Source organism: Balaenoptera physalus (assembly GCF_965194825.1).
Source record: "Balaenoptera physalus genome assembly, chromosome: Y".
Taxonomy (NCBI): Eukaryota; Metazoa; Chordata; class Mammalia; order Artiodactyla; family Balaenopteridae; genus Balaenoptera; species Balaenoptera physalus.
Window position 1 is genome coordinate 10985546 of NC_138904.1, and position 72089 is coordinate 11057634.

At 38.2% G+C, this 72089-nt stretch overlaps 1 protein-coding gene and 2 pseudogenes across 3 annotated transcripts; all 3 read left to right on the top strand.

Moving 5' to 3' along the window:
• Positions 1–11252: 11252 nt before the first annotated feature.
• LOC309653394 (toll-like receptor 8 pseudogene) lies at positions 11253–11919 on the top strand (annotated as a pseudogene). Its single transcript has one exon. The product of its transcript is annotated as a toll-like receptor 8 pseudogene (transcript).
• Positions 11920–21530: 9611 nt separating this feature from the next.
• LOC309653395 (toll-like receptor 8) lies at positions 21531–46574 on the top strand (annotated as a pseudogene). Its single transcript has 6 exons — positions 21531–21782; positions 22279–22671; positions 23044–23433; positions 26506–26558; positions 45874–46226; positions 46351–46574. The product of its transcript is annotated as a toll-like receptor 8 (transcript).
• Positions 45992–48159, top strand: LOC309653374 (thymosin beta-4). Its single transcript, XM_082447991.1, has 3 exons — positions 45992–46084; positions 47155–47268; positions 47713–48159. Exons 2-3 carry the CDS (start codon positions 47169–47171, stop codon positions 47745–47747), a joined length of 135 nt encoding a protein of 44 aa, XP_082304117.1. The 5' UTR covers positions 45992–46084; positions 47155–47168; the 3' UTR covers positions 47748–48159.
• Positions 48160–72089: the final 23930 nt, after the last annotated feature.

Consider the following 72089-nt stretch of genomic DNA (forward strand, 5'->3'; position numbering starts at 1 on the left):
GTGATTTGTCTACTCATATTTTCTATTTCTTCCTGGTTCAGTCTTGAAAGGTTACACCTTTTTAATAATTTGTCCATTTCTTCCAGGTTGTCCATTTTATTGGCATAGAATTGCTTGTAGTAGTCTCTTAGGATGTTTTGTATTTCTGCAGTGTCTGTTGTAACTTCTCCTTTTTCATTTCCAATTTTATTGATTTGAGTCCTCTCCCTCTTTTTCTTGATGAGTCTGGCTAACGACTTATCAATTTTGTTTATCTTTTCAAAGAACCAGGTTTTTGTTTTATTGATCTTTGCTATTTTTTTTCTTTGTTTCCATTTCATTTATTTCTGCTCTCATATTTATGGTTTCTTTCCTTCTATTAATTTTGGGTTTTGTTTGTTCTTCTTTCTCTAGTTCCTGTAAGTGTAAGGTTAAATTGTTTCTTTGAAATTTTTCTTGCTTCTTGAGGTAGGCTTGTATTGCTATAAACTTCCCTCTTAGAACTGTTTTTGTTTCATCCCATAGGTTTTGGTCATCGTGTTTTCATTGTAATTTGTCTCTAGGTATTTTTTGATTTCCTCTTTGATTTCTTCAGTGATCTCTTGGTTATTTAGTAATGTATTGTTTAGCTTCCATGTGATTGTATTTTTTACAGATATTTTTCCTGCAATTGATGTCTAGTCTCATAGCGTTGTGGTCAGAAAAGGTACTTGATACAATTTCAATTTTCTTAAAATTACCAAGGCTTGCTTTGTGACCCAAGATGTGATCTATCCTGGAGAATGTTCTGTGTGCACTCGAGAAGAAAGTGTAATCTGCTGTTTTTGGATGGGATGTCCTATAAATATAAATTAAATCTACCTGGTCTATTGTAACATTTAAAGCTTGTGTTTCCTTATTAATTTTCTGTTTGGGTGATCTGTCCATTGGTGTAAATGAGGTATTAAAATCCCCCACTATTATTGTGTTACTGTCGATTTCCTCTTTCATAGCTGTTAGCAGTTGCCTTATGTATTGAGGCGCTCCTATGTTGGGTGCATATATATTTATAATTGTTATATCTTCTTCTTGGATTGATTCCTTGATCATTACGTAGTTTCCTTCCTTGTCTCTTGTAACATTCTTTATTTTACAGTCTATTTTACCTGATATGAGTATTGCTACTTCAGCTTTCTTTCATTTGCATGGAATATCTTTTTCAATACCCGCACTTTCAGTCTGTATGTGTCCCTAGGTCTGAAGTTGGTCTCTTATAGACAGCATATATACAGGTCTTGTTTTTGTGTCCATTCAGCAAGCCTGTGTCTTTTGGTTGGAGCATTTAATCCATCACATGTAAGGTAATTATCGATATGTATGTTCCTATGACCATTTTCTTAATTGTTTTGGGTTTGTTTTTGTAGGTCCTTTTCTTCTCTTGTGTTTCCCACTTAGAGAAGTTCCTTTAGCGTTTGTTGTAGAGCTGGTTCGTTGGTGCTGAATTCTCTTAGCTTTTGCTTGTCTGTAAAGCTTTTGATTTCTCCATTGAATCCTAAAGAGATCTTTGCTGGGTAGAGTAATCTTGGTTGTAGGTTCTTCCCTTTCATCACTTTAAGTATATCATGCCACTCCCTTTTGGCTTATAGAGTTTCTGCTGAGAAATCACTTATTAACCTTATGGGAGTTGCCTTGTATGTTGTTTGTCAGTTTTCTCTTGTAGTTTTCAATAATTTTTCTTTGTCTTTAATTTTTGTCAATTTGATTACCATGTGTCTAGGTGTGTTTCTCCTTGGGTTTATCCTTCCTGGGACTCTCTGTACTTCCTGGACTTGGGTGGCTATTTCCTTTCCCATGTTAGGGAAATTTTCAACTATAATCTCTACAAATATTTCCTTGGGTCCATTCTCTCTCTCTTCTCCTTCTAGGACCCCTATAATGCGAATGTTACTACGTTTAATTTTGTCCCAGGGGTCTCTTAGGCTGGCTTCATTTCTTTTTGTTCTTTTTTCTTTATTCTGTTCTGTGGCAGTGAATTCCAGCATTCTGTCTTCCAGGTCTCTTATCCGTTCTTCTGCCTCAATTATTCTGCTGTTGATTCCTTCTAGTGTATTTTTCATTTCACCTATTGTATTGTCCATATCTTTTTGTTTGTTCTTTAATTCTTCTAGGTGTTTGTTCTTTAATTCTTCTAGGTGTTTGTTCTTTAATTCTTCTAGGTCTTTGTTAAACATTTCTTGCACCTTCTTGATCTTTGCCTCCATTCTTTTTCCGAGGTCCTGTATCATCTTCACCATCATTATTCTGAATTCTTTTTCTGGAAGGTTGCCTATCTCCACTTCACTTAGTTGTTTTTCTGGGATTTTATCTTGTCCCCTCACCTGGTACATAGCCCTCTGCCTTTTCATCTTGTCTATCTTTCTGTGAATGTGATTTTTGTTTCACAGCCTGCAGGATTGTAGTTCTTCTTGCTTCTGCTGTCTGCCCTCTGTTGGATGAGGGTATCTAAGAGGCTTGTGCACTTTTCCTGATGGGAGTTACTGGTGGTGGGTAGAGCTGGGTGTTGCTCTGGTGGGCAGAACTCAGTAAAACTTTAATCTGCTTGTCCACTGATGTGCGGGGTTGGGTTCCCTCCCCGTTGGTTGTTTGGCCTGAGGCGACCCAACACTGGAGCCTACCCAGCTCTTTTGTGGGGCTAATGGTGGACTCTGGGAGGGCTCATGCCAAGGAGTACTTCCCAGAACTTCTGCCACCAGTGTCCTTGTCCTTACGGTGAGCCATAGCCACCCCCGGCCTCTGCAGGAGACCCTCCAACACTAGCAGGTAGGTCTGGTTCAGTCTCTTATGGGGTTACTGCTCTTTCCCCTGGGTCCTGATGCACACACTACTTTGTGTGTGCTCTCCAAGAATGGAGTCTCTGTTTCCCCAAGTCCTGTTGAAGTCCTGCAATCAAATTCCACTAGCCTTCAAAGTCTGATTCTCTAGGAGTTCCTCCTCCTGTTGCTGGACCCCCAGGTTGGGAAGCCTGATGTGGGACTCAGAACCTTCACTCCACTGGATGGACTTCTGTAGTATAAGTGTTCTCCAGTTTATGAGTCACCCACCCAGCAGTTATGGGATTTGATTTTATTGTGATTGCGTCCCTCCTACCATCTCATTGTGGCTTCTCCTTTGTCTTTGGATGTGGGGTATCTTTTTTGGTGAGTTCCAGTGTCTTCCTGTGGATGATTGTTCAGCAGTTAGTTGTGATTCCAGTGCTCTTGCAAGAGGGAGTGAGCACATGTCATTCTACTCCACCATCTTGAGTTTGTTATTTCTATTGAGGTTTTCAAAGTGCATGCTCTATGTGTATTTATTAGTTTACTTATTTATTCCTAATTGCATATTAATATACTTATTTAGATTTATGAATTTTCCCTCTGAGCACCAAATACAGAAATATGTAAATATGTTTTATCATTATTGTTTGATAGGCTACATTTATGTTTCTATTTTCCCCTTATGTTTCTAAGTGATGCTTAGAAAACAATTTCCAAATTCTATATGGCAAGGTCTTTTGGTAATAAAATTTTTCTATAGTTTTTGAATTCTTATCAGAAAATATTTTCTTCCCTCTTTTTACTTTTTGGACTATGTTGATGTATCTTTCTGACATGTACTCAATGTAAATTTTTTATGGCACATAAAGAGAGGTATTGCTTTATAATACAGAGTTTGATATATACAAATTATGTTCACTGCTTATTTTTACCTTGAGGTATTTTATATTTTTTATTCTTATAAAGTTAACTCAGGCAGCATGCATTTGAATTGTTTGGGTTCACTTATCAAAGGTTTTTTCAATCAGTACTACACAATTCTCTGTTGGTTGAATCTGTGGATGCAGAACTGAGAGTACGGAGGACCACTGTAAAGTTATATATGGATTTTTTATTTTGTGGGTGTTGGTGGCCTTAATTCTTGTATCGTTCAAGGGAGAAGTGTACATAAAACTATCTGTTTTGAGCTACGGAATTAGAATCTCCTACTACTCATCTGTTTTGAGACAGTTTTAGATGTTTTTTGCTTTTGGCATACTCAATTACTTCATGCATATGTGTCCATAACTGCTAGATAACCATTATGTATTTTGCTTTTTATAAGTATAAAAAGGTCTTTATATAATTAATTATTTTTAAATTCTAAACATAATCTTTATGATACTTAGGTTTCAATATCTATTTTCTTTTTGTTTATATTTTTCTAGTCTTTCTATTTCTGTTCTTTTATTTATGGCATTACTAAGATATTCTGTCTTAGATGTATAGAGCATATATTTGAGTTTTGCTTCTGATATGAATTAGTTTCTTTTAATACATAAATTTAATAATTTATTTTTATGAATATTTCAGATATATTGTCTGATATCTCATCATATATTACATTATACTTTCTGTTTTTTATGCTTTAACAACTTCTCCTGACTTTCTCCAACCTCTCTGGCCAAGTCCCTGCCTCCATTTTCCTCTTATCATCCTAGCTATTACATTTGGATATTATCAATACTGGGTCATTGATATTTCAGCTTCACATCCATATATGCAAACACCTCTGGGAACTCTCTACTTGAATATCATAAACTCACCCCAAGTTCAGCATGTCAAATTTAACTCATAATATATACTACCTCCCTCCCACTAAACCAGAAATTAAAAACCAATAAACAAACTTCTTTTATAGTGTATGGCATTCTTGTCTATCCATGTACATCTTTGTTGCACAGCCTAGAAAATTTTAAGCTATCCCAAACACCTCCCCTTCCTCATGCCCTCAGGTCTCATTCACCATTCATAGCATGTGTCTCAATTTTACCTCCTATGTATCTCTTGAATCCATTTATCTCTATTTATATTGCCACAACCTAAGTCAAGTTACTATCACCTTGCACCTGAAATGCTGTGTTTTCTTGACATTGACATCACATTTTTTTTGTTTGTTTTTCTATTTCAGTAAAAAATTTCATTGGAATCTTGATAAGCACTGCACTGAATCTATAGATGTTTTGTGTAGTACAGACATTTAAGCAATATTAATTCTTTAAATCAATGAACTGGGATATCTTTCCATTTACTTGTGTCTTCTTCAATTTCTTTCATCAATATCTTCTAATTTTTTAGTGTAGAGATCTTTCATCTTGGTTAAATTTATCCTAAGCTATTTTACTGGTTTTGAAGTTAGTGTAATTGGTATTGTTTTCTTTGATTCTCTTTAAAATAACTTGTTGTTTGAATACAGAAACACTACTGATTTTTATAAGTTGTTTTGTACCCTGCAACTTTACTTAGTTTTTTAGATATAACAGGTTTTGGTGGAATCTTTAGAATTTTCTATAGATAAAATAATCTCATGTACAGAGATAATTGTTCTTCTTCCTTTCTAATTCTGGTGACTTTATCTCTTTTTCTTGTCTAATTGCTCTAGCTAGGAATTCTAGTTCTATGTTGAGAAGGGATGGTGAGAATGGGAATCTTTGCCTTGACATTAAAGAAAAAGGTTTCAAAGTTTCATCATTGACTATAATGTCAGTTGTGAGCTTGTCATATACTGCCTTTATTACATTGAGGCATATTCCTTCTATACCTAATTTTTCGGGAGTTTTTATCATGAATAAATGTTGAGTTTTGTCAAATGATTTTTCTGTGTCTATTGAGATGAGTTTATGACTTTTATCTTTCATTCCATTGATGTGGTGTATCACATTTATTGTTTTGCATGTGTTGAACCATCCTTTCATCAGAGGGATGAATCTCATTTTATCATGGTCAAAGAAACTTTTAATGTGCTGCTGAATACAATTTACGAGTATTTTATTAGAAATTTTATGCATCTATATTTATTAGGAGTATTGGCCTGTATTTTTTTTCTTGCAGTATTCTTTCTGGTTTTGGTGTCATGGTAATGCTGGCCTTGTAAACAAGTGTAAAATGTTCCCTCCTTTTTTATCTTTTGGAAGGGTTTGAGAAGGATTAGTATTCATTCTTTCTTAAATATTTGGTAGAATTTATTAGTGAAGCCATCCAAAGGCCCAGGACTTTTCTGTGTTGGGAGAGTTATGATCACTGATTCAATCAACTTATTTAACACTGATCTGTTCAGATTTTCTATTTCTTTCTAATTCAGTTTGGTAAGTTGTATATGTCTAGGAACATATCCATTTTTCTAGGTTGTCTAGTTTGTTGCTGTGTAGTTATTCATGATAGTTTCTTATGATCCTTTGTATTTCTGTGGTAATGTCTCTTCTTTCATTTCTGATTTTGAAAAAAGCTCTTTTTTCCTTAGCTAGTCCAGCTAAAGACTTGTTAATTTTGTTTGTCTTTTCAAAGAACTACCTCTTAGCTTTTTAAACCTTTTCTATTGTTTTCCTATTTTTATTTCATTTATTTCTGCTGTATTTTTTTTTCCTTCTGCTAACTTTGGACTTTGTTTTTTCTTCTTTTTCTACTTCCCCTGGTTGTATTGTTAGGATGTTCATTTGAAAGTTTTCTATTTTCTTGATGTATGCATATATAGCAAGAAGTTTTCCTCTTAGAATTTTTGCTGCATCTCATAGATTTTGTTATGTTCTGTTTCTATTTTTGTTTGTCTCAAGCTACTTTTAAATTTCCCTTTTAATTTCTTTTTTGATCCACTTATTGTTCAGAGGAGTGTTATTTAATTTCCATACTTTTGGTGAATTTTCCAGTTTTTTAAAATTTTTATTTATTTGGTTGTGATGGGTCTCAGCTGCAACAGGCGGGCTTCTTAGTTGCAGCTACAGGTCTCCTTAGTTGTGGCATGTGAACTCTTAGTTGTGGCATGCATGTGGGATCTAGTTCCTGACCAGGGATCAAACCTGGCCCCCCTTTGTAGGGAGAGTTGAGTCTTATCCACTGCACCACCAGGGAAGTCCCTCCAGTTTTTCTTTTGTTATTAATTTCTAGTTTCACACCTTTGTGATCAAGAAATATGCTTGGTGTGATTTCAGTCTACTTAAATGTGCTAAGAGTTGTTTTGTGGCCCAAGGTATGATCTATTCTAGAAAATGTTCCATTGTGCTTGAAAATTATGTGTATTCTACTGTTATGGAATGGAATGTTCTGTAAATGTCTGTTAGGTCCATTTAGTCCATAGTATTATTCAAATCTGCTGTTTCCTTATTGTTATAGTTTGGACTATATACTTATTGTTGAAAGTGGGTTATTGAAGTCCCTGACTGTTATTGTATTGCTGTTTATTTCTCACTTTAGTTCTGTTAGTATTTGCTCTATATGTTTAGGTGCTTCAATGATGAGTGTATAAATATTTACAACTGTTGTATCAGTTGATTTATCCATATATCAATTTATCATGATCTTCTTTGTGTCTTTTGATAATTTTTAGCTTAAAGTCTATTTTGTCTTATAAAATATAGTTAGCACTGTTTTCATTAAGTTATCATTTGTTTGAAATATCTTTTTCCATCCCTCAGTTTAAATGTATATGTGTCCTTAAAGCAAATTGAAATCCCTTAGAGGCAGCGTATCACTATATTTGTTTTCAATCCATTCAGCCACTTCTGTGTCTTTTGATTGGAGAATTTAATTCATTTATATTTAAACTAATTATTAACAGATAAGGACTTACTATTGCCATTTTGTTAAGCATGACCTGACTACTTTGTTGATCCATTGATTCTTGCTTCCTATCTTACAGTGTTCTTTTGTGACATGTTGACTTTCTGTTGCAGTGTGCTTTGACTCCTTTAACATAAATTTTTATAACTATACAGTTTTTTTCTTCATGGTTAGCATGAATCTTACATAAAATACCTTACTTATAAATCCAGTCTTAAGTTGATAACAAGTTACCATTGAAAGCATTGTTAAACTTTACACTTTTATTTGTCCCCTCACATTTTGGGGTATTAATGTTACAATTTACCTATTTTTATATTGTTTATATCAATATAGTATATAAGTATTTATAATATATATAGATTACTATAGTGTATAAATATATACATATTTATATTTATATATACAAAAACAAATTATTATAGTTATGGTTATTATTTGTTTTTTAACTTTTAAACTAGAGTATTAATGAATTACACACCTCTACTACAATATCAAAGAACATGACTTTGACTCTATATTAATGCTTACCAGTGAGATTTACACTACCTTCGTTATGTTTATACATGTTAATTGGTGTCCTTTTACTTCTATTCAAAGAACTCCCTTAGCATTTCTTAAAAGGCGATTTATTGTGCTAAGGTTCCTCAGCTCCTCTTTGTTTAGGGAAGTCTTTATCTTTCCTTTATTTCTGAGGGACAGCTTTGTTGGATATAGTACTCTTGGTTGATAGTACTTTTCTTTCAATATTTTGAATATAGCATTCCATTCTTTCATGGCCTGAAAAGTTTCTGTTGAGAAATCAGCCTATAGTCTAATGAAGGTTAATTTGTGTATGTAATGTCACTTTTCTCTTGCTGTTTTGAAAACTCTCTCTTTGTATTTGACTTACAATTTAATTAAAATGTATTCCTCCCTTTTGGGGGAAGCACTTCATAAATATTGATGTCCACTTCTCTCCCCAGCTTTGGGAAGTTTCCAGCCATTATTGTCTTAAATATACTTTCTATCTTTTTCTCTTTCTCTTCTCCTTCTAGGATTTCCATAATGTATATATTGTTTCTTTTAATGGTGTCTCACAAGTCCCATAGGCTTTCTTCACTCTTTTTCTTTTTTTTTTTCTCTTTTTTTATTCCTCTGGCTGGACAATTTCAAATGATTACCTACTAGATCACTGATTCTTTTTTCATGCTAGTTAAGTCTTTTCTTCAAGTTTTCTACTGCATTCTTCAATTAATTCATTGTTTTCTTCAGGCGAAAGATGTTTGTTTGTTTTTATTTTATGGTTCCACTTCTTTGTTGAACTTCTTGTTTTGTTCATGTATTGTTTTCTTTATTTATTTAGTTGTCTATGTGTTTTTTGTTGTTCACAAAACTAAGATTACTCTAAATTCTTTGTTAAACAATTCATAGATCTCCATTTTTTAGGGTCAGTCATTGTTATATCTCACAAAACTTTTTCTATCTTTCTGCAGTAATAGATATCATATTCTCCTGTGTCTATTTTGACTGGAAAGTGGGCTGCTTATGTTAATACTAAAAACTGGTGCCAGATTCTGTGTTAGTGCTTCATAAACATTTACTCATTCAGTTTGACACTCAGCAACAGAGGAGTTTCTATAATTATCTACATGTTCAGGTAAAGAAACAAACTCAGTAAGTATCTTTCAGGTGCATAATGCATTGCAGAACTGGAATTTGAGCCAGTATGTCTGATTCCAAATCCTATTTCTAACCAAAACCATTATACAATGCAACCTCAGTTTAAAATTCTATATACCAAAAAAAGAGAACTTCAAATGTAGACAGAACTTTAAAAATTGTTTGTGGAATGACTACTACTATTCATGTCCTTTATCCTGCAAAGATTGCAATTAATACAAATATGTTGGCTAAAATTTTTAACTTCTATAGGTAAGATATGCTGTTTTATATTTTAATGCATTCTCTTTAACATTTAGTAGAGTGTCTCACTTTCTGTGACTATTCCTTTATAAGTAGAAAGTTAAACTTATTACTTTTAATAATTATATGACATAATAAACAGATCAATATAATTGGTTTCACCGAGGTTTATGGTGAAAAGAACTCTCAAAATTTTATGTCATTGGTTCTATTAACAAACATTTACTAAACTAGATTTTTCAGTAAAGCTCAATTCACAGCCTCACTGTTGCCAAACCAGGTAAATACCTTCTTTTTAAATTTTCCTAAAATTTAGGGTTAGTGAACTAATAGTCACTGTCATAACCTTGCTATGTTATAAAAATATTTATTCAATTGTTAATTATTCAAAGGATTAATAATTTTGCCCAATTTTTAAGAATGAAAAGAAAAGCCAGCTTCTTATGACATGAATATTATAGTGGAACAAAACTTCCAGGTATTTTCAGTTACTTCTATTATTTTCAAATATAGCACTATGTAGGTGCTGCTGCTCAATGTCTAACTTTTACTAAAAGAAGACCCCACTTTACCCTGTGTGGAAGGAAAATTTTTAAGATTACCCCCAATGACATTTTCTCCAATATGACCCCTGTGATTATGTTATATTATGGGAGAAAAGATAGTTATTTTTATGTGTACACTTGGTTGGCCCTCAATACCCAGATACTTGGTAAAACATTATCTTGATATTTCTGTGACACTGTTTCTGGATGAGATTTACATTTAAATCTGTGGACTTTGAGTGAAGCAGATTGTCTTCTGTATGAGTGGGCCTCATCAAATTAGTTGAAGGCTTGAATAGAATTAAAGTTTGACCTCCCTCAAGCAGAAGTTTTCCAACATATGGCCTTTAGACTTATACTGCAGAATTGTTCTTTTGGCTTCTTCAGCAGACTACTACTGGACTTGAATTGCATTCTTTCCTGAGTCCCCAGTCTGCTGGCCTCCTCCATCAAATTTCCTCTCACTCAGCCTCCACCATCATGTGAGACAATTTCTTAAAATAAGTCTCTTTCTATGTACATACACACATTTTTTGGGGTCTGTTTCCCAGGAGAACCCTGATTAGTACAATTTTGTAGATAAGCTGAAAATTACTCTGGCTTGGAAATCTTGGATACTACTATAATACAAGCAAGATGTGAACTCTCCTTGGGGACTAATCAAATTTCATCAGGAGTTACAGCAGTAGGTTGATGCTCTAAATACAGCACTTGCTATATTAGCAATCTAGTATGAGCCACAGTCATAATTGAGCCTCAGGTTCATTTCTGATGTGGGGCATCTTGATTAATGCCCCTACAAGTAATTCCAAGGCTTTCCATCATAATCTCGGATAGTTTCATCTTCAACTTCTTTTAGGACCAGTAAGCTGAACATAGTGAAAAATTAAAATTAAAATCATTCTGAAAGTAAGATGATGTGATTTAATTGTTAAAAGAATTCACAATGCAAAAGTCACACAAAATATGGTAAAACACTAATTTAATCACATAATGTCTGTGGAATATTGCTACATCAATCATGTTCTTCCATTTTTATTTTCCTTAGGAAAACATGACCCTTCAGTCTTTGCTTCTGCCTTTTTCTGGTAATCTCTGGTTTATGTGAATTCTTTGCTGAAGCAAATTGTTCTAAAAGCTATCCTTTCAATTATAAACAAAAAACTCTCTATTATTGAGAGTGCAACAATGTCAACTGCAAGAATCTTCCCAAAGAATGGGCCAACATGTAACAGAACTAGATATGTCTGATAATTTCATTACATACATAATGAATGAATCATTTCAAGGGCTGCAGAATCTTAGTAAAACAAATCAAAACAAAAATGTCAATCTATAACACCGGAATGAAAATAATTCTACATGATACAGATAAAAACAGCATGGTATTACAGATGGAGTATTCCTTAACCTAACCAGTAATACAAAAAACTACACTGGTTTGCCAGGGTCTTTGAGAAAACTTAGTCTAATTCAAAACGATATAATCTGTTGAACTAAAAACAATGCTTTGGGATTTATGAACTTGGAAAGTTTCTGTTTGGGGTGGAACTGCTATTTTGGCAATGTGTGTAAAGTGGAAGGTGAAACATTTGAAAAGCTTACAAATTTGATGACACTATTAATCTCTTTCAATACACTTTCTACATGCCATCAAACCTGCCAAACTCCTTAAGTGAATTTTGTCTTACCAAAAAAAGATCTAAAACATCAGTCAAGAAGACTTCGAAGGATTGAGAAATTGAAGAGTACTAGATTTACGTGGGAACTGTCCAGGTGTTTCAATGTACCATTTCCATGTTCCTTGTGAAGGAGGATCTTCAATTCATATACATCTTCGTGGCTTTCAAACCCTGGTCCATCTTTTTATGTTTAAACCCTGACCCAACTTCACTACTTAACACGTTGTTTTGGAAATTCCTACAACCTAGTTTGACAATAAGCCTCTTCTGAAAGTGTTGAATCTGGAATTCAACTTTTTTGTGGCAAGAAATAGCTCTGGGCCGTTTTTAATGAGACTACCTGCCTTAGAAACACTTAAATTATCTTTGAACTATATAAGGATGGAAATATATGAATATTTCAAAAAACTTCTCTTAGCTTTTGTCTCTCCAGGTTTTGCACTTAAGAGATTATGTGTTCTAGAAACTTGAAAAAGAGGATTTCCAGCCCCGAAAGGAGTTCCACAAATTAAGGATGATCAACTTGAGCCTTAATTTTATTAAGCAAATAGATTTGATCTTTTCCCAACATTTTCTTAACCTGAAAATTATTTACTTGCAAGAAAACAAAATACTACCCTTGGTAAATTATATCAGGCAAAAATATACGTCTCTTTTTTTCCAAAGTCATATTCTTAAACTACGCTCATTTTTAGCATGCTGAGTTTGACCCACATTGAAATTTTTATTATAAAACTCTCATTTATTTATTTATTTATTTACTTACTTCCTTTTGGCTGCATTGGGTCTTTGTTGCTGTGCACAGGCTTTCTCTAGTTGTGACCAGCAGAGGCAACTCTTCATTGCGGTGCATGGACTTCTCATTGTGGTGGCTTCTCTTGTTGAGGAGAACGGGCTCTAGGCATGTGGGCTTCAATAGCTGTGGAACAAGGGCTCAGTATTTGTGGCTCATGGGCTCTAGAATGCAGACTTAGTTGTTGTGGCACATGGGGTCAGTTGCTCAGCAGTATGTGAGATCTTCCCAGACAAGGGCTTGAACCTGTGTCCCCTGCATTGGCAGGCAGATTCTTAACCACTACGCCAACAGGGAAGTCCCTATAAGGGACTATTTTCCCATAAACCACAATAAGACCACTTCCCCATAAACCACAATGTATATCTTATGGAAAAGCCTTAGAATTCAGGTTAAACATTATTTTCTTTATTGGGCAAAAGTAGTTTGAAGGTTTTCATTACATTGTCTGCTTAAATCTGTCTTTATATGGCAATTATCAAATGTAATATGGAACTGAAGTTTCAGCTGTCTCATAAAAATATTTGAATTAGACGTTGGTGCCAATAATGCTTTTAATGAATTACCTGACTTAGGAGTTCTAGATCTCAGTTATAATGCACACTATTTTATAATAGCAGCAGTAATACATTGTGTAGGGTTTATTTAAAATTTAACTCAGCTGAAATTTTTAAATTCAAACCACAACAGCATTTATACTTTATCAGAGAATTAATTGAGAAACATGTGCCCAGGACAATTAATTTCTTACAGAAAGACATTAAGAATTTCTTCAAGTAAACCACCCTGAACTTTTATGGAGTGCTAAAGAAAAAAGGTATGGGCACATTTTTAAATGTCTCAGGATCACCTTTAACAACCTTCAGTATATCCAACAAATAATTCTAAAATTTAAATGGAACTACAAAAAAACCCAAATTGCCAAAACAATTTTAAGAAAAGGGAACAAACCTGGAGGTATCACTCTCCCTGACTTCAGACTATACTACAAAGTCACAGGCATCAAAACAGTATGGTACTGGCACATAAACAGACACATAGATCAATGGAACAGGCTAGAAAACCCAGAAATATACCCATATACTTATGGACAATTAGTCTTCAACAAAGAAGGCAAGAATATACAATGGAGAAAAGACAGTCTCTTCAACAAGATGTGCTGGGAAAACTGGACAGCTATATGTAAATCAATGAAATTAGAACATTCCCTCACACCATATACAAAAATAAAGTCAAAATGGATTAAAGACCTAAATATAAGACCTGAAACAGTAAAAATTATAGAAGAGAACATAGGCAGAACACTCTTTGACATAAATTATAGCACTATTTTTTTAATCTGTTTCCTAAGGCAAAAGAAACAGCAGCAAAAATAAACAAATGGGATCTAATTAAACATAAAAGCTTTTGCACAGCAAAGGAAGCATGCATTTAAAAAAAAAACTGCTAAATGGGAGAAAATATTTACACCTGTCAGAATGGCTATCATCAAAATGAAAACAAACAAAAAGTGTTGGCAAGGATATGGAGAAAGGGAACCCTCCTACACTGTTGGTGGGAATGTAAGTTGGTACAGCCATTATGGAAAACAGTGTGAAGGTTCTTCAAAAAACTAAAAATATAGCTACCATATGATCCAGCAATCCCACTGCTGGATATTTTTCCAAAGAAAACAAAACCCCTGATTTGGAAAGATATATGCACCCCAGTATTCACAGTAGCATTGTTTACAATAGCCAAGACATGGAAGTAACCTAAATGTCTATCAACAGATGAATGGAGGAGGAGTCAAGATGGCAGACTAGGAGGATGCGGAATTCGCGTCTCTGCACAACTAGGGCATCTACCAGGAGCCGGTGGGGGACCACAGACACCTAAGGGGATGGGAGGAACCCCCAGCAACCAGGTAGGACGTGGGGGGGTGAGGAGAAGTGAGGGGGGAAGAGAAGTGGAGGCAGGAGGGGACTGGAGCCCTGAGGGGCGGCTGGCGGGGGGAAAGGGATCCCTTGCCCAAAGGGGGAAATTGGGGAACCCTTGGGAGGGCAGAGGATCAGAAGGGAGCATGGCCAGGTTTCCCCTGCCCGGGAGCCTATGCAGATCCCAGGCCTGATCCTCTGCCCACCTAGGCCCCCTCCAGCCACGAGGGTCCTGAGGGAGAGGGAGGGAGGGAAGGGGGCGCACAAGTAAAGGCCGGACCTCCAGGACCGGCACCCCCTGAGGGGCAGCTGGGGGAGGAGAGGAGTTCCTACACCCAGCGGGACCCACCTGTGATTCAGGGTCCAGCGGGGATGGGGGGGACCCTGGGGGAGGGGGTGTGCATGGAGGAGTGGAAGGGAATGCAGCCGGCACTGTCTCTGTCCACTTAGCACTGGGGAGCCTGTTGGGCTGCTGGGCCTAATCCTCTGCACTCAGAGGTCCCTCCTGCCACTCAGAGCCCAAGCCCCACCCATACACCCCCAGCCAGGACCCTACCTCTACACTCGGAGACCGCCTGTGAGACACCCTCCAACGCATTGGGCTTAAACCCCACCCAGGGCCCTACCTCTACACTCAGAGACCCCCTCTGAGACCCCCTACAACATGCTGGGCTTAAACCCCACCCACACACCCCAGCCAGGGCCCTACCTCCAAACACTGGAACTCCACTCCACAAGCCCTCCTTTCCATGTGCTGGCCTCTCCTCTTCCACGCAGGTCCTAAGCAGAGGCCCTGCCTCACACTTGAATGTCATCCCACCTAGGCCCCACTCCCAGGGCCTTTTCTGGCTGCCTGGGTCCTAAGCCCCACCCCATGCTAAAATGTCACCCCCACCCAACTAGGTCCCACCCCACCCTAAACCCCACCCCACCTAAGTTCCACCCCCACCTAAACTCAGCCCCTCATAGTCAAGGCTTTTTCTTTTTCTTTTTCTTTTCTCCTCTTTTACCTTGTTGATTCATTTATATTTTTATTTTTTCTAATAAATCTTATTTTTCTAATTTTACTTTATTCTTTATACTTTGCTATTGTTCTGTGACTTTTGGCTCGTTCCCCACCCCCCACCCCTCTTTTTTTTTCTTTCTTTGGTTCTGGTTTTGTTTTACCTTATTGCAGTTGTTTCAATTATATTTTTATTTTTCCTAATATATTTTTTACCTTTCTAATTTTATTTTTTGTGTTTTATTCTTTGTTATCATACTGCTCCTTCTTTTCTTTTCTTTTTTTCTGGCCACATCACATAGCTTGTGGGATCTTGGCTCCCAGGCTGGAGGTCAGGCCTGAGCCCCTGTGGTGGGAGCTCCAAGTCCAAACCACTGGACTAACAGAGAACCTCAGACCCCAGGGAATATTAATCAGAGTGAGGCCTCCCAGAGGTCTTCATCTTGGCACAAAGACCCAGCTCTGTCCAAATGCCTGCAAACTCCAGTGCTGGATGCCTCAGGCCAAACAACCAGTAAGACAGGAATACAGCCTCACCCATAAAAAGAAAAAATGAAATGACAAAAAGTATGTTACAGACGAAGGAGCAAGGTAAAAAACTGCAAGACAAAATAAATGAAGGTGAAATCAGCAACCCACCTGAAAAAGATTTCAGAGTAATGATAGTAAAGATGATCCAAATCTCAGAAACAGAATGGAGAAAATACAAGAAACATTTAAAAAGGATTTAGAAGAACTAAAGAGCAAACAAACAGTGATGAACAGCACATTAACTGAAATTATAAATACTCTAGAAGGGAGCTTCCCTGGTGGCACAGTGGTTAAGAGTCTTCCTGCCAATGCAGGGGACACAGGTTCGAGCCCTGGTCTGGGAAGATCCCACATGCCGTGGAGTAACTGGGCCTGTGAGCCACAATTACTGAGCCTGTGCGTTTGGAGCCTGTGCTCCGCAACAACAGAGGCCGCAACAGTGAGAGGCCCGCGCACCGCGATGAAGAGTGGCCCCCACTTGCCACAACTAGAGAAAGCCCTCACACAGAAATGAGGACCCAACACAGCCATAAAATAAATAAATAAATAAAAATAAATTAATTTAAAAAAATAAAATAAAATACTCTAGAAGGAATCAATAGCAGAATAACTGAGGCAGAAGAGAGATAAGTGACCTAGAAGATAAAATAGTGGAAATAACTCGTTCAGAGAAGAATAAAGAAAGAAGAAATAAAGAAATGAGGAGAGTCTCAGAGACCTCGGGGACAAAATTAATCACACCAGCATTCAAATTATAGGTGTCCCAGAGGAAGAAGAGGAAAAGAAAGGGTCTGAGAAAATATTTGAAGAGATTATAGTCAAAAACTTCCCTAAAATGGAAAAAGAAATAGCCAATCAAGTCCAGGAAGCACAGAGAGTCCCATACAGGATAAACAGAAAGAGAAACATGCTGAGACACATATTAATCAAACTATCAAAAATTAAATAAAAAGAAAAATATTAAAAGCAGCAAGGGAAAAGCAACAAACAGCATACAAGGGAATCCCCATAAGGTTAACAGCTGATCTTTCAGCAGAAACTCTGCAAGCCAGCAGGGTGTGGCAGGACATATTTAAAGTGATAAAAGGGAAAAACCTACAACCAAGGTTACTCTACCAAGCAAGGATCTCATTCAGATTTGCTGGAGAAATTAAAAGTTTTACAGACAAGTAAAAGCAATGAGAATTCAGCACTACCAAACCAGCTTTACAACAAATGCTTCTAGGCAGGAAACACAAGAGAAGGAAAAGACCTACTATAACAAACCCAAAACAATTAAGAAATTGGGAATAGGAACATACATATCGATAATTACCTTAAATGTAAATGGATTAAATGCTCCAACCAAAAGACACAGAATGGCTGAATGGATAAAAAACAAGACCTGTATATATGCTGTCTACCAGAGACTCACTTCAAACTTAGGGACACATACAGACTGAAAGTGAGGAGACGGAAAAAGATATTCCATGCAAATGGAAATCACAAGAAAGCTGGAGTAGCAATACTCATATCAGTTAAAATGGACTTTACAATAAAGACTGTTACAAGAGATAATGAAGGGCACTACATAATGATCAAGGGATCAATCCAAGAAGAAAACATAGAAGTTATAAATATTTATGCACCCAAAATAGGAGCACCTTAATACATAAGGAAAATGCTAACAGCCATAAAAGGAGAAATCAACAGCAACACAATAATAGTGGGGATTTTAAGATTCCACTTATGCCAATAGATCATCCAGACAGAAAATAAATAAGGAAACACAAGGTTTAAATGATGCAATAGACCAGATACACTTAATTGATATTTTTAGGATATTCCACCCAAAAGTGGAAGAATACACTTTTTTCTCAAGTTCACTCAGAATGTTCTGCAGAATAGATCACTTCTTGGGTCACAAATCAAGCCTTGGAAGATTTAAGAAAATTGAAATTGTATCAAGTATCTTTTCTGACCACAACGTTATTAGATTAGAAATCAATTACAGGAAAAAAAAAAAACAACAGTAAAAAACACGAATACATGGAAGCTAAACAGTGCACTGCTAAATAATCAAGAGATCACTGAGGAAATCAAAGAGGAAATCAAAAAATACCTAGAAACAAATGACAATGAAAACACAATGATCCAAAATTTCTGGGACACAGAAAATGCGGTACTAAGAGGGAAGTTCCTAGCAATTCAAGCTCACCTCAAGAAACAAGAAAAATCTCAAATAAACAATCTAAACTTGCACCTAAAGGAACTAGAGAGATAAGAACAAACAAAACCCAAAGTTAGCAGAAGGAAAGAAATCATAAAGATCAGAGCAGAAATAAATGAAATAGGAACAAAGAAAATAATAACAAAGATCAATAAAACTAAAATCTGGTTCTTTGAAAAGATAAACAAAATTGATAAACCTTTAGGCACTCATCAAGAAAAAAAGGGAGAGGACTCAAATCAATAAAATCAGAAATGACAAAGGAGAGATTACAACTGACACTGCAGAAATACAAAAGATCATAAGAGACTACTACAAGCAAATATATGCCAATAAAATGGACAACCTGGAAGAAATGGACAAATTCTTGGAAAAGTACAACATTCCAAGATTGAACCAGGAATAATTATAAAATATAAACAGACCAATCACAGGTAATAAAATTGAAACTGTAATTAAAAATCTTCCAACAAACAAAAGTCCAGGACCGGATGGCTTCAGATGTGACTTCTATCAAACATTTAGAGAAGACTTAACACCTATCCTTCTCAAACTCTTCCAAAAAATTTCAAAGGGAGGAACACTCCCAAACTCGTTCTACTAGGCCATCACGCTGATACCAAAACCAGACAAAGATATCACAAAAAAAGAAAATTATAGACCAATATTGTTGATGAACATAGATGCAGAAATCCTCAAAAAAATATAACAAAGAGAATCCAACAACACATCAAAAGGATCATACACCATGATCAAGTGGGATTTACCCCAGGGATGAAAGGATTCTTCAGTATATGCAAATCAATCAATGTGATACACCATATTAACAAATTGAAGAATAAAAACCATATGATCCCCTCAATAGATGCAGAAAAGCTTCTGACAAAATTCAACGCCCATTTATGATAAAAACTCTCCAGAAAGTGGGCTTAGAGGGACTCTACCTCAACATAATAAATGCCATATATGACAAACCCACAGCAAACATCACTCCCAATAGTGAAAACTGAAAGCATTTCCTCTAAGATCAGGAACGAGACAAGGATGTCCACTCCCACCACTATTATTCAACATAGTTTTGGAAGTCTTAGCCACAGCAATCAGAGAAGAAAAAGAAATAAAAGAAATACAAGTTGGAAAAGAAGAAGTAAAGCTGTCACTCTTTGCAAATGACATGATATTATACATAGAATATCCTAAAGATGTAACCAGAAAACTACTAGAACTAATCAGTGACTTTGATAAGGTTGCAGGATACAAAATTAATGCACAGATATCTCTGGCATTCATATACACTAACAATGAAAGATCAGAAAGAGAAATTAAGGAAACAATCCCATTTACCATTGCAATAAAAAGAACAAACTACCTAGGAATAAACCTACCCAAGGAGGCCAAAGACCTGTACTCAGAAAACTATGAAATACTGCTAAGAAATCAAAGATAACATGAACACATGAGAGATATAACATGGTCCTGGACTGGAAGAATCAATATTGTGAAAATGACTAGACCACCCAAAGCAATCTTCAGATTCAATGCAATCCCTATCAAATTACCAATGACATTTTTTACGGAACTACAACAAATCATCTTAAAATTTGTATGGAGACACAAAAGACCCCGAATAGCCAAAGCAGTCTTGAGGGAAAAAAATGGAGCTGGAGGAATCAACTCCCTGACTTCAGACTATACTACAAAGCTACAGTAATCAAGACAGTATGGTACTGGCACAAAAACAGAAATAAAGATCAATGGAACAAGATAGAAAGTCCAGAGATAAATCCACGCACATATGGTCACCTTATCTTTGATAAAGGAGGCAAGCATATACAGTGGAGAAAATACAGCCTCTTCAATAAGTGGTGCTGGGAAAACTGGACAGGTACATGTAAAAGTATGAAATTAGAACACTTCCTAACGCCATACACAAAAATAAACTCCAAATGGATTAAAGACCTAAACGTAAGGCCAGACACTATAAAACTTAGAGGAAAACATAGGCAGAACACTCTCTGACATAAATCACAGCAAGATCCTTTTTGACCCACCTCCTAGAGTAATGGAAATAAAAACAAAAATAAACAAATGGGACCTAATGAAACAAAAGCTTTTGCACAGCAAAGGAAACCATGAACAAGAAGATCTCCAAAATATACAAGCAGCTCATGCAGCTCAATATCACAAAAACAGACAACCCAATCCAAAAAAGGGGTGGAAGACCTAAATAGACATTTCTCCGAAGAAGACATACAGATTGCCAACAAATACATGAAAATGTGCTCAACATCACTAATCATTAGAGAAATGCAAATCAAAATTACGGTGAGGTATCACCTCACACTGCTCAGAATGGCCATCAACAAAAAATCTACAAACAATAAATGCTGGAGAGGGTGTGGAGAAAAGGGAACCCTCCTGCACTGTTGGTGGGAATGTAAATTGATACAGCCACTATGGAGAAAAGTATGGAGGTTCCTTAAAAATCTAAGAATAGAACTACCATATGACTCAGCAATCCCACTATCCCTGAGAAAACCATAATTCAAAAAGAGTTATGTACCACAATGTTCATTGCAGCACTATTTATAACAGTCAGGACATGGAAGCAACCTAAATGTCCGTCAACAGATGAATGGATAAAGAAGATGTGGCACATATATACAATGGAATATTACTCAGCCATAAAAAGGAATGAAATTGAGTTATTTGTAGTGAGGTGGATAGACCTAGAGTCTGTCATACAGAGTGAAGTGAGTCAGAAAGAGAAAAACAAATACTGTATGTTAATGAATATACATGGAATTTAAAAAAGCAGTACTGACGAGCCTAGTGGCAGGGCAAGAATAAAGATGCAGACATAGAGAATGGACTTGAGGGCATGAGGTGGGAGGGGAAGCTGGGATGAAGTGAGAGAGTAGCATTGATATATATACACTACCAAATGTAAAATAGATTGCTAGTGGGAAGTTGCTGCATAGCACAGGAGGATCAGCTTGGTGCTTTGTGACTACATTGAGGGATGGGATAGTGAGGGTGGGAAGGATGCTCAAGAGGTGGGGGATATGGGGATATATGTATACATATAGCTGATTCACTTTGTTGTACAGTAGAAAATAACACAACATTGTAAAGCATTTATACTCCAATAAAGATATGAAAAAAAAAACCCAGAACAACAACAACAAAAAAACAGATGAATGGATAAAGAAGATGTGGTATATATATTTAATGGAATATTACTCAGCCATAAAAAGAGAATGAAATAATGTCATTTGCAACAATGTGGATGGACATAGAGAATACTGTGTTAGTGAAATAAGTCTGACAGAGAAATACAGATACTGTATGTTATCACTTATGTGGAAGAACGGCTTGTTCTTTTTAATTAACAGACTATCAAAATTCACATCTTCTCTTGAGACACTGCTACTGAGTCAGAACAGGATTTCCCACCTGCCATTCAGCTTTCTTTCCAAATCCAGCAGTCTGACACACCTCGATTTAAGTTCCAACCAGCTCAAGATGATCAACAAGTCCAAGTTTGAAACTAAGACCACCACCAACTTAGCCATTTTAGAACTAGGTAGAAACCATTTTGACTATACCTGTGTGCGATGGTCCAGCCACTGCAGAGGGTCTTCCAGGTCCTGACAGAGAGGGGCAAGGGACTGAATAGCACCGTGAGTATGGGGTCAGAACAACCTAGACAACTGATGGTTGTAAGGCACTTTATTTAGAATTTACTGAATCTTACATAGACAGAAGAGGGGCTCATTATTAGACAATGAACCCATAGAATTGCTTATCGTCTCAGTTCAGTCACTATCATGGACGTCAACAAGTTTACAACAACTATCCTTGAACATTATCTTCCCTTAACCAGGCACACACACAGCCCCCAGCCATAAGGAACAACCAGGACTCTCAGTTCCCTGAGGTCTCCTGGCTTGAGATAGCTTTGTTGATCTCTTTTACATCCCTCAGGCCTGGGGAAAAGAGTGCATTCCAAGTCAAGGGGGCAAAGCCCTTGAGTGAATTTGCTTTTTGCGAGAGACATACTGTCTCCACCAGGAGTTACCTCTGGCTAAGACTGCATGCCTCCCACACCTGTGACATCAGAGATTTTCGAGAATGGGTATCTGAACATCACAATTCCCAGATTGACAGATGTCATTTGCGCCAGTCCTGGGGATCAACAAGGCAAGAGTATTGTGAGTCTAGAGCACACAACTTGTGTTTCAGATACCATTGCAGCAATATTATGTTTCTTCACCTTTTTTGTCACCATCTCAGTTATGCTGGCTGCCCTGGTTCATCATTGGTTTTACTGGGTTGCTTGGTTTCTGTATCATGTGAGCTTAGCTAAGGCTAAAGGTTTCTTTCCACATCCCAGACTTTCTACGATGCCTACGTTTCTTATGACACTAAAGATGCCTCTGTCACGGACTGGGTGATTAATGAGCTGCGCTTCCACCTGGAAGAGAGTGAGGACAAAAATGTGCTCCTCTGGGGCTTCCCTGGTGGCACAGTGGTTAAGAATCCGCCTGCCAATGCAGGGGACACGGGTTCGAGCCCTGGTCCGGGAAGATCCCACATCCGCGGAGCAACTAAGCCCGTGTGCCACCACTACTGAGCCTGTGCTCTAGAGCCCGGGAGCCACAACTACCGAGCCTGAGTGCCACAACTACTGAAGCCCACGCGCCTAGAGCCTGTGCTCCACAACAAGAGAAGCCACCGCAGTGAGAAGCCCACGCACCACAACAAAGAGTAGTCCTTGTTCGCTGCAACTAGAGAACAGCCTGCGTGCAGCAACGAAGACCCAGTACAGCCAAAAATAAATTAAAAAATTAAATAAATTTAAAAAAAAAATGTGCTCCTCTGTTTAGAGGAAAGGGATTGGGAACCGGGACTCACCATCATCGACAACCTCATGCAGAGCAACAACCAAAGCAGGAAAACAATATTTGTTTTAACTAAAAAGTATGCCAAAAACTGGAACTTTAAAACCGCATTCTACTTGGCCTTGCAGAGCCTAATAGTTGAGAATATGGATGTGATTGTCTCTATTCTGCTGGAGCCAGTGTTGTAGCACTCGCAGTATTTGAGGCTGTGGCAAAGGATCTGCAAGACCTCCATCCTCCAGTGGCCTGACAACCCTCAGGCGGAAGGCTTGATTTGGCAGAATCTGAAAAATGTCATCTTAACTGCAGATGATTCACGGTATAACAATCTGTACATTGAAGGAGGGAATTATACAAAGGTATAAATAAATATGCTTGTATTTATACAAGGAAGTGGGAAACACTGGGGACATTTAAGAAACCTACTTACCACACTTTCTTTTCAATATCTGAGCATTTTTACATTCCTAGTGAATAGTTTCGATGTGTTAATTTGCTGTTGATACTTATTATATATCCATGGCTATGTAGTTTTAATGGTGGTTGCATTAGTTTGTCTTTTACAATTATTTATTACAAATACTGACTTCAATATTTCACTTCTAAAATTTAGATAGTATTTGAATCCTGAGGTGGACTGAGTTTTTAAAGTGTCTTCTAGTTCTTAACTATTTTTTTAAATGGTTACAGCTAAGTTACAATCCTTTAGAATATCTGTCAATTGTCATTACTGTAAATCTTAAAATGAATGATTAAAAATGGTATATTTCTCATAATTACTATATGACAAGAATACAGTTAGGAGACAGACCTGTAATATAAAAACAATTCCCATTTCTACTGGATTTTTTGAGACTTCCTTTTCTGTTTTTTGGAAGAAATCACAATGGAATCAATTTTCATGATATTTTTACTTTAACATAATTATTAATACAGAAATTAACTTAATCTTACTTTCTGCTCAGGGTCAGAAAATTAGGATATCTACTCCTTATTACTCTTTACATAATTTTCCCAAATAAAACATTATCGGGCTTTCTACTCCCTGTAGTTCCTCCACCACTGTCTATAGCACCCTCTATCCACAAACAACAACATGAATTTTGAAGAGGCTTAATATGAAATTTACCTGAGAATGACTAGGCATTATCTCAGGACAAAAAGAATTAAATTCCTTCAGAAGGAAAAAACAAACAAACTTCCCATATATCTTCCTTCCTTAAATATAGTTTCCAAGTAACCCTGTACAGTGAATTATTTTAAATATTTGTTTCTAAGGAAGTGAACAAAATGGTGTTCCATAGCCTTATTTAATATAGACAAAATGACAGTTGGTGCAAGTTTGCCAAGGAAAATTTTAGTTGTGTCACTGTTTTATTACCATAATAAATTTATAGGAGGATATTTGCAATTGTGTTGCTGAAGCCAAGAGACACATATATCTAAACTCTAGATCATTCCATGAGGGGATATATTAAGAAGAATATGAGGTGCAGTAAAAACTCATCTCTGTTGATAATCTGTTCTCTAGCAGAAATTCATTCCTCTGTTCCCTGATTGCTGATGACAAGTAAATGTAGATTTTTTTCCATAGCATTAGTAATTGAGATTCTATGCCCTTTGACAGTCTTATGTTGACAGGATCAAAAGTTAATGAGGGCTTCCCTGGTGGCGCAGTGGTTAAGAATCCGCCTGCCAATGCAGGGGACATGGGTTCGAGCCCTGGTCCCGGAAGATCCCACATGCCACGGAGCAGCTGGGCCCGTGAGCCACAATTACTGAGCCTGCGCGTCTGGAGCATGTGCTCCGCAACAAGAGAGGCCGCGATAGTGAGAGGCCCGCGCACCGCGATGAAGAGTGGCCCCCACTTGCCACAACTGGAGAAAGCCCTCGCACAGAAACGAAGACGGAACACAGCCATAAATAAATATAAATAAATAAATAAAAAAAAAAAAAAAAAAAAAAGTTAATGAAAATAGTAAAAAGTCTTTTTATCTTCTCCTTAGCAGACATCTTTTTTGGGGGGCTGCGTTGGGTCGTTGTTGCTGTGAGCAGGCTTTCTCTAGTTGAGGCGAGGGCTACTCTTTGCTGCGGTGTGTGGGCTTCTCATTAGGGTGGCTTCTCCTGTTGTGGAGCATGTGCTCTAAGTGCACACGCTTCAGTAGTTGTGGCTCTCGGGCTCAGTAGTTGAGGCTCACGGGCTCTAGAGCACAGGCTTAGCAGTTGCGGCACACGGGCTTAGTTGCTCCGTGGCATGTGGGATCTTCCCAGACCAGGGCTCGGACCCGTGTCCCCTGCATTGGCAGGCGGATTCTCAACCACTGCACCACCAGGGAAGCCCCTTAGTAGACATCTTAATAAAGTGATGATAGTGAAACCAGTGGTTAATTAAAAACATTCGTTCTGGAAACTCAATTATTCCTCACTGAAGACACTGGCATGAAAAACAGAACTGTAATTAACTGTGGAAGAAAGGGAGAAAGGATTTGGTAGCAGTCTCTGCCACAACTTAGAAGTTTTCAGTTTGTATATTTAAGCCATTAATTGCTTTTACCACAGAGAAGCATAGTTTACAGTACTGCTCTACATTTTATTCTTTTCACTTAATATTTCTTAGAGTGTATATTTTTCCTTTTAAATTGTGGCTTAGTACTGCCTTATAAGAGTGTACCACAAGGTATTTTTCTGGTCTTCTATTGCTGAACATTTATTGCTTCCAATATTTTGGTGTTACAGACAGTTCTATGATACTTATGTCTTTGTGTTCACATGACAGTATGTTTATCAAATAAGGTTGTTTAGAGCAGTGGTACTAAAAGAATGGTCTGCAGATTGATGCTGGTCTCTGAATTAGATGTTACTGGGTTTTGATGAGATAAATAGAAAAATTGAGAGGTTTATATCGATTTGACATGGATATGACATCCATGTTCAGAGATTAATGACACATTGAACATTCTTTAAAATCTGGTCTTTCACCAGATAGTTTGAGAAGTACTAGTCTAGAAGTGGAATTACTGGGTCAAAGAGCTTATGTATTCTAAATGTTTATGGAACCTGTCCAACTGTCTTGGTAGAAAGAACTGATGGATGACAGAGTCAAAGAAGAATTGATGATTGTCATTTACCAAAATAAAATAGACTGTGTGCTCAGAGTCCATCTTGAGTTTACTTCTTGAGTAATTAGTAGAAATGATCAGTTGGCATGGATTTGGCCTGCCATTCAAAACATGCTGTGTGTGCGGGTGTGATGTAAAAGTCTCCAGCCCTCTTGGTAGTGTGGGGTCTGTTGGGAAGCAGGAGAGAGGGTTAGGAAAGCATATTTAGCATATGCAGTGCTTTGATCATACAAACTACACAATACAAGATTTCACTCAATGGTGATCCGTGGAATGAACTGTGAGAAAACCCATGGGGATGTATTGTTGAAGATAAGTTTTACTCCACTTGATGTGATCCATCAACTGAGTAATGATGGAGACAGGTAGTGTTACCTGGTGGCAGGAGGGGAGAAGCCTGAGACAGCAAAGATCTGCCATGTGGCCCAGGACAGAGATTCATTTCATTGCTTCTTCATGATCTCTGACCTGCAATAAGACTGGGTGCAGGACCTGCTTCCATAAAGCTCCAGACATAGTTCTCCCTGATGCTGTTAGAAATCTGTCCAGCATCTTCTCATGGAAATGTTAGGGTTTCTTTGCTCCGAAATCTACCTCAATGTTAAAACTACTAGGCAAACCAAGATCTTCCCACTGTCCTCAGCAAAGGACAAATAAGTTAGAAGAAAGGTAGAGGAAAATTGAAGAAAGATAGAGGAAAGGTAGAATCATCTTGTTCATGGGGGAGGAATCTGGCAGGATAGAGTTTTATCAGCAACCTGGGGAGTCCCACCCAGACAGATCCTCCTCCGCACTCCCAGTACCATTTCCTGCCAAGTGGAGACTCCAACTCAGAGGGACATCTCAACTCTTTTGATGCAACTAGTTCCTACACAAATATTCTACACTGTTCATGCAAAAGAAATTAAGTGAGCATCTACTGTGTGCACCAGATGCCAGTGTGTCAAAGTGCACTTTTGGGGAGTCATTGAACCAGTAGTGACTTGCCTGCCCTTCCCTCTCCAAGACCAGGCCTCAGGAGAGCATGTTTCCTCAGGGTGAAAGAGGGGAAGGAAGAGAAGGCTGTGGGAAGGAGCAGCTGTTTTCCAGCAGTCAACATCTGTGTGTGTGTGAAGGACTCTCTAGGAGGTCTACCAGGACTCTATGCTCCAGCTGGTCCTACCATGGTACTGGAAACCATCCACACAATGCTCGTTGCTACATGTTATAGGAGCAAAGCATTCAAGCATTAACACTTTAGCTATAATTAGATCCTCAGACTCCCTTCTACTGAGATAGAATAGGCCTCACACATTCCAAACTTCTTCTTTCTCAAGGCCACATACTCATTCTTCTCTTCACTAAATTGAGGCCTAGCAAAAAGATAAAATCATCATGTTTGGTATCTCTAAGTTACCTTTCTCTTCAGTTTAGTATTTGTACTTTAATGAATGCTGAACAACCAGTATATGCAAAGAACATTGTTGAGTCCTAAAATAGGCTTAAAAATGACCAAGATCCATTGCCTGATAAATAGATAAACAAAATGTGATATAACAACGCAATGGAATATTCATCAACCATACTAAGGAATGCAAAACCTGAAAAATATTGTAGTTAGTGATAAAATCCAGGCTCAAAAAACCACATATAATATGATTTCATTAATAAAAATCTCCAAAGTAGTCAATTCCATAGAGACAGAAAGTAGATTAGTTGACATTAGGGGTTGGAGGGTGGGATGGGGAGAGAATAGGGAGTGACTAGAAATGGATCCTCCTGCCTTAGTGAATCGTTTAGATGACTGCTGCCCTTGATCACAACCTCATGAAAAATCCTGATCCCAAACAAATTTCTTGACTCCTGAATTCCTGACCCAAAGAAACTGTGTAAGATAATCAGTGTTTATTGTTGTTTCAAATTGCAAAGTTTTGGGGTAATCTGAGCTAGATAACCAATACCAGAGCTTTACCATTACATACAAAGTTCTTCTTAACCTGACCACCATTTTGCTTACTCAAAACATCTTCTAAACCTTTTGTCACCTAGTTTGTCTTGTCCCAACCCTACTAAACAGTTCTATTTTCCTGAAAGATGATTTATCCTTTCCAGACTTTACCCTATTGCTTCCATCTGGTGTATAGTCCCTCCCTTTTCTGGCTTCGCAATATGCTACTCATCTTTCAAGATCAAACTCCTATGTCATCTCAGACAGAGTCAGTCCATCTTTATGTCACTTCCCTCCATCAGAATTTTAATATCCCATGCTAATTGTACGTTTACAGTTGGTGGTTCCCACTGACCTATAAAATCCTTCAAAGCAGATGTTAGATATGTCTTATTTATCATCACATCTCTAGTATCTAACATAATACATGGTATATAGTAAGGCCTTATTTGTGTTAAGTTTTAAATGAATGAATAAATGAAAGAGTTAAGAGGACAATGGGGAAAACAACTGTAGATACAGATAAACGGGTAAACTGGCCTTGAGTTTTGATATGTTGAGTTTGAGGTGATGGTGATACACTTTAGCACAGGTTTTCTCAACTTTGGCGCTACTGACGTTTTGGAATAGATTATTCTTTTTTGTTGGAGTAGAGAAGCTTTTCTATGCATTATACAATGTTTAGCCTTGGCCTCTACCCTCTGCATTCTAGTAACAGCCCCTCACCCACCTTATTTATACGATATATATATAAACAAAAAAACTTAATAAACTCATAGAGTTCAAGTCTCCATCCAATGGATCCAGACTATACAAAGCTGCTTATTTTTGTAATTAAGACTTGAAAAACAGAGGAAAGCTTATGAATACCTATTCCCTAAAAGTGTCCAGTTTGACTGAGGGAGAAAGTGAGATGTTCCCTTGTGCTTATGTGAAACTCATCCTTCTTGATACTTCTCAATATACCATTACTTCTCTTCCAGCCCTGCCTCAGTGGCTGCCATTTTCACTGAAGCAGTGGAGCCCTCCATAAATCAAGTATAGAGCAAGTCAACTATATTCCCCCTGGAATGGACACCATTAACTGTGCTCCGCAAAGGTTAATACACCAACATACTCTTACCTTAGTCATTTTTGAGTTAACTGCTTGTATTTTGACTTTCAAACACTTTCTGGTTGTCCAAAAATAAGCCAAGTAGAATTTCGACTTTTGAGTGACCTGGCAATTTGTTTGCATCAAATTTCTTTAAACCTCTGTAGTTGATAGTATTCACTGTTTTTATACGTTGCCTAAACTCTGAAGCAGATGGCTTTTAATACAATTTAGATCAAGTCTATATAAAGGCTAATACACAGGTGCCACCAATGTAGGCAGCAACCTGGGTGAGCCGGATGAAACCTCATTTCCTCACCCAGACTATGCAAGTACACCACCTTAGGCATTATGGTTACATTTTCATATACTGTTACATTCGTTAATTCTCCTGGACATTAAGACATCTATATCTCTCAAGGTTAGGCAGTGTTGCAGAGTTGTAATGGAAAGACCAACGCTTTGGGATGATAGAAGCTGATTCACCTCCATACTCACCAGCTGTGTGAACTTAGGAAGGTTTATCACTATCTCTAAACTTCACTTTGCTTGCCTCCACTAGGAGGTAATAACCACTGTAGGAGATTTTTTAAGTAAATGGGATAAACCTATAGTATTCCAGTAAATGCTTAACAATTTATTCTTGGGGGGTGGGGAAGCCTGGGTTTGTAGAATTTGTTGATTTACATAGTGAAAATACTTCTACCACGGGCAATTTCAAGATACAAATGTGATATCATTGAATATGAAGTTGGAAAGAGGTATGCACTGTCTGGGATAACCTATCATAAGGTATCTAAGACACAAATGCCTGCCTAGAATATAGCAAATATTCACAAAATATTACACCCCTTTCCCTACTCCTGACAGGAATATTTATGTGGACATAGGACTTTGACATTTTTGAAGCATTTCACATACACTGTCTCAAATTCTTGGAAGCACATTGTGAAATGGGCACAGTGGCTATTATTTCTACGTTTTATAGGTGAGAAGCTTCAGGCTGAGAATTGGAGAAAATTTCCCAAGGCCACAAAATTAGTAATTTATAAATTGGGTGTGGCATGCAGAATAATAGCCAAAGATATCTGTATCATAATCCACATGTCCTATGAATTTATTATGTTACAGAGCAAAAGGGAATTTAGGTTGCTAATGGACTTAAGGTTACTAAATCAGATGACCTTATTTGAATACACCCAATATAATCATGAAGTCCTTAAAAGCAGAAGAGAAGGGAAGAATAGTTAAAGGGAAATGTGATTATGGAAGAATGGTCAGAAACATACAGTGTTACTAGCTTTACAGATGGAATAAGAAGCTACAAACCAGGGAAAGTGAGTGATTTCCAGAAACTGAAAAAGGCATGATAACAGATTTTTCTCTACAGCCTACAGAAAGGAACACAGGCCTCCGAAACTTCTGTTTTAGTCCAATGAAACCCATGTGGGATTTCTGACCTCCAGAGGTATAAGATAATAAGTTTGTGTTTTTTGAGCTGCTAAATCTGTGGTAATTTGTTACAGGCTTCCTCATTCCTTAAGTGTTAGCTCAAATTCCATCTACTGAGGGAGCCTTCTTTTTCTTGCTCTTTCTAGGCCTTTGCTTTCTCCTCTGAGAGGCCATAATACCTGGGATGTAGCATTTACCAAATAGTTGTAATTCTTGCCATACCTGTCAGCCTTGTCTATCACCTAAGGGCAAGATAGTATTTTCATTAGTTTTGCTGAGGAACCAGCATGGTTCCTTCACAAAAGAACAGAGAAATGAATGACTGACATTAGGAATAGTACTGACTTCATTACCACCAGAAATCATGGTGCTGAACTGTCAGTGCTGCAGGGAAATTAAAAGTATCTCTTGGTAGCTTCTGGAGCTAGCTACAGAGAGCCAGTTTTCCCATTAGTCGCCAGAAACAGTCTTTCCCTTAGAACAGCATGTTAGCCTATTTGAAGAAGAAGGTGAGTTCTACATTAAAAATGAAGAAAAACATCCTGGGAATGGGCTCAAGGAGCCCCAAACTGTAATGCCACCATCTTTGTCTCAGCAAATCTCTTAAATGGATTTGAGCCTTTATGCCAGTAACTTTATTTACTCTGTGCTTGATGGAGGAAATTTTCACATACTGAGGAATGGGGAAGTCATACTGTCTTATACATGATTTGGAACATCTTATGTGCTGTCAAACATGCATTGTACATCTGCTTTAACCATTAAAGACAAGAATGCATTTAAATATCAAAGCAAAGTTATTGTAGTTCAGGCATCCAAAAGCGAACTGAAGGGCCATTGTGGATGTGATTTCAAACATCTTCCTGCATCAGTGAAAACTTGAATTTTCTGAACTGTACCGATTCAAGGATACCACCAGCTGCTCTCAAAACAGTATCTGCTAGCAACTGTCAGCTGCAAGCTTATGATCTCAAAGTCTCCCCTTGTAACTACACAACCATTTCTGACTCCAATCAACTCTTACCTAACAAGCACCCTTACTTCTTGCCAGCTCCAATTATAATTCTTGACAAAGAACTATGTAATTTTGTGGCTTTTACCTATAAAAACCTTGCCTATTTTGTAGTCTGCTGAAACACAATTCAAGTGCTTCTTGAATCTGTGTCTCCCAGGCTATAGTTCTCAGTTTGGCTGGAATAAAACTTTCTTCCATTCTTATTGTTGATTGTTTATAATTTCCATTGACATGTGCATTTTTCAAATGTGCGAATTACCAGTTCTATGCTCAGCTAACTTTCAAAGCTTCAGAAAAAGGAGTAAAAGAAGTATGGACAGGCCTTGACTACTGTCACATAGTTAATACACTGAGAGCAGATGTGATCACGTGCTAAGAGCCAGGGCTATGTAGGAAAGTTCACAGTCACAGAGAAGTGAAAGTGAATTGTGTCACTTTCTATCACATGACAGCCATGCGACGTTGATGAACTCACTGAGACTCTGTTTCCTCACGTGTGAGATGGGGATAATGATGTGTCTCATTTATTGATCACTCCCAGTGTCGTGCACCCTGTTCTAAGTTCTTCACTGTTATCTTTATTTTATAGTTACACAGCTTGTCAGTGTCAGAGTCAGGACAATTATGTAATTTGTGAGCCCAGTGACCTTCTTCAAAATGGCTAAGAATTTCAAGATGGCAGCATCAGAACATTAGACCAAGCACAGAGCCCTTCTAAGCGCCAGGCTCCTACGTGCCCCTTGGGTCACTTACAACCTCACAACAAAGGAAGAAGTAAAAATATTTCTGTTGTAGATAATATTATCTCATACATAGAAACCCTATAGATTGTACAGAAACTGTTAGAACGGATAAATTCAGCAAGCTGCAGAAAACTTGTCAAAACACAAATATTGGTTGCATTTCTGTACACTGAAAACAATTTGAAAAGAAAACAATTCAATTTACAATAGTATCAAAAATAATAAAATACTTAGGAATAAACTCAACCAGGGAGATGGAAAACTACACTTAAAACTACAAAATATTATTCTAAGAAATGAATGAAGACACAATTAATGGAAAGATATCCAGTGTTCACGTATATGGATTGGAATATTTAATATTGTTAAGATGACCATACTACCTAAAGCAATCTACAGATAGACTGCAATTCCTATCAAAATCCAAATGATGTTTTTTGCAGAAATGGAAAAGTAAATCTTAAAATCTATATTGAAACTCAAGAAATCCTAAACAGCCAAAAAAAAGAAACTTGAAAAAGAACACATTTGCAGAGCTCTCACTTCCTGATTTCAAAATTTATTTACAAAGCTACAATAATACAAACAATGTGGTGCTGGCACAAAGACAGACGTAGCAATCAAAGACTCAGAATAAACAGTCCAGAAATAAACCCTTATATATAGGCTCAACTAATTTTCACAAGACTGTGAAGATTGTTCAATAGGAAATTGATAGTTTTTGTCACAAATGGTGTTTGAGTAACTGGAAATCCATATGTAAATGAATGAACTGGGATCCTAATCTTACAACATATGCAAAAATTAACTTGAAATGGATCAAACACCTAAACATAAGAGCTAAAACTATAAAACCCTCAGAAGAATAAAAGGGAAAAAGCTTTATGATGTTGGATTTGGCAGTGGTTTCTTGGCACAAAAACAACATTAGATAAAATGGGTTATACCAAAATTAAAAACTTATGTGCATCAAAGGACAGTATCAACAGAGTGAAAAGGGAAGCCATGAAACCCTTCATAAGGGGTTAATATCCAGAACATGGAAAGACTTTTACAACAAGATAGCATTTCAAATCCATTAAAATGGTATTAAAAAAAAAAAAAAAAACTAACAATGGAACTTTGGACAAGTTAGGTAACCTGATCCCTTCTATAAAGTGGGGATAGCAATACTACCTCTTACCTAAATCTACCATGTAACCTTGTTCTGAAGATTAAATGAGAAATTATTAGACTAGTCCCCCATATGCAATATTCAGGCCATAATGTCAGTTATCATCACACTCTTCAGATTTTCTGCGATGATCTTGAATGACACTTAAGATCAGAAACATCTATATAAGTTATCATATTATCAGTGCTCTTACCCAATGAGGAATGAAGGTTCCATCCTCTGACACTGTGGTCATGAGTTTGGATCAAGCCTTATGACTGCCTTGGAGACCTTAAAAAAGATGAGCTCAAGTTTTGGGGTTCTTCCTCCTACATGGGCTTATATTACACATTCTCCAGTGGGCTGAACTCTCAGCCACATCTGGCAACTCTTATCTCCTCAGAACTTTGCCCACTATTCTTTTGATCTCAGGACCTAGTCTTGGGGCAAGTCTGTTTGGAGTCCTAGGAGAAGAAATGAGAAGACTGACAGACTTACTTGCACATAAACGGGGGCACCAGGCCAGAAGCCAACATGTTAGACTTGGGACCCACTTCTGGTCTCTCTACACACTGAGAGACCTTGGGCAGGTCACTTACCACGTGTCCTATTTCTTCCCTTCTAAATGGGATGTCAGCTGTCCTATCACACCCTTCCCAGGCTGTCAGGAGGCAAGAATGAACTAGCAGATGGAAAATAATGGCAACGTCTAAAAATGAAGCCTCTGTACAAATGTACACTTTTATAGTGATCCAACGTGGCCAAGGGTGCCTCCATTTAGAGAAGTCCAATATTTGGATATTCAGACACACACATACATCACTATATGATTCCAGGAGTGGTTTCAGACATCGCTGAATATACAGTTCAGTTCACCAAAATGTAATGTTGTGCTCACATTTATAGTAAAACACCTAAAGCATTCATGCTGTAATTAATGTATTTTAACTGTGCCTGTGCTGCATAGCTGTCCATATTTTGATCAAGATAACAGTCAGAATTCATTGTTTTCAAAGACTGGTTCAATTGTCTTTTATTGGCTTTGTGAAGTTTCTTGGGCAGGATAAATATTTTTTATAAATATATATGTATTTACAACTATGTATATAATTTCTAAATACATAAAATAAAACCAAACTATAAAAACAATATGAATATAATATTTAAAATACTATAAATATCAATGAAATAAATGTTTGGGTAAAAATATAAATGTTAGAGGACTCACTCTTCCTCTTCTGCAGAGGTAACCTCTTTGTAGAAGTAAGGGTTCTCCAGAGAATCATAACCATATATATGATATGATATGATACATTATAATATAATATAATATCAGTATACATTATAAGGGAATGACTCACATGATGGTGGAGCTTGAGAAGTCACAAGTCACCGTGCTACAGGCCCAGGAGAACCAGTGGTTTGAAACAAAGAAGAGCCAACATTTCAGTCTGAGTCCAGACTATATGGACCATTGCTCGGCTCAAGCAGTCAGACAGGAGAAGTTCCTTCTAACTCAGCCTTTCTGTTCCATTCAGGTCTTCAATTCACTGGAAGAGGCCCATGCACATTAGGGAGGGCAGCCTGCTGTACTCACTCCAATATTAATGTTAAATATTAGATCAAATGTTAATCTCTTCCAGAAAAATTCTCACAGACACACCCCCAAATAATATCTAACCAAATATCTGGGGACTCTGTGGACCAATCAAGTTGACACATAAAATTAACCATCATAGTTTGTTAGTATTTTTTTAAATTCCCTCTTGGAAATTGTGGAAATCTATGAGATTCACTTTATTTTATTTTATACAGAGGATCATAGAGAGTGTATTGCAGACATTGTTCAAGGGTCAACTCTATGTATATCCTTGCAAAAGTGTTCAAATATGGCCATAGAAAACAATCCTAACATCAGAACATTTGGGACAAGCAGGAAATGCTATTTTAATTGTGAGAGCCACTGATACCTTTGAAAAGGCTATACAAATATATACTTCCAATAATGGCATCTGAGAGGTTTTACTTTTCTTTCTCGTGTTCTGGCCAATCAGAGGCATTTCTGACTCTTTTCATTGTTGTCAGCCGGGAACAAGTAGAGAGAGCCTCATTGGGTAAATTTCTTCATCATTTTGAGTCAATGAGGGAAACCTTACAAGACAGACTTTAGAAGCAGACCAGGATGCAATGTCAGTTCAGCCTGAAACTCTGATCTCTGGGAGTTGTTTAACTTCTTAAGTCTCAGCTTTTCCATTTATAAAATGATCATCCTAAAACCAAGGTTATGGGGTTATTGAGATGATTCAATAAAGCAATACACAGTATCTAACATTACAGATGTTAGTTTCTGCAATATCTCAACTTCTCTTTACTTACTGCCCCTGTTGGGTTGCAGGCAGGGGTGGGGGGCAAATAAAATGCTAAAAAATAAAACTCATAGCTTTGATATTAAATGGTCAGTCTTACTAGCTAAGTGGCTAAGTTACTTCTCCGAGTCCTACTTTTTTTCTCTACAAAACAGGACACTCACTATACCTTCACAACAGTAGTATTTGGGGGATAAAAATGCACATACAACAGTGCCTGGTTCTGACAAACACTCTGTAGATGTATCTGGCACTAGTTTAATATAATAAAATACTGGTTTGATATATGTGACCCAAACTAAAATTATGTTCCTATCTATCTACCTATCTATCTACAGAAAAATAGAAGCACTGAAGTCCAAATGTATGTTCATGCTCTGTACTCAGGACTGTAAGTAGTTAAGAAAAGGAAGCCATTTTCATGACTGACTAAATTTAAGTCCTTGGAAGCCACACACTTTCAAATCTAAATGGATCTTTAGATAACAAGAACTAACTAACAGACAAGATGAACAGTCATCATTTACCACTGCCAATGTTACAATAAAACCAGGGATGTTATTGTGTGTTATCACTGAGAAAAATTCAAGAATCGATATCATCTTACAGTTAAGAAAATACTGCCCTTAAAAGACTGAATTTCATGAAAGACTGAATTTGGCTTTCTTTTTTCCTACATTACATTTTTCCTTTTGAAGTATGGATTATCTTATACCTAGCACCTAAAATCATGTCTAAAGGACTATGGACCCAGAGTTGAAAGTAAGAAGTTTTGTGGTCTTGACTCTGCTAACCAGCTAAATACCCTTGGGCAGGTCATTTAACCTTTCCATGCTGAGTTTCAGCCTCTGTGAAATACATGCAGATAAATCTGCATAATTGTGCTTTAAGGATAAAAATGACAGAAAAGATTAGACAATGCTTTGAGAAAGTTAAAAAAAACACCAGGTAAATATGAATTACATAAGGAATTAGTAAACCCTAAAATGTAAGGTGACCCCTATAAGCTGGTCTTTTTTTTTTTTTTTTTCCAACAGACATCCAAATGGCTGGTTCATTTGGGCTGGTGCCTAAACACTTTTAAGGTAAGCTACTGCTGTAGACTGGAATTTATGCAAAAGAAAAGATGCAGAAGTAAATGGTAAATTAAACATCAAAAGCAGAGTTATTCAGTTCATCGATTCCCAGACTGTTTTCCATTGGTGACTTTCTCTATTTGGCATAGTATAAAACTAGAATTTATGTATCCTTTTCCTAGTGCTTCCACTTGCCCCATGTTTGGCCTTTGTGTGAAAGCATGGCATCCACTTCTTCCTTTGTGGCAATTATGGGATTCTTTCCCTGGGAAGGCTCTAGTGAGGACAGGCATCATAGAGAACTAGAGAAATGGGTAGAGATTCTGGTAAAGACTTGCTCCTTCATTGAGCTTGGTATGTGCCAGTTAATTCTGATGGGCAAGTAAGCTGATCACTGCTGGCATCCCTTGGATAAGAAAAAATAACCTGGCAAAAAGGAAGGGACGAGAACTGGTGTGTGTGTGATCCTGGAAAAGCTTTATCAAAAGCCCAGGCTCTTGTTCAACTGGTCCAAAAAGATTTTCAGTGAGGAACACAGAGGGGAAAACACACACACAAACACACACACACACACACACACACACACACACACTGAGGCTGAGGAGCAGAGAACAGAGAAGCAGTTTATTCAGGGCAGAAGCAAAAGGACACAATCAGAAAAGAGTGCGAGTGTCCTTGGGGCTGAGGGGCACACTGCAGGGTTTTTGGATTCCCTTTTATGTTATTTTTAGCCCTTTGAATGGGTGGGGTCTTTTTGATTGTGGTGGAACATTCAATGATTGTAGGGTTGAGGTGTGGCCTGGATTGCACCAGCTTGCATCCATCCCCAGTCTTGCGCATTTATTTCTTAAACCTGACAGTGCACTCTAAGAGCTGTTTTCCCTTAAGTATTCCCTTATTGCTCAAGCGCCACACGTGGAAGGTCGTACAGGAACATAAGCCTCCTGTGCATTTTTCTTGCACATGCTCCATGGTTTCCATCGGGTGTCCCCAACCCCCGGGCCCCAGTCCACTACTGGTCTGCAGCCTGTTAGGAAGCAGGCCGCACAGCAGGATGTGAGCAGTGGGCCAGCGAGTGAAATTTCATCTGTATTTACAGCCACTTCCCAGCACTCACATTACCGCCTGAACCATCCCCACACCCCATCCGTGAAAAATTGTCTTCCATGAAACCAGTCCCTGGTGCCAAAAAGGTTGGGGACCTCTGGTTTCCATGGTCTGAGTTTCTTGATCAGATGCTACAAAGTTTCTGTTTTAGATGCCATTCCTCCATGTGTCATGACCTCATCAAGTGCAAAACAAGGAGGTAGCTTTACCTTCTGCCTAATTCCTATAAATGAGGAAGCTGTCCTTGGGTCGACCCCGTTTTTCCTGCCTCACATGCACCTAGGTTCTAGGAAAAGCCTGAGGCACTGGGGGTGCTCAGGGAACGAGAATGAGAGGGCCAGGGTAGACTTCAAACTTGGGGACCTTATGTGAAGTGGAAACGTGGAGTCTTTTGTTCAAAATTATTAAGAATTTCAAGATAGCAGTAGCAAGCATTAAGCCAAGTAAAGAGCCTTTGTGAATGTGGGGCTTTGTGTGACTACACAGGTCACAGGACTATGAAACCAGCCTTGGAGAGAGGAAGTTGTCAGCATTAGCCAAGAGGTTCATCTTGGCACGCTTTGAGTTTCCTCTTTAATTTGGCTGGTTGTCTATTACCTGTGGTTTACTTTTCTTATCATACAGTCAGTATTTTCTGCTGATGGTGCAGAGTCATATTCTATGGAAAATCTTTGATGTTCACAGACAAAGCACATTAAATATACGAACATTTATTACTTGCTAGTGATGATTTTGTTTCACAATGGAATAACATGTTATAATTGTTAACACAGAAATCCATTGGGCATATGTATTGCTTCCTATTTCAATATATTATTTGACCTATTTTTTTTTTTTTTTTTTTAAATAGCCAACTTTTTTTTTTTTTTTTTTTTTAATCAGAACATTTTAAACCCCACATTTGTTTTATTTATTTTTATTTTTGGCTGTGTTGGGTCTTCGTTTCTGTGCGAGGGCTTTCCCCAGCTGCGGCAAGGGGGGGCCACTCCCCATCGCGGTGCGCAGGCCTCTCACCACTGCGGCCCCTCCCGCTGCGGGGCGCAGGCTCCAGATGCGCAGGCCCAGCAGTCGTGGCCCACGGGCCCAGCCGCTCCGCGGCACGCGGGATCCTCCCAGACCAGGGCTCGAACCCGTGCCCCCCGCATTAGCAGGCAGACTCCCAACCACTGCGCCACCAGGGAAGCCCTGACCTATTTTTTAACCATTGTAATATGAATGACTGCTGGGAAAATATTAAGGAAGTAAAAAGCTGTGTAAAACTAGTAATACTCTGGATATAAAACTGTCTATTGCAAGTACATTTTTAGGAGGATGCAAAGAGAGCAGATTGGGTTTCTGTAATATAACTTGAAAATTGGGGCAGGCAAATTTTTAATTTATATGATCTATTATTTTAATAGTTATATATAGAAGTTTTAATGATGAAGACCTTGGTGGTTTAATGAGATAGATTGTAACTTTATGCATTGGCCTATAGAAAAAGGCTAAAGTCCTTAGTTTAGGATTAGAGAAGTATGTAATGCTTAAATGAAATGACTTCTGAACCAGCTAGTCAGAGTTCAAATTCTGCATCTGGCTTTCACTGTGTGGGCAGTGACATATGATTTTGAAAATGTATTAATATCTCAAGGATTCCCACACCTGAGATGAAGGAAAATAACAGTGTCTCTATCATAGGGTTGAAGATTAAATGAGGTATTTCATGGGAGGCTCCTTGGTATACAATAAACATTCAAGAATGTTTCCTACTATTACTGCCATTATTATGGTCATGATTATTGTTCTTTTTATTATTGTTATTATACTATCTGGCCCTGCCTGCCTCTCCACATTATTACCTGTCAGTTTCTCTTATTCTATGGAAACCCCATTGAAACAAAGATAGTCCTCACATCCTCATGTACTTGAAGATTCTCTGGCTTCTTATTGTTGCCATTTCTGTGCATGTAGGCAGAGTAACCAGTTGGAGGGGATGTTGTAGAGGCAAATTCAAGCTGCAGAAGGGAACTGGGTTGAATGAGATCCTCTGTAAAGTTCCTTTTGGCTCCAAGATTCCATCAAATCAATAAAGTCAACAAGAAAGTTGTAATAGAGAAGAACAAATATGACTCCATATTGGATCTGTTTATTTATTTATTTATTTAATTTATTTATTTTTGGCTGTGTTAGGTCTGTGTTGCTGCATGTGGGCTTTCTCCAGTTGCAGAGAGGGGGGGTCTACTGTTCATTGTGGTGCGCACGCTTCTCACTGCAGTGGTTTCTCTTCTTGCAGAGCACAGGCTCTATGCGCAGGGGCTTCAATAGTTGTGACACACAAGCTCAGTAGTTGTGGCTCATGGGCTTAGCTGCTCCACAGCATGTGGGAATCTTCCCAGACCAGGGCTTGAGCCCATGTTTACTGCATTGGCAGGCAGATTCTTAACCACTGTGCCACCAGGGAAGTCCTTGTTTCTTTTACTTTAACCTTGATATTCTATTGCTTTTGCTACAAGTTAAGAATGTTGCCTATAGCCTGAAATATACAGGATAGCCAATTCTCAAGGCTCTGACCTTTAAGGGTGTAATGTTTTTCACCCATATAGAGATAAAAAGTTGCAGAACAGAGAATAACATTTGTCTTGTGGAAGGTTTACAAGAACACTGTGACCTAACCTATGTGAACAGATGCAAGAACAAAGGATTCCAACACCAAGAAGTTTGGAACAACCAGCCACATCCCCTCCCCTTTTAGTATAAAAGAAGCCTGAATTCTAACTCAGGGAAGATGGTTCTTTGGGACACTAGTCCACCATCTTTCTGATCTGCTGGTTTTCCAAATAAAGTAGCTATTCCTTTCCCCAACAACTCATCTCTTGATGTTTTGGCCTCTTGTATGGTGAGCAGAATGAGCTTGGATTCAGTAACAAATTTAGCAGCCCAGGGTCCAACATTCTCGAGAGTGTTCTTTGACCCTCCTCTGCTCTCCTGGTACTGCCCCCTCCTTTTTAGCCCCCTAGCTGAGGGAGCCTTCTGTAGCATTGTGTGGTGTACAACGTGGAGCCCCCCGAGCTGGGAATCCTGGTAGAAATGGGCCTCCGTGAGCACATAGACTTGGTAGTTAGATGTTGAGCAAGTTGCTTCAATTCTCTGAGCCTCAGTTTCTTCAGCAGTAAAATGGGCGTATTAGTAGCCACTGCACAGTGTGAGAATTGAATCAGATGTTGTACACAAAGGGCTTTAACAGAGGGTCTGACATACAGCTAGGCCACTAAATATCACCTCCCTGTCATCAAGGGGGGAATTGGGCTGGGTCTTTAAGGAGATTTAGATGAACAGATGGAGCTTGTGGGGTCCCAGGGGAAAGTGGCTTGAGGCAGGTGGGGGCAGATGGCAGGAGGCCCTGAAAAGTGGACAAAGGGACCTGGGACCGAGAAAGCAAAGAGTCAGGAGGCTTGCTTAGTCCCCATTCCACCTCCTCTTCTCTGGTCAGTGCTCTGCGTAAAATGTAATAGGTTAAAAATAACAGGATGAATTTTCCTGAACTCAGATTTCAAGGGCTGTTTCCCCAGCTTTGGAAATAGCTACAAATCTGTCCCTGCCCGCCCTGGAAAGCAACATAAAACACAGTGTACCCTGACACTGCTTCCTGGTGCCACTGGGCACGGGCTTCGACGTGGCCACCTTCCAGTGCAGGCCCTCTAGGCACGGTTTTCACGGGGTCTGTGGCCCCCCAAGGAGAGGAAGGCAAGGCCTGGCCCAGGTGGTCTGTCTACTCATTTTTCACTAGAGATCCCTGAGCCCAGAGTGCACAATGCAACCTGGAGCTGCCAGCTCTATAGTTCTTGTGTCCAGCATACAGTAACCCACATAAGAACGGTAGCTTCTATGACGCAGACATCATCCCTGACATCTGAAATATTAGTACTAAAAGGACTAAATTATCTGGAAATGAAAGCACAGTGGCTAGAGTCATAGACTCAGAGTTGGCCGAGCTGGGGCCAAGGACCTTCCTCACCGAAGCCAGTCACTTCCATACCATGCCTTCAATGTTTATTGAGCAACTACTATGTATCAGGCATTGTCAGAAACAAAGCAGCCTGTCTCACACTCTTCCTGGAGCACACCAGGGCAAAGGGTTGAAAATTTTTCTGTACCCTTAACATCAATAATACAGAGTGGCTACTCGCTGAGTTATCACAACACTGGATTTCTAAGCCTCAGTTTCCCCACCTATAAACCTCTCCTCATGGAAAGGCTGTGGGCATGAAAACAATCTTAAAACTCCTATTACTTTACCTGACTCTTACAAGGTATCAGCCACTGTGAGGTGCTATTTTCAAATTGCTGGAAAGCTAGCAAAATATCTCATTTTACTAGTACTTCTGAGAAATAGCTAATATAAAAACATATTAAAAGTTTAGTTAATACCAAACCCTGAAAGAACAAATCTGAGTCCATATTAGATCTTTTCCTTTTAGTTTAAACTTTGTGCTTTGTTGCCTGTGCTTTGTAAAAGAATGTTGTCTACAGACTGAAATATACAGAATAGGTTATCCCCAAAGCTCTAACTGCTAAGGGTCCATTCATAGGATGAGAGATCAAAAGTTGCAGAACAGAGAACAACAATTGTCTTGTTGGATGTTTACAGGAATATCATGACCTGACATACATGGACAGCTGTAAGAACAAAGAATTCCAACACCAGGAGGTTTGCAACAACCAACCATGCCCCTCCCTCATCTTGCCTTTAAAACTGTTTTGCTGAAGCCTTTAGGAGAATTCAATGTTTTGAGGGCATGAGCAACCTGACTCCTTGCATGGCCCTGCAATAAATCTTTCTCTGCTCCAAAGTCCAGTGTTTCATTATTGTTTGGCCTCACTGTGCGTTGGATACATGAACTTGCATTCAGTAACGATAATAATAATGATAATAATAATAATTTTTTTAAATGCTTACTACTATGTGATTTCCAAGCATTTCAGCCTCCCAACAACACTGTGTGGTACATACTAAAATTATCCCATTTCACAGATGAGGAAACTCCAGCACAGAAATATTAACAGGCCAGAGTCACACATGCCTTAAGAATATTGCTTGAGTATGCATTTGCTTCCATTTGCCTCCTGCTACCTCTTCCACTCTCTCTAGATTCCCGACAAGTTGGCAAGTCAAGCCCAACATTGTAGACTCTTCTTTTCACCAAGTTGCCTTCCTCTCTTTCCCTTCCTTTCTATCCATATCTAAACACAGCAGAAGGCTGCTTGTTACAAAACTAAAAAAATTCTCTAGGCATTTACAAATTTCTATTCCTTAGTCCCCTTTGGATACACTGTTCTGCAAGGCATAACCCTTTCTAAGGAAAAGACCTTGGGTAAGTAAACAAAGAACAAAGAGCGGTTTTGCTTTTTTTTTTTTTGCTTATCACCCCTCCCCCACAGGTCTACAAGGATTAAGCCAAAACCTGATGTCATCAATGACTGACAGTGCACTCTGGGAGGAAATTAAGTTGATAACCGGATGCTCTGTGCTTTCCACAGCAGGCCTCTTAGATAGTTAAGATGTATACCTCACGCAGAATTTTAATAAATGCAGGTTCTTGAATTTTCTCATACATAGGAAACCACCAAAATCATTGCCTTGAGTTATCTGCTCTTTGTGTTTGCCAGTAGTCTTTTACCAAGATGCTTGACTGTACTTATTCCTAGACAAAAATCACACATACACTGGCTCTCCCCAACCTTCAGAGCAGCTTCTCAGAGCTCCTATGCAGCTATCTCTTAGGCTCTAGTCCTGAGAAAGACTGTGAATAAAACAAACTAACAACTCATGTTGTATGTTTTCCTTTAAATTGAGAGGAAGAAGCAGCAATGAGCTGGTAGTGGTATTCTTTTCTAAACAGGAAACATTGGAGGAAAGAAGTGATATTTGAGAGCCTCTGATTGATGGAAAGAAAAATAGAGAATCTACAGAGATGGGGTCAGTAAAATGCAGCTGTCAGCTGAAACCCACCAAAAATCCACCCTGCCACATCTTCCATTTCTCAAATGAAGTGGACCCTCAAACCAGTCACCTAGGATGGGGTCAGGGAGACATGTAACTAGAGAGGTGATATCCTGCACAAAAAGTCCAGTATCCCCACTTGTGAACTGGGGAACCAGACAGTAACCTGCCCCTACCCCCCCTCTGCCGACCCACTGAAGTAGGAAGGCCAGTGGAGGAAGAAATGGGGAAGTTTGAGGTGCTCCCGCAGTGGCTTTTAAGTGCTATATAACAACAGACTCTAATCCCAAGTGAGACAAAAGCCTCTGCCATAAACATGGTTAGCAACGAGTTTCTGGAAACATTTTCTGAGGATGCAGTGAAGGAGAAGGGGTATTGTGCATACTGCTTTACCTTAAAACCACAACCTGGTTCATTTTCCTTTCACAGGCCGTGTGCAGCGCTGCCCGCCCCCCCGCATGGTTTGCATGGTATTTGTAAGTAATTTCAGCTGTAAGAAGAGGAGTCCCTAGTATTCACAGAGTCAGGTGCCATTTCGAAAACTGCTCCTCTCTACCTAGAGCTCCCATATTTCCGGATGTAACTTAGAAGTGCACTTCAAAATGGAATCGTGCTCCTTCTGTCTTACTTCACTCTGTATGACAGACTCTAGGTCCATCTAGTCTCTACAAATGACCCAGTTTTGTTCCTTTTTATGGCTGAGTAAGGTTCCATTATATATAATGTACCACATCTTCTTTATCATTCCTCTGTCAATGGTTGCTTCCATGTCCTAGCTATTGTAAATAGTGCTGCAATGAACATTGGGGTGCATGTGTCTTTTTGAAGTATGGTTTTCTCAGGGTATATGCCCAGTAGTGGGATTGCTGGGTCACATGGTAGCTCTACTTTTAGTTTTTTAAGAAAACTCTGGATATATGTATACACATAGCTGATTCACATCGTTGTACAGCAGAAACTAAGTCACCATTGTAAAGCAACTATACCCCAAGGAGAAAAAAAAAATGGTATTGTGCTCCAAAGACTCCATTCAAAATATAGAGTTTGATTTTTTAATTCAATCTTCAGATTTTTAGGCATAATGGAACTGCAGTCTCTGGCCTTCAAAACCAGCCTCCTTAGCAATTCACAATTTAGGAAAGTAATGAACAGGAAAGTGAAAAAACTTCCTCCTCGTCAGGCAGGAAGCAAGTAGCATAGCTTGAACTTGACTTATTTTCCTAAGAGGCAGGCGATGTACTCTATAAACTCCCGATAAATTCACCGCCAACCCGCAAATATTCCAGTTATTTGATTTGGGTGCTAACCAAACTTACAGCATTTAAAAAAATATGCATGTTACAGTGAGAAAACTTTTTTTTTTTTTAAATCACTTAAGGGTGCTTTACTTCCCACCCAAGTCTAGGAGAATGCCAGCGAGGAGACAAAAGGGCCGGGGTGGGGCGTAGGGCTTCCACTGGCCTGAAAGCTGAAATCACGGGAATCGCACCGCTGCAGTGGGCGAGGCCCTTGGGCGAGGGACACCGCACCCTGGCTTGGGGATGTCTGCAACGGACAAAGGCAGCTTCGCAGTAAAGGAATGCCAGTCCCCCTAGGTACCACCCAGGCCCTTAGTTATCACGCTCCGGTCCCCAAGAACAGGTTTGCGCGGCTGCTGCAAAAATCCATGATGACAGAACAGACATAAAGGGCTGGGGGGATGCATTTTGAAGGAAGTGTTGCAGGCTGGGCTTTGCGCGTTTTGTTTTTCCGCCCTCGCTGGGGCTAGGTGCGTGGGTGGACGCGGGGGTTGGGCCCCCAACGCCGGGCAGGCCCCGGATGCCGTTCCGGAGACGCGGCGCGAAGGAGTTACGCGCGCCGGCGGTGACGTCACCTCAGTTACAGAGGAGCGCGCATATAGCGGCGCCCGCCGCGCCCCGCCCGGCACTCAGCGGCGACCACTGAGCAGACCTTACTTTGCTGGCTCGCGACTCGCTCCGGTGAGCCCCGGGGCCCCTGGCTCTTGCCCTTTGCTCCCCTTCCCGCCCCGCGCCCTCATCCCTGAAGCCGAGAGCGAGTGGTCCTCCCGGGAAAGGCTGCTGCTGGGGAGCTTGGGGATGCTAGGCCCTTTCCAGATGCTGGGTAACGGGGTCGGGAACTCGGTGATTTTTTTTTGTTTTTAAATACTTAAAAATTTCGCGTTTTGCTATGGCAGCTTCGAAAGGAACATTTTTTTTTTCTTTCCTCCCCCCCTCCAAAAAAAAAGCATTCTGCATCGCCTCAGGTGGTGATGAATCAGGAACAGAAAGATCCTTTATTCCAGCTCACACCCACCCAAGCCCGGAGCTTCACAATCACATTTTTTCTCTCGCCTCCGATGGCTTAGTGGGCTGTATCTGTTCAGGTTTAAGGCGGCTGGGCTATATTATGAAATGTTTAAAACGCCCTTCTTGCAGGGGGATGTGTGCAGAGCTGCGGAATTGCTCCTAAATGCAGATCAGGGTTGATCTAGAGGGTGTGGGGGACAGCTTTGTGTGCGGCTGGCTGCATTGTTGAGCAAAAGGAAGGAAGCGGGTAGGGCGGTGGTTGGTGGCGCCCGGCAGCAGCTGCTGCCTTTGTGAGCAGAGAAGAAAGCAGGACGGCTCGCATCTTTGGGGGAGAGGCCACGTATAGAAAACGGAAACATTTTGTGCAGCCTTGGCTTCATTTTAAGAAATCTAACTCGATTTTCTTCCCCTTAAACTTGAAATGGTTTCACTTTTCTCTATTGTTGATACGCTGCAAGTAACTAACCCACAGTGGTTAATTTCACTGTTCCAAAAGATTCGGCCTCCTAGTGTGGGCGATCTTCCCAATTTGACCCCCTCGCGTTTTGAAATACTAAAGGCGGGGAGGGGGGCTCTCTTTTTCTCCTGTAGAAAGAGGATGATCTTTAGCCCTGAATGAAAGCGGAAGGGGGCAAAGTGGGTTTTCCGGCAGGAGACAGCAGGGCAGAGGCGCATTTCTGAGTCGGGAGAGACGAGGGTAGGTGGCCCGCCCTCAATCTCCCTCTTGGCTTTTGTACCTGCAGCTTCCTCTGCAGCCATGTCTGACAAACCCGATATGGCTGAGATTGAGAAATTCGATAAGTCGAAACTGAAGAAAACAGAAACGAGAGAGAAAAATCCACTGCCTTCACAAGAAAGTAAGCCTCCCTCCCAGCCCCCTTCTTTAGAAAAGGCCGAGCGGGAGTGGCGGGGTGGGTGGGAGAGGATGGGAGGGGCTGGGAGAAGAATTGGGTGGGTGCAGGGAGTGCGGGGGAGGAGCTGACAGTTTGATTCACGCGGCATGGAAAGGTTAATTGAAAATTGCCTTGCAGTCAACAAACACAGGGCTTTAATAATTTAACAGTTGAATGTTTAATATACCATATTAATATGCAAATACCTTTATCCTTTTCTCTGTTCGAATGTTGTATTTCACATAAATATTTCATGATGGAATGCCTATTTGTGCTTGTAGAAGTTTGTCTGATGAGGAGAGATGTCTTTAAACGAAAGTACTGAAATCCTAGGCTCGGCTATGCTGAATTCGCATCTCCAGTCCCCTCCATCTTTTTTCTTTTTGTCTTTTTCTTTTCCGGTCGCAGCGATTGAACAGGAGAAGCAAGCAGGCGAGTCGTAATGCGGCGCGCGCCGCCGGTACGCACTGTACATTCCACGAGCATTGCCTTCTTATTTTACTTCTTTTAGCTGTTTAACTTTGTAAGATGCAAAGAGGTTGGATCAAGTTTAAATGACTGTGCTGTCCCTTTTCACATCAAAGAATGGAGAACTACTGACAAGGAAGGCCGCACCTGCCTCCCATCCGCCTGTCTGGCTGGCAGGGAAGGAAAAGAACTTGCATGTTGGTGAAGGAAGGAGGCTGGGTGGGACGACAGTGAAATCTAGAGTAAAGAGCAAGCTGGTCCAAGGTGTCCTGCGGGCTGTAAAATGCAGTTTAATCAGAGTGCCATTTTTGTTGTTGTTGTTGTTCAAATGATTTTAATTATTGGAATGCACAATTTTTTAATATGCAAATAAAGTTTTAAAACCTACCTCGTGTGACTGGTGTCTGGAGGCTTATTCCCAGATTAAATCTGTGCAAAGGGGCCTGCCTCTTGGCCTCACTGGGGAGAAATAAATGACAGACATCTGGTGATCTAGGTAAATTATGTTACACCATAGAAAAAGGTTTCACCTGGGTATGTGAAATCCTTTGTCTATACCAGCTAGTTGGGACATCATTTTCTTAGGCTGAATTCGTGTGAGCTGTATTAAAGACTTCCTAAAAATGTATTTACAATCTTGGTTTTGATAAGGTAACACTTTCTTTATATAACAAACAAAATGAAGATGGGAATATATATAGCAAAGTATTTCTGGTATCAAATTGAACTTGGTTATTTAACCAGTTACTGGCTTTGATACAAATAGAATTCAAGCAGTCGTACCAGATAAAAAAATGGGTGGAAACTGCATTTTTAACAGAGCCTTAAAAAGGAAGTTAGTATTTGTGATTCCTCATTGTGTAACAGCTCACTTTCTATTAGAATTCAACATTTAAATTTTTTTTATACAGTGAAAAATACATATACCATTAATGAATATGATTTTAGGATCATTAAGTACTGTTAATTTGAATAAATTAAAATATTTGGATTTTTAAACAGTGTGGTACCAGTGACATTGCGCTAAATTTAATTCAACATGAATTAATTGGCTCATTTCCAGGTTTTTATTGTCTGATAATCCTCAGTTTGAAATGCTTTCAATGATAGGAAAAGGAAAGCCTTTGTGTTTAGTCATTTTAATGTGCAGGAAAAGAAGGAAGTAAATTACCTTTTTTTATCTAATAGTCTTAACACTATTAATGCTTAATGGATTCCTAGGCTCTCGAACAAAAACAACTGAATTTTTAAATGAAAGTTTATGCAAAATCTCAAATTTACAATGTAAATGTCCAAGAAGGTAAACTTTGCACCCAAGAATTGACATACGAAAACATGTTTCTTGGGCTTCCCTGGTGGCACAGTGGTTAAGAATCTGCCTGCCAATGCAGGGAACACAGGTTCAAGTAGTGGTCCTGGAATATCCCACATGCCGTGGAGCAACGAAGCCTGTGCGCCACAGCTACTGAGCCTGTGCTCTAGAACCCACGAGCCACAACTACTGAGCACATGTGCCACAACTACTGAAGCCCGTGCACCTAGAGCCCGTGCTCCACAACGAGAAGCCACTGTAATGAGAAGCCCATGCACCGCAACTAGAGAAAGCCCGCACACAGCAACGAAGACCCAACACAGCCAAAAATAAAATAAAATAATAAAATAAATAAAATTTTAGAATAATAATAAAATATCTTACTTGAAGTTGGGGTGGGAATGGGGGTGGGAATGAGGGTGGGGGAATAAGGCGAGTGCAAATTGTTGATTATTAAACTGGTTGATTTCATTTCCTTTGCTAAACACATTTTGAGAAATGCACAGGAAACCATTTAAACTGGTTTAGGTAATTAACCAGACCATCAGCTAGAAGCCTTTATCTGTGTTGCAAGGGAAGGGATGGTGGCTGCAAAACCTGAAGTGCCACATCCTGCTTGATGAGAAAAGACAAGGACAGTGAGCACACAGAGGTCTGGGAGCCTTCTCAAGCTGGAGCCTGGCCCTCCAGCCCTGCATTTTCTCTTCCTGCCTCTAAGGAAGGGTGTGGCAAAATGAAAATGTGCAAGGCACAAATATAAACCAAACCCAGGTAGGTTTTTGCTGTGTGCATTTTTCAAACAAGGCAAAGATGAAACCAGATTGTAAGAAATTATGACACAGAAATTAACATACCATTGTAAAGCAATTATACTCCAATAAAGATGTTTTTTAAAAAAAATTACCACAAATCCAGTATCCTCAATTTAAAATAAGTGGATACCTAGAGGAACAGGAGTATTCATGAGATCAAGTAAAGGCAAAGAAGGCCTTTTTTCCTTTGGAGGGCAAATTACTGAATTTTGGCTACTTGATATGTGGGATGGGGAATCCAGAAGTTTCTGCCTAAATCAGATTTGCTTTGTATTCTTAATTTTGCACATGGCAGGTGAAGGTGGAGTGGGGAAACTACATTTTAAAATTTGATGTGAGGAGAAATCATTGTTGTGTTTTGTTGTGTTTTCTTTCCCCAGGAGTGTGAGATAATTTTGCCAGTTGGGGGTATTTATGAATCGGTATGGGAATTTATTGCAGTGGTATTTAGGAGATTGCAGTGAACACTCTTTCTTACAGACAGAAAGGGGACAAGAGGTTTACCATTAAAATGAAGGGGCATCATTGGATTCTCATAACCATTAGATTCTCCCCACGCCTTTGTGAGTCAGATAACGTCTCCTAAATGCATGAGGAGGATCTATTCATTTCCCTCAAAGAACCAGCTAACTCCTCAAGACAGAATATTTTCTATTACTTCTAAATGAATGGTTCCAAATTCATACTTTGGAAAGAACAATTCATTTTGGAAATAATATTAGCCCCCAAATAAAGGTAAAGCATCCTGAGCACTAGCACAAGAATTTAAGCTCAAAATACACTACTTAGTAATTAAGATAACAGAACAGGTCACCCCCAGATATGCCACTTTGGTATATTGACTATTTTGAACTGTAGACACTCGAAAAACAGCAAATACAGTGAGAGGCTTTCACTGACATTCCCTCAGCTGCCTAAAGACAGATCCTCCAAAAGGGATACAATTGTTATCAACACTTTCTTACCCCCACCCCAGGGAGTTTCATTAACTAAGGGAGATTGACTCTTCATCACAGAAGAGACTAGAAGACAACAGTACACTCAGAGTTGTCACAAACTATGCTGCCTCTAATCTATTATTTTAAAAATCACTTACTCTCCCCTGAGAGACCTATATCCACTCCCCTTTCCCTATTAATGTGGTATTTAATCCTTGGTTCCAAAGTTACCCACTTTTCCTGGTTGTTATACATGTATATATGTTAATATATTTCTGTTTTATTTTTCTCTTTTTAATCTCTTTACTACAGTGTTCTCAGAAGAGAATTCCAAAGGGTAGAGAAGAAATCTATTTTTCTCCCTTATATTAACCTTGAAAGTACTTATTGCTTGATTACTCTAGCAGCCTTCACTGCCCCAGGAGGACACAAGAAAAATATATTCTTCCCTCTCCCTCCCCAGACACAAAAGTTCTCAATTTTAGATTTCATTTCTAAGAGTGACTTACACTGTAATCTAAGAGAATTAAACTCACCAAATTGAGGTTCCAATACATTTTATTTACATATAATGAGATGAGATTTATGGATGTCAGTATTCTAGTAAAAAATTCCATAATTTTCTGCTTCTAAGGTCCCTGACATTGCCTGACTCCAGCCCATCCAAAGACTGGTTGCTTTAACTCAGGACCCGAGTGTCCTGTCAATAAATTCCTCTCATGTTAGCTAGCTGGAATTGGTGTATATTGTCTGTCACCACTCAATCACTCACAATATGTTTTCTTTTCTTTTTTTTTGAATTTTATGTCCTTTTATTTATTTATTTTTTAAAATCTTTTTTGGAGTATAATTACTTTACAATGGTAGGTTAATTTCTGCTTTATAACAAAGTGAATCAGCTAAACATATAAATATATCCCCATATCTCCTCCCTCTTGCATCTCCCTCCCACCCTCCCTATCCCACCCCTCTAGGTGGTCACAAAGCACCGAGCTGATCTCCCTGTGCTATGCGACTGCTTCCCACTAGCTATCTGTTTTACATTTGGTAGTATATATATGTCAATGCCACTATCTCACTTCGTCCCAGCTTACCGTTCCCCCTCCCCATGTCCTCATGTCCATTCTCTACATCTGTGTTTTTATACCTGTCCTGCCCCTAAGTTCTTCAGAACCACTTTTTTTTTTTTTTTTTAGATTCCATACATATGTGTTAGCATATGGTATTTGTTTTTCTTTCTGACCTACTTCATTCTGTATGACAGTCTCTAGGTCCATCCACCTCATTACAAATAACTTAATTTCGTTTCATTTTATGGCTGAGTAATATTCCATTGTATATATGTGCCATATCTTTTTTATCCATTCATCTGTTGATGGACACTTAGCTTGCTTCCATGTCCTGGCTATTGTAAATAGAGTTGCAATGAACATTGGGCTACCTGTGTCTTTTTGAATTATGGTTTTCTCAGAGTATAAGCCCAGTAGTGGGATTGCTGGGTAACATGGTAGTTCTATTTTTAGTTTTCTAAGGAACCTCCATCCTGTTCTCCATAGTGGCTGTATCAATTTACATTCCCACCGACAGTGCAAGAGTGTTCCCTTTTCTCCACACCCTCTCCAGCATTTATTGTCTGTAGATATTTTGATGATGGCCATTGTGACTGGTGTGAGGTAATACCTGATTGTATTTTTTATGTCAAGTTCTTTCCTGCTTCCATGCCCTACATGTGAAAAGGAGTAAAAGAGAACAGGATTTGCAGAGAGACCCTCAGGATAGCTAAGCTCTATCAAGGAGTCTGGAAAGTCCCCCAAAAGAGTACATAAGAAATAGAGAAGAGAGTAATTACAGAAATAAATGAGAGACAAAAAGATCTAGGCAGTACAACAAAATGTCCTAGATGAGAAAATATTTTCCCAGTCAATGAAAGGGCCTACTGAACAAAGTTAATGTTGTGCCTACATGGTAAGTATGTATTTAACTGTCATTATTTAAAGCACTTAATCTTTTCAGGTAAAGTTTATCCATGGTATTAGAGTCATGCCAAGTAAGTCTTTGTGTTACAAGTCAGAGTTTAAGAACCCAAATGCATAAAGGCTAATGACCATTGATTAATGGTCAAAAATCCTCTCTCTAAGTAAATTGACCTGAACAACTACTGCCCCAAAGGGTGGTAGTACAGGTTCCCTGCTGGTTCAATATCCACACTCAGTGTCCACAGATAAAGTTTTATTGGTACACTGCCAAATGCATTCACTTGCAAAATGTCTATGACTGCTCTTGTGCTAAAATGGCAGAGTTCAGTAGCTGCAATAGAGAGCAAATGGCCTGCAAAGCCGAAAATATTTACTAACTCTTTACAGAACAAGTTTTCTGCCCTCTAATTTATACAAAGCTATTTTCAGAAGGAGAATTTAGGTACAGCATGAAATGTTTAGGCACACAAATTACCACAGTGAATTGATATGGAACATAAACCTAACGTTTCATGTGATATTTCTAATGTATAAGCTGGGAAAGTGAAAATATGGAGATTAAAGTAAAAAAACAGACATCAGAACCTAAACTTTGAGCATCAGGAAAGGGAATAGAATAGAACAAAATGTTTGAAGGCATGTATTAACAGTTGTCATGTTTCCTTTCTTTACTAGCATTCTACCCTTTCTGAAAGCGGAGGTGTGCAACCAGTAGGCAATCATTAACCTTTGGTGTTTGACTAATGGATGAAGGACACTCAGCTTTGATACCAGTCTGAGTAGGCAGTGATGAGTGTAACTTTCGATAGCTAATATCTTAAAGTAAACATACTTTGGAGATCCCATGAAAAGGCTGAGTGTGTATCTATATGTTAATGACCCCCTAGAAGTGTTATGGTCAGATTCACTTTTTATTTTGGACATATTTCAGTCCAGCTGAGGTGGGATAACATTTTCAGTATTGTTATTGAAGAGAATGGTCAGTGGTGGAGGAGGGACATGGGTAAGAAAAATAGTTACCCTTTGTAATTTCCAGTTTGCATATGTGTATGTGTCTGTGTGTATATAATGTTTTATTTTGAAAGTCTCTTAGTATAGAAGTTCATATATACAATTTATAAATATATAATAAAGATACATCTTTATATATATTTGTGTTCTTAAACATTTATTGATAACTATAATATGTGGTAATGAAAGATTTGGATATTTCTCGTCTTAAGTTTTTTATTGCCACATAAGAAATTACAACAAACTTAGTGTCACAAAACAACACATTCATAATCTCATAGTTTCTTTCTGTTAGAAGTCCGATGATGGCTCATTGGGTGCTTTGTTCAGAGTCTCACAAGGCTAAATTAAGGTATTGACTGGGGTTACATTCTCAACTGGAATCTCATTTTTCTTCCAAGCTTCTGTGGTTGTTGGCAGAATTCATTTCTTCGAAGCTGTAGAGCTCATTGTGGCTTGCTACTTCAAGCTCAGCAAGAGAAATTCTCTGTGATCCAGAGAAGAACTTAAGCCCTTTTATAGAATGCCCAGCTGATTAAATCAGTCCCACCTAAGATATTCTCCCTTTTGATAACTTAACTGATTGGAACTTCGGTTATGTCTTTAAAATTCCTTGCCATGATATAATATAATCAGGGCATGACACCTTTATCATATAACCTAATTGTGGCATAACACCAGGTAATAAAAATCATAGATGTCACTATAGAATTTTGCCTATTTTACTTCTGCTCTAGTAAAGCATGCATTCCAGAGTCAGAGGGTGCTAACTCTGAATCTTAGCTCTCCCACCTACAAGTTCTTTGACTAAACAAGTAACTTAATCTTTCTATGCTTTATTTCCTTTAACTGTAGACTTAAGATTATTCTAGCACCTACTTCTTTGGCCTAGTGCTAAAATTAAATTGAATAATATTTATAAAGGATATAGTACACTGGCATATAACAAGTGGGGAGTAAATGACATATTCATTTTCAGACAATAGAAAAATGATGTTGAACAGCTCCAGAATGTTAATCACTGAATCTTCAAAAAGAAAGGCAAGAGGGGAAAAACTAATAACATGTTATCCCTGATGTTATAATAGAAAGGGCTTACTCTGGTGGTGATTTAGAACAAGTTAATTTAATACATAGTGCATTAACACAAAGTGAGACACTATAGGTGAAAGTCCCAACCTTCAATAACTATTATTTGAATTTAAATCTGGACAGCAATACCTGCTTAATAATTGTCTATGGATTAATTGAGTGATTAGTTTCTTTAAAAAGTCAAATCACTTGTTAAAGCAAATAATTTCTTCCCCGTTGCTGTTACCCACAGAACTATTTGAACATGGCAAATACTTAATGTGCCCACATGACCCTTCCCTTCTATTCTAATTGAGGATGAGATCTATTATTATGAAACCAAGAGAGAAAGTCTAAGTGTAAGAACATTTGCCAAAGATCTTGATAAAGTTGTGTAGCAAATGGAGAAACACAAATATGAAACCCAGGATCCATAGTTTCTGTACTGAAGAATAGTTCTTATCTACCTCCTAGTCTCAAGCTAAAAGCCTATTATTAAGCTCTTCTCTGAAGGGAAGAAGGAAAAAAACAATATCCACAAAACAAGAAGAGCCTCCCCAAACACCACTCTAAATCTTGTCCTTGGAAGTAAAGTCAAACAGCTTCCACTGATTACGGACTTCCTAATACGTGGAAAATCCACAACCCCACGTTACCTCATGCTTACAACAATGGGCAGACAGAAACCACACAGTGCGGGCTTTTGTCTTTTTCGTATATTGGCTTCTTATTCTCCAGAATGGCTTCTGGCCTGGTAACAGGGAGAGGGCCTGCTGGCTGAGGAATGCTCTGCAGAGTGGCTGTGGGTGGTGACTGGGGAGCCTGGGAAAGGAAAATTCCTGGGAGCCGGGGCTGTGCTGTAGGTCCAGTACTAACCATTCTAAGCTTTCTGTAAGAGATTGTGAGAAATGGGATGGAGAAAGAGTTTAACCTATATTCTGAATCTCATTTTTAAGTGATAGTAAGACTTCTCTGAAGTGAGAGGGGAAGTCTGCATTCTGACACTGATATGCTTCTGACACCAATTGCAAATTCAAGGGCTTCCCAAGACTAACTTCAGTTTCAATAATTCGCTAGAACAATTTACTGAATTTACAAAGCTATTGTAATTACAGTTATACTTTATTTCAGTGAAAGAATACAGATTAAAATCTGTATTTTAATACAGATTTTAAGAGATACATGGAGTAGAATCCAGGAAAAAATTGTCCTTACCAAAGAGAGATTTGTTTTTGCCTTTGGTTATTAGGGGATAATCTCTAAACTGTTAAAATGTGCTGCCTGTCAGGCATGTCTTTGTTTACCTGTAGCATTGAGCAGTCAAATAGTAACAATGTGATTTGGGATTAGGGCTTTGTGTCACATGACATCAGTAGGGTCTCTTGAGAGGATGTAGACTTCAGACTGAGATCATGCCAACATGATGAAACCCTAAAAGAAATCTCTGGACACCAAAGCTCAGTTGAGCTTCCTGGTTGACAGAATTCCCTGCATATTGTCACATGTCAATATCTGGAAAGTAATTTACTTGTCCATGACTCCACTGGGAGAGCACAACTGGAAGCTTGGCAATTTAGAATTCTCCTCGAATTATTATTACTAAGAGAAATAATTAATCCACGTGGTGCTGATTCAATTTTAGTCTTATATTTCTGGATTGTGGGAGCTACTTAAGCAGCTGGCCCGTGGGTGGACTCCTTAGAGCACCTTTGAACACCTTACAGAGAGGTACATTTTACCCAAGGCTGTACCATCTTTCTGGCTATGAGAGTCCCTGGAATGCTCGTGAAAGGATGCTAAGTCAACCCTCCACATTACTTAACTATGTGTTTCCATGAAAGATATAATAAACCATGTTTCTCTACACTGTCTGAAGATGGGTCACGTGGCAGGGTCTCTCTTGACAAAGGTGGCCAGGAAGCAACTATCTACTCCCAGAGACAGCATTCTCAAATTGTTTTTTTTCTGCTCAGTAAAGGTTAAAAGGAAGTGAAAACTGTCATACTCTTCTGCATGCTGTCTTTTCAGTCAGAGCAGAAAAGACCACCCATAGGTTCTTCTAAATGTTTGTTAAGAAATGTTCGAAAATAGCATGCAAAAAATTGTATCTATTTTTGCTTCTTGTTCTTTATCTATGAAATGAAAGCAAAAAGTGACATTGTATTTGCGTTTGAAACTGCAGTACTATTAAAACTGTGGTGACTGGCTCAACAACTACACAATATTTAGAAGCATGAGCCTTCTCAGGAGCCAACTCAGCCATTTCTTAAGTATGAAAAGAACTGGGGCATGTGGTAAAATACAATGTTAAAAATATAACTTAGAGTTTTCTCTGTACTCATACTGTACTCTTATGTGCATGTGATTTTTTTAAAAAACAGCATAGAGTGATTAAAAGAATCTGCTACAGAATGTGAAAACGAACTACTTTTCCATTTCCTTTTACAATTCTGAAGAGCTTTCTTTTCCTTTTTCTTTACTACACTACCTGAAGCATTTTAAAATCTAAGCAGGTATGAATTCTGTGGGAAATTGAAGCTATATTTTATTCAGCTTTATGTCCCAGACAGCCAGGAATGGTAGTACTAGGGTTTGATAAACAAAAAACATTCTTTCTTTAATTGGTGCATTGTCTTTACTTAGGATAATATCATATTTGAATTAGAGGCAAATACGAGGTGGCTAGTATTATTTGTCTGGTTTTAAGCTAGGGAGAAGTTCAAAAAACATTGTTCATCTCTTTTTTCTTTTTTTATAAATTGGGAGATTTAGTTAGAAAATCTATTTTCAGCTACCATGGTGGCTTGACAGCCCTAGTTTTCTGTTACTTCCTGTTGTTTGCCTTTCTATGGCCTATTATGGCTAAACATTACAGAGAATCCCCTAAAATGTGAGGATTGATTTCATCAAACTATCTCTGGCATGAATATGACTATGTTTTCCTTATCTCAGAACTGGAAAATTAAGACCCAGAAGTTGTTAAGATACTTCTCTTTCCCAAGATATTTATTCTACAAATACATACAGTATTTGCATTCAGAAATTAAAAACAAAAAACAAAACAAAACAAAAAAATACAGATTCTTTTTCTTTTGGTTTGAAAAGCCTTTACATGAATTTTGATGATTTTTACTTCCTCCAAACCTTAGCTTTATTGCCAGATTCTACTAACTAAATTCCAATTATAAAACTAAGTAAACCATCTAACTTTGTGATCAGGGCAGGGCATAAAGAAATTACCTAAGTAATTAAAATCCTATATTTCAATAACTGAGCCTTTTATGGCCTTTCTCCTCTATTAAAACTCCTTGATGTCTCCTTGCTTGAACTTTTAGTTTATTCTGTTTTTAGCAATATTACTCAATCAAAAAAAGAAAAAAGGCAACAACTTTTTTAACCTTAAAATTTTTGTGACCTCCCACAAGAAACTATGACTATAAATTAGAAAGGGAAGAATCTTGCAGCTAAAGAATTATATTCATTTTATTTGCAAAATACAGTTCGTATTATAGTTCTTTAAGTGCCCAGAAGTCTAAGACCCAGAGGTAAAAAACTGTTAAAAACAACTGTTTAAAAATTTGTTAAAATGGAAGAAAAACTTTATTCCAGACTATGACAGTAGGGAACAGAGATTGAGCTCAACCCCAAACACTCAGGGACAGGTGTGGATTAATAGCCAAGGATATGAAGGGTTAGCAGATGGAAAATTATTTAGAAGAACTTGATTAGTCATCAAGGGTAGGAGAATTCTTGCTAAACTGGCCTAACAGAATTCTTGCTAAAGTCAGGCCAAGGACTTTCATGTCAAGGAAAGGGGAAAAGGAACTTGATAATATATATGAAGGGTGGGATTTCTTTCTAACTGACTTAGCAGGATGCTTGCTAAGATTGGGCTATGTAAGCTCAGTAAGCGCAGGGGTGTAAACCTACTTGAGAAGAGGACTGAGAGGAGTCTCACTAAAATTTGATCAAGAGAGTCTTTTTCAGAGTCTCTGGTTGCTATCATTCAGCCTCTTAGATTCTTCCTTCATTGTTTTAAAATTGGCTTCAAATGTTTAGATTTAAGGGAAGAAAATTTGCCCATATATTTATCTCACAGTACTGACTACACAGTAATAATTCAAGAATTACTAGCTCATTTGCACTTGGTTCATTGTCTTGATTCTTTTTTTGTCTGAAAAGAATACAATGGGTGTGCAAATATATAATGGGAATATCAGAAGGAGAAGAATGAGAGAAGGAACAGATAAATATATTTGGAACAATAATGACTGAGAATCTCCTCAAATTAATATCAGATACCAAAACACAGGTCCAGTAATCTCATGGAACACCAAGCAGAATAAATTTCCAAACAGCTACATCTAGGGATTTAATATTAAAATTGCAGAAATTTAAAAAGAAAAGAAAAAATATTGAAAAAAGGGCAAAATACCTTACCTATAGCAGAGCAAAGAATATAATTTCATCCAGCTTCTCCGAAGAAACCATGCAAGTGAGAAAAAAATAGGATTTGAATATATAAAGTGTTGAGAGAGAAACAACGACAACACACCAATCTAGATTTCTGTAACTTGAAAACAATTCACCAAAGTTTAGGAGAAGTAAATTTTCTCAGAAAAACAAAAAGTAAAAGAAGTCTTTAACAGTATATTAGCTTTGCAATGTATGTTTTTTAAAAAAGTATCTAAAGAGAGGAAGAATAATATAGGTCAGAAACTACATAAAGAATTAAATAGCATCAGACAAAAAAATAGTGAAGATAAAATAAAATTTTCTATTTTTCTTTCCTTAATTGAACTAAAAAATAATAGTTTGTTCAAAATAATACTAACAAAAATGTATTTACTGTGTATGATTACATTTATATGCTTGGGTATGCTTAGGTAAGATAGCAATGATACAAGGGATACTAGGTAGCAATTAGGAATATTTGGTTATTATGAGGTATCAAAATACCCACGTCATCTATTGTAACAAATGTGCTACTTAATTTTGCTATGAACTTAAAACTACTCTACAAAACAAAATCTATTCTTTAGAAAACAACACAAGACATTACAACAGAATTTTTTTCCTTTTTTGGCCATTCCTGTATTTCCATATTTGGAACAATTTGTGTCAAGCTATTCCACTGACTTCTTCATGTCTTATAAAAAATGAAGAGTGTGTTAAGACATCATTTTATAGGCCTGAAATCTTTGTATCTTGCTTCTTTAAAAAGCTGGTACTGTGTAGCACCCTTAAAGTTTTCTGCAGATAGCATAAGAAGAAAATTCATTTTTCTTTTTAAATAATAAATTTTGGAACATGTCTGTGATAAATATGGATAGGACACATCTAGCAAATGTAAAATTATCATCAGTTTTTTGAAGGTACTGAAAGAAAACAACGTATAGATTTGACTTTAACAGAAGTCAGATCTTATGGACAAAGTAACATAATCTGACAGTAGATAGAAATGAATGAAGAAGCATAGCTAGAGAACCAGAAAATAATTAAGAATTTTTTAAATTGATGATTTTTCTCTAGAGCTTAGAATAGTTTGGCAACTTTTTAATAATAAATACTCAGTGGTTTTCCCATGAAGCTTTAGACATGGGAAAGACTGATTCCAACATAACAGCCCACTGTGTGTGCCTGGGAGTGTTCTAGATCTTGGAGATACATAATAATAAAATACACAAAGTTTCTGCACCCAATGAGCTTGCAGGGACACTGAGGGACAGAGACACACACAACACACACACACACACACACACACACAACACACACACACACACACACACACACACACACATATATATATAATATGCTAAGTGTATTGAGAAATGCTTTGGAAAAAAGAGAAATAGGGCAAAGGACATGAAGAGAGGATAGGAGGGTAGGGATCCTTATATTTTATACAAGTCATGATCTTCAAGATCTTTAATTTAGTCACCATTCTCTCTCTGCACAGATGAAGAAACGGGGGCACTGAGAGATGGCCCATGGGCCCCCAGCTGGCTAGTGCCCACTAGGAATAAAACCCAGCTCTTGTGACCCAAAACCAATTCTCTTCCCTTTTTCTTCACCTTTGGCTCGCCCCCAGTTGGAAATGAGTTGCTGCCATCAGATTTTCAAGTTTATTATTTCTTCTCTTTGCAATCTATTTATACTGATTTTCTTATGAGTACAAAATAAATTCCCCTAATGCCAGCAATAATAGTACTTAAGATGTAGGAAGGGTTAATTTACCCGTTGGTGACTTCAGAGTTGTCTACAGCTGGTCTAGCCGACTCTGTGGTTGTTAAGCATTCATGACACTGCTTAGCACTCTTCACCATGAGGTGACACTTTGAGGAAGAATGCATTGCTTCTCCAACATTAATATACATGCGAGTCAACTGGGGATCTTGTGTAAATGCATTGTTGAGAGTCTCTGCTTGGGCCATCCTGAAGGAAAGAGTGACATGAATGAGGACGCAGTTTGGACAGATTGCAGAACCACACTGTGGCGAGCAGACCTACTCACATGCTCCATTAAGAATCTGCTTCTGTTACTCTTTACATGTGTGCATACTTGCAACTTTGCTACAAAGTTTGCTGTCAACAACTTCAACTGACCCTGCATATGTGAATGCATGTCTTGGGCACTCAGCTTCTCAGTAGGGAAATTCCCCTTACCCGCTCTACTGTGTTCTGGCTGAACTTGGGAGAACTGGCTCCCCAAGCCTTTTTGCAAGCTCAGTTTCTTTTAGAGGAAGATGTTTATGATAAGAGAAAATTAAAATGGCATCTCTATGTGGATAAAGGTTGAACAGTTCCTTTTATTCTCATGGAGGCAAAATCAGTTCTGATGGGTGTAAGCTTTTACAGCTATATGGGGCTTTATTTCCATCTGAGACTTTGGACTATTTAGTCTGTATTCATTAAGAGCCATTGAGGGATGTGAGGATGGGGTGTTGACTGGGTAATATATACCTGACTTTGGATTTCTAGGGATCTGCCAAAATCTTGTAGGCTGCCTTACTCCTTCTATAGTCAAGACTTGTCACCACCAGGGAAAATGGCCATTCACTTTGGAACAGTTGGACTCTCCCTGACACTCTCAGCAAGGACAAATGGAATGCTCTGAGACACCAACTGATAGCCCCGCAGGTAGAATTTCGCTCTGGGTATTTTTGTTCAAAGTGGAACTAAAAGGGTAGCAGGTAGAGGTGAACTTCCTTTATCAGTTACTAGCATGCTTGTCTATGACCCAGATAAGTTATCAGCGGAAAACAAAGACTAGTTTCCTGGTCAATGCCAGCTCCAGCCTGTAACAGCCTCCCAGCCTTGCGGAAGAGAACAGTAAAAGCAAATACCCTCTTACTCATCACCAAATCTCAAACCATTCCAATGTCTCAAGGATGAGGTTTCTAGGAGTAAAATGTACCTAGATCAAGTGGGATTTAGCCCACAAATGCCAGGATTAATAAATCACATTAGTAGAATGAAGGAAAATAAACACATGATTATCTCAGTTGACACAGGAAAGGCATTTGACTAAATCTAACAAACTTACATGATTAAAACTGTGAACAAGCTAAGAATAGAGGAAAAATTCTTCACCATGCTAAAGGGTCTTTATGAGAACCCCACAGCTAAAATCTCTTTTTATTTTTATTATTTAATTGGAGTATAGTTGCTTTACAATGTTGTGTTAGTTTCTGCTGTACAATGAAGTGAATCAGCTATATGTATACATATATCCCCTCCCTCTTGGACCTCTCTCCCACTCCACCCCCATGCCACCCATCTAGGTCATCATAGAGCTCTGAGCTGAGCTCCACAGCACTAGCTATCTATTTTACACGTGGTAGTGTATTTATGTCAGACCTACAAATCTTAATGGTGAAAAACTGAAAGCTTTTCTCCTAAGATCAAGAACAAGACATGGATGTTTTGGAATTCAACATTGTACTGGAAGTTATAGTCAGGGTTATTAGACAAGAAAAAAGAAAGAAAGCATCCAAATTAGAAAGGAATAGGTAAAACTATGTCTATTTGCATATTACATGATTCTACATGTAGAAAATGCCAAAGAATCCAAAAGATACTACAGGTAATAAATAAATTCATTAATATTGAGACCAAAAATCACATGAAAAAGAAATTTGCTCTTTGTTTATACCAGTGATGAAAAATCTAGAAAAAAATTAAGAAACCATTTAAAATATCTTAAAGTATCTTAAAAATTTAAATGTGTAAGAACACATGTAACCATGGGAAAGAAAGACTTGTCCACAAAAATATACCCCCAAAATTGCTGAAAGAAATTAAAGAAGATCTAAGTAAATGGAAAGAAATCCCATTCCATAAATAGGAAAACATTATTTTGGCAATATATGAATTTATTTATTAATTTTAAAAGTAAAGTATGTATTTAATTTTCCTCCATGTCTTTTGCATGATTTGATAGCTCATTTCTTTTTACTGCTGAATAATATTCTACAGTATGGATGTGCTACATTTTATTTACCCATTCACCTACTGAATGACATCTTGCTTGTTTAAAGATTTGGCAAATGTAAATAAAACTACTATAAACACCTGTGTGGAGGTATTTTATGAAAATAAGTCTCAGATCGTTTGGGTAAACACCAAGGAGTGAGATTGCTGAATGTGATGATACAAGTAAGTATAGTTTTGTAAGAACCCACCAACCTGTCTTCCAAAGTAGCTGTACCATTTTCCATTCCCACTAGTAATGAATGAAGTTCCTGCTATTTCACATCTTCACCAGCATTTGGTGGTGTTAGTGTTTTGAGTTTTGGCTATTTTCATATGTGAGTAGTAGTATCTTCTGGTTGCTTAATTTGCAATCCCTAATAACATATGATGTTCAACATCTTTTCATGTGCTTATATACAATCTGTATATCTTAGTTAGGTGCCTGTTCAGTTCTTTTGCCCACTTTTTAGTTACTAACTATAGAAAAGCACACAGCTGTAAAGCCAGATGGCCTCAATTGACTCTGAGAAAGTTATTTAATGTTTCAAAGTTTCATTTTCTTCATTTATAAAATGGAAGAGAAAAATTCCTGCCTTGAGGATGGCTAGAAAGATCATGAGAAGAAGTGTATAGGCAGTGTCAGCTCTGGTAGCTGCTTAATAAGAGGCCTATTTCTACCTATTTCTGCTCAACTTCTGTGTTTCTTTCAAGTCCTTTACAGTAGCCCCTAAATAGCTTTGCTCTTGGCCATGTAAAAATGAAGGCTCTCCTCAGAGTTCTCAATGGAAAACTCAGGGAAACTGCTCAGTGTGTGGCCATGAATAATCCCAGCCCCTTGCTGGTTTATCAGATCACTCTGATAGTGGGTCAGGGCAGTAGGAACTGTTCTTATGATTATTTGGTATGAGAGACTGGTGAATTAAGTTAAAAATTATCAATTAAAATGTTATATGTTTATAAAACACTTGTTGTATGTATAATACTTTGTCAAATGCTATCGAATACACACACACACACACACACAAAGGAAATATGCAGACACCAGACAAAAAATAATAGGATGTGGCTTAGACCTCAAAATGACCAGTCCTTTTTTTAATTCCATGGAAGATTCCAAATGTTATTAACATAACAACTACAATAGTCAATATGTTCTGTACTGTATGTCAGCCATTGTACTAGGTGCTTGGCCCACATGACCTGACCAATGCTCTTAATAACCATTTGAGACTTCTATTGTCATTCTAATTTTAGAGTTGAGAAAGTTGAGCTTTGGAGAAGTAAACTCATTCAAGAAACCTAAATCTAACTCCAATTTTCTTTTCTCTATTACACACTACCTCCGCTGAAAGGAGATGCTTAGGATATTGGAACTGGATGGTACTTGCCATTTGGTCCAACCTGTACTTTCTAAGGTCATGAGAGAAAATATTTCTGTGCTGAGATGGAAAGTGGGTGCTGACTTAGTTGGTGAAAGGCTATGAATGGTGGGAAAGAGGCCTTCTTGGAAAGCCTGGTCATTGTTTTCATCTTAGAAATGCTGAAATCTGTAGATAAATAGTTCCACAGATTCTGAAATATGTTAAAGACCTACAGATTATCTGATAAGAATGATATTTAACTCCACCATGAGCTTGCATCAGAAAAAGACTTCAAAGATTTAAATACCAGGCTGTGAAAGGTTAAGATAATATGCAATAAATTAAGGCAATAGAGTAACTGACCCTTTAACGATGAATCTCCCAAGTCTTCAACATGAACTTTGTTCAGAAGAAATGCAGACAGGAGAAGATGTTGTGCTAGTTGTCCTTGCCAGTGCCCTGCACCCCATCATACCAGGAAAGGATCCTGACTTCCTTATGTTTCCCAGGTATGATGCTCAAAGGTGAACATTTGAAACTGTCCCACGTTCCCTGCAAAAGGAATTTGGTAGCCACATTCCCTGGAGCCCACAAAGTAGGCAACATGGTATAATTTGCTAGCCTACAAAGCCTGCCCCAAATTGTGCAACCCTCCAAACCTGAGGTTAAGGGGAATAAAGCAGGTTTGTTCTCTTTTTTGTCTTTTTTACTCCCTTATACACTATGTCCCATTTTTCTGTCTCCCAGAAAAATGAAGCTATGGTTTCCCTTCCAGTGTGGTCAATGGGCAGAAGCTAAGGACAGGGCTTTGTGATGTAGCCAAAGTTTGGGAGAAGAGTCCAGAATGCCACCTGCTGTGGTGAAAACAGCCAGAGGTCACAATACTCAGGGACCACTCTTCAGATTGGAACACGTATCCACTGCATGTGCAGACCTAACCACAGTATCACTCATCATCAGAAGAATACAATACAAGTAGGTTATAATGTATCCCATCAAGCTTGAAATGTTGTTTCCCAATCCTTGGCTGACCTTCCACACAAAGCTGCTGAAGAGACGGTTTCCATGGCATTTGTGGCAAAGTTATAACTACAAGAAAGACATTAAGCTAATTTAAGCCTACCATGGTGGCTTCTTTGGCTCCAGGCACTTCAGTGACAACAAATATATGCTAAAGGGCCCATATGTGTTTGTGCCTTTCACCTATTTTAATCTCCAGACAAGCAAAGAGCATACACCAGAATTAAGGATATGCTGTGATGATATTACATGTGAAAACGTAGTTCTTGATTAGAAAATTAGAAAAATATAGATTGATTGTGTCTGCAAAAGCCAGTGCTGTGTCACTGCACGGTAGAGGTCATTCACTTGTGTAATGTGGAGGAACCAAGAGTGCTGCTTCCACATTGTAACCCAAAATACTGCAGCCCCCAGCTGTTATGAATATTGCTGAGCTTCAAAACAGGAAGTACAATACACCACTGGTAAATAAAGTCCTTCCTTCCCTCTTAGCAGGCCTCAGAACTTCCTTATCCTCAGTTCCAAATCCTTTTACAGATGTTTGCTTGTGAGTTTAGATTTTCCTCTCCCTCTCTGAACTCCTCTAGGGGGTCAAACAGTATGAATTGGGCTTCTGTCATTTACCTCTCATTTTGTTAAAAAGTAAACAGAGGAATAAACAATGATATCTGCATTGTTTACCTGGAAACCTTGACATCACAGGAAAGAGGACTGTTTGACCTTACGTGTCTTGATCCTCTAAATATTTTGAGTTGGAATCTATTATCAACATCACTTTTTCTTTAAGTGAGAATTTCCCTTTAAATTTACCCCTGGCACACCTTGTTCAAAACTAGTTAAAAACAACAACAACAACAAAAGCTAAACTGGTATCCTTAATCAGGCAATAATATTTTGTATATGAATCTCTGCACACATACTACAGAGTGTAAAACACAGCTTGATCTATAAATAGATTAACAACTACAATTCATGCTAGGCAAATGGGGTAAAAGTACTAATTTGTTCATTATCCAATTTGAGGAGAGAAGCAAAGGAGGTTCTTGAAAGACTGTGCAGCTAATACATATTTCATTATTTTGTCTGAGAGTATGATGATAACTCCAGAATCCTATTGATGGGTATATTAGTTTTCTACTGCTGTTGTAACAAATAACCACAAAACACACGACTTAAAAAAAAACACAAATTAATCACCTTATAATATCTATAGATCACAAATCAGACATGGATCTCTTTGGGCTAACATCAAGGTATTGGCAGGGTAGTATGCCTAATCTAGAAGGAAAAATCTATGCTTTTGCCCTTTTGCAGCTTCTAGAGACTATGTGCAGTTTTTGGCTCATGGCCCTTTTTTCCATGTTCAAAGTCAGCAAGAACAAATCAAGTCCTTTCCGTGCTACCATTTCTTTGGTCCTCTTCCACTTTTAAGGACCTGTGTGGTTACATTAGATGGACCCAGATACCCCAGGATAATTTTCCTATTTTAAGATCATGTAATTAGTAAACAATTCCATCTGTATTTTAATTCCCTTTGCCATGTAAGTAACATATTTACAGGTTTTACTGATCAAGATGTGTTCTTTGAGGGAGGAGAATCTACAATAACAGGCAAATATATAAAATATATAAAAATATATATTTTTATAGAATTATAAGGCTCATTCTCTACTGCAGTAAGACTCTTACATTTACTAGGGATTGAAAAGCAGATAAATGTTCCTTTACAATACATTACATAATATGAAAAATATTGAGTACTACTATTCACAGCAATGTTTCTAGCATCTTTATGTTTTTCAGGTTCTTACTAGAGCCCTAAAAGATATACAGGGACAATATTAATATTCACATTTACAGACTAAAAAAATTGAGGCTCAGAAAGTTTAAGGATCATTCAACTATTCAGCTGCATTCAGACATAAAAGACACACTTTTTCCTATTTTTCAACCTCCAGGCCCTCACCCAGGAAGTGCTGCCCAACTCGCCGTCTTCTCTTGCCTTTAAGTTAAACCCACCTTCCTGGTGAGTCCTGAAGCTAAACAGTGGCATCATGACAGCACTCCCAGTCTGAGCTGGTCCTTGGGAGGAGTACTCCCCACTCCCACCTCCACTAAATGTCTGGCTTTTCTGGTAAGCCTGTGCACATTGAGAATTTTGAGGAAGGCCAGAGTGATATGTAGGAGAAGAGTACTATAGACTGATTTGTATCTCCCCAACTGAGTGTGCCTATATTTGGAGACAGAATGTTTAGAAAGTGATTAAGGTTAAATGAGGTCATAAGGATAGAGTCCTGATCTTCCAAGTTTAGAAACCTTAGAACAGAAACCAGAGAGCTAGTTTCTTCTCTTCCAGTGAATATATTCACAAAAAAAAGTTGTTACATGAGCCCTCAGTTAAATAACAGCTTCCTACAAGCCAAGAGAAGACACTTCAGAATAAAATCTACCTTCTTGTACTTTGATCTTGGACTACACAGCTCCCAGTATTGTGAGGAATAGATGTTGTTCTATAAACCAACTAGGCTGTAATATTTTGTTACAACAACCAAACCCTACTGACACAGAAAGCATTGATCCTACATCACAGGTTTCTTTGCAACACTTATAGGAGAACTGAAATCAAGCTTCGAAAATGGAAAGCAGAACTTCAATACACTTTGTTTGAATACTATCAAAAATCCTTTAGATCAACATTGCCATTTCTTCTGCATCAGTGGATGACCTCCTTTTGGTGAGCCCTACTTTTAACTCTGTGTTTAGTCACGTCCTGTGACACCTATGATCTTCTCTGATCTTTGTAGCCAACACTTGTTATTTTCCATTTTGTTGATGATAACCATCCTAATGAGTATAAACTGGTAACTAATTATGATTCGGTTTGCATTTCTATAAGAACTAGTGATGTTAACTGTTTTTTCATGGTTGCAACACCTTGTTCAAAATTACTTCAATGTATATGGGAGAGATTATTTCTGAACTCTTAATTCTATTCCATCACTCTCAATGTTCATGTTTTTGCTAGTACCAAACTCTTTTGATTAATGTGGATTTGAGTAAATTTTTAATTCAAAAAGTATTAATCCTTCAAATTTATTCTTTTTCAGTATTATTTTACCTTTTAGGAGCCAATTTCAATTTCATGTAAATTTCATTTTTTACCTTTTTCTTTTCAACAAAACACTTTTGTTGAAATTTCAAAGCAGTTAACTCTTCATTTCTTATAAGACATGAAAAAGTCATAGGAATAGCTTGAGACAAATCATTGCAACTGTGGAAATTCAGGAATGACCAAAAAAGAAAAAAGTCCTTTGTAACAGTGTCATATGTTGCTTTATAAAGAGTAGAGTTTATTTTGTAGAGTAGCTTTAAGTTCACAGTAAAATTGAGCAGCACACTTTTTACAATATACCACCTATACTGACACATGATAATCACCCAAAGTCCATAGTTTACATTAGGGTTCACTCTTGGCATTGTACATTTTGAAAAATATGTAATGGCATGTATCCACATTTATTGTGGTCCACCTATTCATCCCTCCTCTGTCTCATCTCCTGGAAACCACTGGTCATTGTACTGCCTCCATATTTTTTTTTCCTTCTCCAGAATGTCCTATAGCTGGAATTATACAATATGTAGCCTTTTCAGATTGGCTTCTTTCACCTAGCAATGTGAATTTAAGTTTCCTCCATGTCTTTTCATGGCTTGATTGCTCATTTCTTTTTATCGATGAATAATATTCCATTGTCTGGATGAACCACAGTTTATTTTTTTGTTCACCTACTGAAGGACATCTTGGTTGCTTCCAAGTTTAATGACTATGAATAAAGATGCCATAAATATCAATGTGCAAGTTTTTGTGTGGACATAAGTTTTCAACTCCATTGAGTAAATACCAAGGAGCGTGACTGGAGGATCATACTGAAAATTTTACAGACACTGCTAAACTGTCTTCCAAAGTAGCCATACCATTTTGTGCTTCTACCAACAATGAAGGATAATTCCCCTTGCTCCACATCTTCACCAGTTTTTGGTGTTGTCAATTTGGGGGATTTTTGCCATTCTAATGGGTGTGTAGTGATATCTCACTGTTTTATTCATCTGCAAATCCCTAATGACATACGATGTAGAGCATCTTTTCATATGTGTATTTGCCATCTGTTTTTGTTCTTTGATGAGGTAGGTATCCATTCAGATCTGAGATTTATATCCCCATTGGAACTGTCATCAGGTATTAAGCTTTCACGTCCACCTGAAAAAGAAAGGAGAGAGAGTGGCCACTATAGTCTCCTCCTCCAACTGTAGAAATTAAGCCAGAGAGCATTAAGTGAGCAGAATATGCTACAAAACTCAAAGCTCATCCCATTACATTGGTAAATGTCACATTTCAGGCCTGGTTATAAACTTGGACCCAGGAATGTGTGTATATTGCTAATTCCATGTGTTCACATATTCAGTTTTGAGGGGAGGAGAGATGACAAAGCAGAACAGATGAAAAGTTCAGCCAAGCAAAAATATCTTGCTCAAAAAGGGATGAAACAGGGCCTCCAATCCACAGCCAAAGAAGTCTGGACACTTTCTCCAGGTGCAAAATGTTTTTGTATTTAAGTTTGGGTAGGTACAAGGGAGAAGTGTGAGGAGAGAGCCTCTGTAACTAGTGAAAGATAACCCTCTCTGCCTGCCTTGGGTAGTTTCACTCTAACATGATCTGGCACCCATACAAGGCAGTCTAAACTTTCTGAGAAACTTGATTTTCTGTTCCTACTGTCTTAGCCAAACTGTAGGACTGAGGTGACTGAGGCAAGGGAGCAGGAGTAGGGATTAAATTAGGAGCAGGGGGTGGAAACTGTTTACTCTGATATGCTTAGCAATTCCTCCAACAGCAAATTTTAATCATGATTCTTAAGAATCTTTTGTGAAGAGAAGTTATTTATTGTTTAGTTTTTAATTAACAAACTTTATTTTCTAGAACACTTTTATGTTCACAACAAAATTGAGCAGAATGTACATAGAGTTCTGATATCTCACTACCCCCTCATACATATCCCACCTCTCCCCCATCAAAAGCCGTCATCAGAGCGTTACATTTGTTAGAGTGGAAGAGCCTACACTGACACATCATCATCACAGAAAAACAATAGTTTACATTGGGATTCACTCTGGTGTTTTCTCAGTCTATGGGTTTTGACAAATGTCTAATGACACGTATGCCCAATTACAGTATCATTCACAAGAGTTTCGCTGTCTAAAATTTCTCTGTGTGCTACCTATTCATCCATCCCTCCTGTTTAACTCCTGGAAATGACGGAGATTTTTATTGTTTCCAGAGTTTTGCCTTTTCCAGAAACATCATTTTGTAGCCTTTTCAGATTAGCTTCTTTAATTCAGTAATATGCATTAAAATTTTCCTCCATGTATTTTCATGGCTTGAAGTCTCATTTCTTTTCAGTGCTGAATAATATTCCATTGTCTGGAATATAAAAATCATGGTTTGTTTATCCATTCTCCTAGTGAAGGACATTTGTTTGCTTCTAAGTTTTGGCAATTATGAATAAACCTGCTGTAAACATCCATGTAGGTTTCTGAGTGGATATAAACTTTCAGCTCATTTGGGTAAACACCAAAGAGTGATTGCCGAAACCTCTTTCAAAGAGGCTGTGGCATTCTGCATTTCCACTAGCAACGAATGAGAGCTCCTGTTGCTCTACATCCTCACCAGCATTTACTGTTGCCAATGTTTGGGATTTTTGCTGGTATAGTAGTTATGTAGTGTATCCAGTGTCTCTCTCTCTCTTTTTTTTTGTATTGAAATTCCCTAATGACATATGATGATGAACATCTTTTCATATACTTACTTGACATCTGTCTATCCCAACATCTGTAGATTTAAAGAGTCATGTATCACAATGTTCATTGCAGCACTATTTACAATAGCCAGGACATGGAAGCAACCTAAGTGTCCATCGACAGATGAATGGATAAAGAATATGTGGCACGTATATACAATGGAATATTACTCAGTCATAAAAAGAAACGAAATTGAGTTATTTGTAGTGAGGTGGATGGACCTAGAATCTGTCATACAGAGTGAAGTAAGTCAGAAGGAGAAAAACAAATACCATATGCTAACACATATATATGAAATTAAAAAAGAAAAAAAAGGTTCTGAAGAACCTAGGGGCTGGACAGCGATAAAGATGCAGACATAGAGAATGGACTTGAGGACACAGCAGGGGGGAGGGAGGGTAAGCTGGGATGAAGTGAGAGAGTGGCATGGACATATATACACTACCAAATGTAAAATAGATAGCTAGTGGGAAGCAGCCGCATAGCACAGG

Bases quoted from the DNA above. Each gene is read 5' to 3' on its own strand.
- LOC309653374 (XM_082447991.1), top strand. From the start codon at position 47,169: ATGTCTGACAAACCCGATATGGCTGAGATTGAGAAATTCGATAAGTCG. The intron at 47,269-47,712 runs GTAAGCCTCCCT...TTCCGGTCGCAG, and splicing joins TCCACTGCCTTCACAAGAAA to CGATTGAACAGGAGAAGCAA.